We start from the raw sequence: 60948 nt of genomic DNA, 5'->3' as shown, positions 1-60948 counted from the left end.
GTTAGCCGAGTAATGTGTGTTTTTTAATATACTGTCTAGGTTGGTCATAACTTTCCTTCCAAGGAGTAAGCGTCTTTTAATTTCATGGCTGCAATCACCATCTGCAGTGATTCTGGAGCCCCCCAAAATAAAGTCTGCCACTGTTTCCACTGTTTCCCCATCTATTTCCCCTAAAGTGATGGGACCACATGCCATGATCTTAGTTTTCTGAATGTTGAGCTTTAAGCGAACTTTTTCACTCTCCTCTTTCACTTTCATCAAAAGGCTTTTTAGTTCTTCTTCACATAGTGGTTTATTAAATAATACAAAAAGGAATATTTTTAATATGTTTAACTGAATCAGTGTGCTGTGCAGCAGAAATTAACATTATAAATCAACTGTACTTCAAAAAAATAAATGTAAAAGAATACACTGTAAAATCAGTGTTAGTTACTTTCTGCCACTGTACTGTAAATTAATTACTCTTCAGTGTTTGCCTAATCCAAGTCTTTGCCTGGAGCAACTTTCTCATAGGATCCACACATGTGAGGACCATGAAGTATAACTGGAGAACTACTGAGCTGTTGGTACCTGAATAAATAAGTGGAACCAGTTATTTCACATCAGAGGGGCTACAGTTACTTTCAAAATGTACTAGTGACTTCAGACAAATAACCAAAAGCTGACTTATTTTGTATGCAAATTACCCAATTATGGCCCCTCCAGGAGATCAATTCTGAAAAGATAATATTGCTGTATTTTTTTTAATTAGTTTATCTATTTTTTAACTTTACAATATTGTATTTGTTTTGCCATACGTTGACATGAATCCACCATTGGTGTACATGTGTTCCCCTTCCAGAACCCACCTCCCACCTCCCTCCTCAGCCCATCCCTCTGGGTCATCCCAGTGCACCAGCTCTGAGCACCCTGTATCATGCATCGAACCTGGGCTGGCGATTCGTTTCACATATGATAATTTACATGCTTCAGTGCCATTCTCCCATATCATCCCACCCTAGCCCTCTCCCACAGAGTCCATAATACTGTTCTATATATCTGCGTCTCTTTTGCTGTCTCGCATACAGGGTTATGAAAAGATAATATTGCTTTAGACTGACTGAGCGACTGAACTGAACTGAACTGAAAGCAACTCCACCCTAGGACAGAAGTTGGCAAGTGAAGGACAGATGAAATTTCAGTTGGTCTGCCTTCATCCTAGGTTTCTTTGAGCACAGCTTGCTCAACCGGTTCATTTTTTACCAGAGTTACATCCTGTAAAGATCACACCCAAAGTATAAATTCAAATATTCCTTGAGGCTTAGGTGTCTCTATCTGATTTTCAGGCCACAGATGACTATTTCCTTTTAAGCAACAAACCAATGAATTAGACTCCTAGGGAGGCATACATTCAGGAACAAAAAATATAATATTTATTATTTTTTTCCAAGGTATAAAAGTTATAGATGCAAAATGGAACATTGAGATGGTACAGAAAAGTATAAAAAAAATGAAAGCTTTTCATTCCTAAGAAGTGTATATATATATATACATACACACATATATATATACACACACATATATATATAGCTATATGTGTGTGTGTGTATATATATACACACATTTTTGCTTTAATTGGATCTTAGTTCCATAATCCAGGTTTATAGAAGAACATCTCTGAGCAGGTTTCCATTTATGAATCAGGATTATATGGTTGTTCCTTGCTTTTCCTGGCCTTGTTGACCTTGAAGAAGCAAAAGATAAACAATGAGATGAACTTGATTATACATTTCTCTCTTCATTCACACTGTCACATACCTTTCCCTCTTCCCACCTAAGAGGCTCTTCTTCAACTCTCACATAGCTTATTTAGTGAATTCCTATCTTTTGAGCCACCACCCCCAGTTCTTTGTTGGGACCCTCAAATGAGATATGCATTCACACCCAGCATGAATGCATGTGGACAGGCAGGAGTTGTTGGAGGACAAGAGAGAGGAAGGAGCAATTATACTCAAGGCCACGAGTTGAAGGGAAAGTTCTTACTGGGAGGAAAGGTAGAAGGAAGGGGCAAAAGATATTCCTGGTGCCATTCTGTGAAGGAAGGATTGGGATAGCTCATTGAGAGCCCGAGAACTGGCAAGACTAAAGAGCATGTGCATTTCTGAGTGCCTGGATATGTCAGCCTTTGTATCTGATCTGTTTGCATTCCAATACAGGCACAGCTCAGAGATATTACGGGTTCAGTTCCAGACCACTGTGATAAGGAGAATATTGCAATAAAATGACACATAATTTTTTTGCTTTCCTAGTACATATAAAAGTTATGCTTATACAATACTATACTGCAGTCTATTAACTATGCAAGAGCATCAATGTACATAACTGAATCAAAAAATACTTTATTACTAAAAAACATTAACCATCATCTGAATCTTCAGTGAAATCTTTTTTTTTCTGGAGGAGGATTTTGCCTTGATATTGATGGCTGCCGACTGATGAAGGTGATATTTGCTGAACCTTGGGTTAGTGGTGGCAATTTCTTAAATAAGACAATGATGAATTTTGTTGGAGTGATTGACTTTTCCTTTCGTGAAAAATCTCTCTGTAGTATGCAATGCGATTTGATAGTGTAGAGGAAATTTATCATCCCCAAAAGATGTCTTTCAGGCATGAGGATTAACTTACACTGATTATTTATAAGAAACAGAAGTCTCTGGAAATCTTTCTTTTCACATCCCTTTTAGTACCTAAAAGACGCTTGCTCCTGGGAAGAAAAGTTATGACCAACTAGACAGCATATTAAAAAGCAGAGACATTACTTTGCCAACAAAATTCCGTCTAGTGAAAGCTGTGGTTTTTCCAGTAGTCATGTATGGATGTGAGTGGAAGTTGGACTATAAAGAGAGCTGAGTGCCAAAGAATCGATGTTTTTGAACTGTGGTGTTGAGAAGACTGTTGAGAGTCCCTTGGACTGCAAGGAGATCCAACCACTCCATCCTAAAGGAAATCAGTCCTGAATATTCATTGGAAGGACTGATTTTGAAGCTGAAACTCCAATACTTTGGCCACTTGATACGAAGAACTGATTCATTTGGAAAGACCCTGATGCTGGGAAAGATTGAAGGCAGGAGGAGAAGGGGATGGCAGAGGATGATATGGTTGGATGGCATCACCGACTCAATGGACATGAGTTTTAGTAAACTCTGGGAATTGGCGATGGACAGGGAGGTCTGGCGTGCTGCAGTCCATGGGGTCGCAAAGAGTCAGACGTGACTGAGTGACTGAACTGAACTGAAATTGGCTACCTAAAGAATTTAGATAAAGAGGCTATTCCCAGAATAAAGGTCTCATAAGAGGTATCTGCAAAGAATATGGGCTAAGTGTGGTAGAGGAAACTTTGCAGGGTCCATAGAGTAGAGTCCACTCTCTGTCCCATCTTCTTTGGATGTCCAGCAAACATTTGTTTACTGAAACATTTGTTTTTCCTTCTCCATGTGAATTGTCTTTCTCCCCAGTAGAGGTCTCAAATAACTACCCCTGACATTCTCTTTTATCATTAACTGCTGTGGTATTTAACTGAAGATGGGATTTAAGTTGAGGGTTTCAGCCATTTTAGTGAGCTATTCATTTTTTCTAGGTCTCTCATGAATCAGTCAGTTCAGTTGCTCAGTTGTGTCTGACTCTCTATGAACCCAAGGACTGCAACACCAGGCTTCCCTGTCCATCACCAACTCCTGGAGATTGTTCAAACTCATGTCCATCATGTCGGTGATGCCATTCAACCCTCTCATCCTCTGTCATCCCCTTCTCCTCCTGTCTCCAATCTTTCCCAGCATCAGGGTCTTTTCTAATGAGTCAGTTTTTCGCATCAGGTGGCCAAAGTATTGGAGCTTCAGCTTCAGCATCAGTCCTTCCAATTCAGGACTGATTTCCTTTAGGATTATCTTGTTTGATCTCCTTACTGTCCAAGGGACTCTCAAGAGTCTTCTCCAAACCACAGTTCAAAGACATCAATTCTTCGGCACTCAACTTTCTTTATGGTCTAACTCTCCAACTCTCACATCCATACTTGATTACTAGAAAAACCATAGCTTTGACTATACAGACCTTTGTTGGCAAAGCAATGTCTCTGTTTTTTAATATGCTGTCTAGGTTTGTCATAACTTTTCTTCCAAGGAGCAAGCAAGTATGACACATATCCTCTCCATGTACACATGTTATTAAACTTGTGTTTGCATTTCTCTTGTTAATCTATATCATTTTAATTCTTAGACCAGTCTAAAGAACTTAGAAGAGTAGAAGAAATTTTCTTTCCTCACCAACAATAGCCATAGTATAACTTTTTTTCAAAATTAGAGTCAAACTTCTCAAACCGTGCCACTGTTTTATCAACTAAGCTTGTATAATATTCTAAATCCTTTGTTGTTTCAACAATATTCACAGCATCATCCTCAGGAGTAGATGACATTTCAAGAAGCTATTTTCTTTGCTCACCCAGAGATGGTTAGATAGCATCACCAAGTCAATGGACATGAATTTGAGGAAACTCTGGAAGGAGAAGGAGGCCTGTTGTGCTGCAGTCCATTGGGTCATAATGAGTCAGGCATGACTTAGTGACTGAACAAGAACAACAAGAAGCAACACCACATCTATTAAAGTTATCATCAAAGTCCAACAATTCAGTAACATCCTCACGCTCCACTTCTAATTCTAGTTCATTTTCTGTATCTACCACATCTGCCATTACTTTCTTCATTGAAGTTATGAACCTTTCAAAATCATCCATCAGGGTTGGAATTAATTTCCTTCAAAAGCATATTCATCTTGGTATTTTGACCTCTTCCCATGAAATATGAATGTTCTTGATGACATCTAGAATGCTGAATCCTCTCCAAAAGGTTTTTATTGACTTTGCCTAGATCCATCAGAAGAGTCATATCCACTGCAGTTATAGCCTGGTGAAATGTATTTCTTAAATCATAATCCATGGGCTGCAGAATGGATGTTATGTTAGAATGATAACAACATTAATTTCTTCATTTATCTCCATAGGAGATCTTGGGTGATCAGGTGCATTGTCAATGAGCAGTAATATTTTAAAAAGGAATCTTTTTTTTTTTCTTTTTCTGAACAGTTGGTCTCAGCGGTGGAGTTAAAATATTCAGTAAAACATGTTGTAAACAGATGTACTGTCATCCAGGCTTTATTGTGCCATTTATAAGAACAAAAGCAGAAAAGATTTAGCATTCTTAAGGGCCCTAAGATTTTCAGAATGGTCAGTGAGCATTGGCTTCAACTTAGTCACCAGCTGCATTAGCCCATAACAGTAGAGTCAGTCTGTTCTTTGAAGCTTTTAAGCCAGGCACTAACTTCTCTTCTCTATCTGTGAAAATCCTAGGTGATATCTTCTTACAATATAAGACTGTTTCATCATCATTGAAAATCTGTTGTTGAGTGTAGCAATCAATATCAATCATCTCTGCTAGGTCTTCTGGATAACTTCCTGAAGCTTCTATATCAGCAACGCTTGCTGCTTCACCTTGTACATTTATGTTAGAAATGGCTTCTCTCCTTAAACCTAATGAATCAATTTCTGCTAGCTTCAAACTTTCCTTCTGCAGATTTCTCATGTCTCTCAGCCTTCACAGTATTTAAGTGTTAGGGCTTTTCCCTGAGAATGATCTATCCAGACCACAAAAATTTTCCATGTCAACAATAAGGTTATTTTGTTGTCTTGTCATTCATATGTTCACTGGCATAACATTTTTAATTTCTTTAAAAAAATTTTGCATTCACAACTTGTCTATTTGTTACAAGAGGCCTAACTTTTGACAACTTTTTTTTTCTTTTCTCACTAAGCTTAATCATTTCTAGTTTTTTTTATTTAATGTGAGAAATGTATAACACTTCCTTTCACTTGAACACTTAGCAGCTTCTATAGAGTTATTAAATGGCCTAATTTCAACATTGTTTTGCCTCAGGGAATTGGGAGACCAACAAGAGGGAGAGAAATGGGGGAATTGTCCATCAGTGGAGCAGTCAGAACACACATAACATTTATCAAAGAAATTCCCCATCTTATACAACCGTGCAGTTCATGGCACTCCAAAATGATTTCAATAGTAACATCAAAGATCACTAACCCCAGATGAAAATGACAAATACAAGAATTCAAGAAAAAGCTTGAAATAGTAGGAGAATTGCCAAATATGACACAGACACTCAAAGTGAAAAATGTTTTGGAAAAATGACTCCAGGAGACTTGTTCTACACAGGATTGCTACAAATCCTTTATTTGTACAATAAACCCAAAAAAAGCAAATATCTATGAAGCACAAGAAAGTGAAGTATAGTAAAGCAAAGTATGCCCATATTAGCCTTTGTTAGTATTCAAAGACTCTATTCCACATGAATGTGTGAGTTTGACAAAAAACATGGAATTTGTCCTGTAGGACCAATCACCTCTGCTGTTGACCAGCATGTGTATCTCACCAAAGGCAGGTAACTTTGTATTCTGAAAGGCTCAGAGGCATCCTTGATCGTTTATTAATAGATCTGAAATGCACAAGTAACTACCCTCTGAGATAAAAGATATTTCCTCCGTTTTATAGATGATAAATCAGAAGTTTCTAGTATTTATTAGTCAACTAGCAAATCGTAGAGCCAGTATTTGAAATAAATTTGCCTTAAAAAGCCAAAATTTTAATAATTAATCTACCTGGTCTGAAAATTCAAACAACTTTATGATATTTAGCTTAGATATAGCTTTTAATAGACTTTCTGAAGTTTCTCTCTTTAATATGATTAAAAATATCCTTAACTGAAAACTATTAGATGTTAATGAAAGAAACTGAAGATGACACAAACAGATGGAAAGATATACCCTGTTCTTGGATTAGGAGAATCAATATTGTTCAAATGACTATACTACCTAAGGCAATGTACAGATTTAAAGCAACCCCTATCAAATTACCAATAGCATTTTTCACAGAACTCCAAAAAGTTTATAATTTTCATAAAACCACAAAAGACCACAAATAGCCAAAATGATCTTGAGAAATAAAATGGGGCTGGACAAATCATGCTCCCTGAATACAGACAACACTGCAAAGCTATAGTCATCAGAATAGTATGATACTGCCACACACACACACACAAAAGACATATAGATCAATGGCACAGGATAGAAAGCCCGGAAAGAAGCCTGCACACTTATGGCCAATTAATTGATGACAAAGGAGGCAAAAATATACAATGGAGAAAAGACAGCCTCTTCAGTAAGTGGTGATGGAAAAACTTGATAGGTATGTCTAAAAGAATAAAATCAGAACATTTTCTAACACTGTTAAAAATTAAACTCAGGTTGGATTAAGGACCTGAATGTAAGTCTGGGGCCCGGATACGCTAAAACTCCTATCAGAAATATAGGCAGAACAATCTTTGAAGTAAGTTGAAGCAATATTTTTTGGATCACTCCCCTAGAGTAATGGAAATAAAAACAAAAATAACCAAATGAGACCTAATTAAACTTAAAAGATTTTTCATAGCAAAGGAAACCATAAATAAAACAAAAAGACAACCCACAGACTGGGAGAAAGTGTTTTCAATGGATGCTAACAACAGGGATTAATTTACAAAATATACAAACAGCTGATACAGCTTAATATCAAAAAACAAACCCAATCAAGACATGGGCAGAGGACATAAATAGACATTTCTCTAAAGAAGACATATAGATGGAGAACAGACTCATGAAAAGATGTTCAATATTGCTTATCATTGGAGAAATGAAAATCAAAAATACAACGACTTGTCACCTCACATTAGTCAGAATGACAATCACTAAAAAGTCTGCAAGCAACAAATGCTGGAGAGGATGTGGAGAAAAAGAAACCCTCTTATACTGTCGGTGTGAACATAAACTGGTGCATCCACTCTGGAGAACTGTATGGAGTTTCCTTAAAAAACTAAAAATAGAGTTTCCATATCATCCTACAATCGCAGTCCTGGGCAAATATCTGGAGAAAACTAATTTGAAGAGATACATGCAGCCCAATGTTCATAGCAGCACTATTTGCAATAGCCAAGACATGAAAGTAACCTATACGCCCATTGACAGATGAATGAATAAAGAAGATGCAGGGGTAACAATGGAATGCTACTCAGCCATAAAAAGAATAAAATAATGCCATTTGCAGTAACATGGATGAATCTAGTGATTGTCATACTGAGTGAAGTAAGTCAGCCAAAGAAGGACAAATATCATATGATATTACTTACATGTGGATTCTAAAACAGAGAAAAAAAAAAAAAAGATTCAAATGAGCTTACCAAACAGGAATAGACTGACAGACACAGAAAAAAAATTTATGGTTACCAAAGGGGATAGTGGTAAGGGGAGGGGAAACAAATTAGGAGTTTGGGATTAACATACACACATTACAATATATAAAATAGGTAAACAGCAAGGACCTACTGTATAGCTCAGAGAATTATACTTAATTTCTTATAATAACCTATAATGGAAAAGAATCTAAAATGAATATATATATATATATGTGTGTGTGTGTATGTGTATGGGTACAATATATAAATGTGTGTGTGTGTGTGTGTGTGTGTGTGTGTGTATAACTGAATCCCTTTGCTGTTCACTTTAAACTAACCTACATTTTAAATTAACTACACTTCAGTACAAAAAATTACATTTAAAAATATCCTTAAAAAAAAAGAATGATGAAAATGAACTTTACACCCACTTAATGACAAGGATTAGTTATTTCACCTGCTGGATTTTCTGTATAATAGCAGCAGTATAGTTTTCTTAAAAACTTCTACTTTGGAACAATGATGACCCATCAGAAGATCTCACCTTGATGAAACTGTGAATTACAGATTTCAGCTGCCTCTTATCCCCATTTTTTGTCAATTCAAAGCAGACGAGTGTAAGTCTGTCACCTTCTTCACAGCTGATACTGGTCAGTCGCTGTCCATAAACCATGACTTCCATCACTCCTGTATCATCTTGTATTTCATAATATATTAATTCATTAAATACCCATTTCTGCAAAAGAAAATTAGCATTCATATTCTGAGAACTGGATCAGAAATTACCATAACTTTGAAAAATGGAGGCTGTTAGTGGAAACTTTTCTCTCAGAACAGTTAATACGACCTGGAGGTCCAGTATTATAGGTATCAAACAGTATAAGATATCTTGTTCAGTTTATCCATCCATTTAAATTCTCTATCTTTTCCCCTTTCCCCTCTTAAAATTGAGGACCTCCAAAAGCTTTTGTTTAAATAGGTCCATATACAAATATTTACCATATTAAAAGTTAAAATTGAAAAAGTATTTAAATACTTATTAATTCACTTTAATAAAAGAAATCTATTATTTGTTAATATAAATAACACTTTTAGTGAAAAACAAGCATATTTTCAAAGAAAGAAATTTAGTGAGATGAGTGACATCATGTTACATTTTTGCAAGTCTCTTGCAATGCCTGCCTTAATAGAAGACAGCTGTATTCTCATATATTCTTCTGCATTCAATTTGTTACAACATGTTGTTTCATGAGAAAATGTAATTTGGCAAGAAAGGAGAATTTTAATAGCCTTTTTCAGACAATTGTAGATATTCTTCTCTGATACTATCTCCATACTTAACAAGTAGTAGTTTTTTAAAGGTTAGTAGCAATATAGAATCTGAAGCCGTATCAATATACTTTTTGCATCTGTTAAATAAAATCCATTAGGCTTTTTGTACTGTGAAGAGATCTTTAACTGTACATGACTCCAGAGCAACATACACTGGTCATTTTGAAAATACTGGCTCATTGAGTTATATAGATTTTCAAAGATTGAACATTTATTATAAAATATTTCAAAATCTCATTCGTTAAGTATCACTACAACTTCACCAAAAACACCTTTAAGAAATGGGAAGCTGTCAATGTCATGGTGGCAAATCCAAATTTCCCGACATACTATTTTCATTCAAAATCTTGAACTTCATCATCAGTTAATTTCCTTTGAAACGCTCACTTCATTCATTTTTGAAAAAAAATATCTGCCAAATACCTAAGTCTGTACAGTTGGCTGTTTATTAGGCAATCTTTCAAAACGTTGCTCCATGAAAAAAATCAGCTAGTTTAGTTAGCAACTCAATTGTACAAGTGGTTTATGCCTATTTCCCTTTCTATCACACAGAATATTTTAAAAATATGTACTCAAGGGTCAACATTTAATACAATAAAACTTTTCATGCTTTAAAATGAATAAATAAATTCTGTATCTTTTCTTCCTTTAGGTGTTTGTGTGCTAGGTCATTCTAGCAAAAGGGATTATTTTCCTAATTTTTCCTGCTTTCATCTAAGAATAGCTGAGATTCCTTAAGGAACTTAAATGTGGTGTGGTCTGATAAGCATCAGAGGCTTTTTTGGATTTCTTGAAGAACAGAGAAGAAAGGCTATTCCTGTCTTATGATGAGTCTAAAAAAGATTGCTACAAATCCTTCTTCAGTTGACTGTTATTTCAATATGTAATTCTTCCCTCTGTCTTCTGTATTTATTCATTCTTCCCTAATCTGCCCAAATCTTGACTCTAGATCATCTCGTTCCATTGTTCTAGTTTCTATGTCACTTACTTTACTCATCACTTCGGCTAATGCTCATGTATACACAGTCTCTATAACAGAGTGCACAAAAAAAAGGGGATAAGTAAAGAGCCACCCTAGAAGATATATATCATGGAATATGAAACATACTTCATGTAAAAGTTAGGTCAGCTAAGTTTATTATTTCTATGAAGTGTTGGGAATGAAATACCTACACTGATTCTAAGAATTCACCTAAATTCTACCGTTTATTGTCCATATTAATAAATTTAAAAATGAAGTGACTTGGTTTCTCACATTTTTTTCAATATCCATATTTTTCATCTTAATTAATGCTAAAGTTTTTGGCTCAACAATTTTTTGATGAAAGAATGTGAAGATGTGAGAACACTTTACAGTTCAGAGGATCAGAATCTTAGCTAATTGTTGATAAGAGCTGATTCTAGGGCAAAGCAGTCTATTGATTTCTCACCTTGTTTGTCACAGTTGAAATCCAAGCTTGAAAGAACAATTCTTTATTCACAAATTAACTTAAACTGTCACTGAAATAGCTGAGATAGAACTCAAAAAAAAAAAAAACAATTATAAGAAGTGCTCTCTCTATGATAACATGTTAATAATATGTTAATAGATAAATATAAATACAAATTCTGCACAGGGTGGCTGTGAATGGATCAGTACAGCTGATAAAATCTATGATTTCTGGTGAATCACTTTCTTAAAAACTTGCATGTTGTTATGGAAGGAAGAATGTTAAGAAATTATCAGCCCTATATTCTGAAGTAAAAGACTGTACCCAACTATCCCTGGTTAGAGGGGCTTTGAGTTCCTGTATTTATGAAGTTAACTATATTCATTTGGCAGTTAAGACTTTTACATTTTGGGATTGCAGAAGAAATATTGCAAAACAATGATGTGGACTTACCTTATGCACCAGAAAAACTCCATTCACAAATGTTCCTGGGTCTTTCAGATAAAGGTGACTGATTTTAGGAGTTGCCTTTGCCTTTTGAATTAGGCTTTTAGAGATCTCCATCTTTCGGTCAGGGTTAACATCAGACACAGATGAGACACTGAACACTTCCAGGAACCCACTGCGGCCAACATAATCTGATATGGCAATGACTCTATTGGGGATGAATTTCTCCTTCAGGGCAACATTATAAATCTTCACTTGGAAGAACTGACTCTCAGTAGCCACTGTGGCATGAAACATCTTCTTTTCTCCTGTGACATCATATGCAAATGGTTCTGTTGCTTTCAGCACCATCACTTCTTTGGGGCCCCTTTGAAAGCCCTCCTCTCTGGAAGCTTCTTTAGGTACAGACTTCAATCTTGGTTTCTACTTAGAAGTACACACCAAAAACAGGCACAGTTAAGAAGAGGAATGCAGTTTCATTCCCTAATGAAAACCATCTACGGCTTAATGTTGAACCTCAATAAAGAACATAATTGCGTAGAGTTTGGGGGAAAAAAAAAAACTAGACAAAGGCCACTGACATGGTATAAATAAACTAACGGAATGAATGGAGATTTAATCGGTGATTTCTTTTTTTTTTCATTGTTTTATGAGTGTGGTAGGAAGAATGTTTTACTTTAAAAAGTGTTAGCTCAAAAGAAAAAGTATTTTTTTCCCAAGAAGAGCTATGTAGAGTACAGAGGCAGTAGACAGTAACAATGCTGCTGTGTAGTGATTCCTAGCAGAGATGGGAATGAAAAAAAGCATCTTAAATTATCCCATTAACTTATTTTAGTGCACAAACTAAGATACAAATAATGATGAAATAGTGATACTGTTCATGCCTTGAGGGGCTCTTGGGCACAAGGCTTTTGTGTCCCCCATTTCTTTGACTATAGGAAACGCCTTCATTCAACTTCCATGACCTTCCCTGAGTTCAAGCAGCTGTTAATTGAGGAAGGAAGTAAATGGGAGACCAAGAAGAAAGAGTCAAGAGTAACCTTGGGGCAAGGTACTATTTCCCCATCAAAGGATACAAACAAAAATATCTTTAATCTATTTTGCAGATACCGAATCCTCCTCCAGATGGGAGAAGTTAATTAATGATTAACAATGATATGCTGCCTACAAGCATGTAGACCTCAGACCAGATGGACTTGAAGGTTGTTGGTGCTGACTCCTACTTAGCTCATCACCAACCCATTAGAAGAATGTCCATGAGCTTATCATGCCTTCTTTTACTATAAAACATGTCAATATCTTCCTCAAGATGAGACATATGGGTTTGAGGGCATTAGCCCACTGTGTCCACCTTTGCCTGGCAAAGTAATAAAGCTAACTTTTTCTACGTCACCCAAAACTCTGTCTCTGAGATTTGGTTCAGCACTGGTGTACAGAGAAGTTGAGTTCTCAGCATCAGTAGCACTGAGAGTAGAGAATGGCTCTAGTTAGAATCCATTGATGTCGTCCCTGTTGATGTTCAGTCACTAAGTCACATTCAACTCTTTGCAAACCGATGGACTGCAGCATGCCAGGCTCCTCTGTCCTTCACTACCTCCTGGAGTTTGCTCAAATTCACATCCATTGAGTTGGTGATGTTATCTAACCATCTCATCCTCAGCCACCACCTTATCCTTTGCCTTCAATCTTTCCCAGTGTCAGGATCTTTTCCAATGAGTCAGCTCTTCTCACTAAGTGGTGAAGATATTGGAACTTCTGCTTCAGCAACAGTCTTTCCAGTGAGTATTCAGGTTTGATTTTCTGTAGGATTGACTGGTTTGATCTTCTTCCTGTCCAAGGGACTCTGAAGATCTCTAGCATCACAATTCAAAAGCATCAATTCTTTGGCACTCAGCCTGCTTTATGATCCAACTCTCATCTCACTACTGGAAAAACGATAGCTTTGATCTTTGGCAGCAAAGTGGTGTCTCTGCTTTTTAATACAGCGTCTGGGTTTCTCATAGCTTTCCTTCCAAGGAGCAAGTTTATTTCATGGTTGCAGTCACCATCCATAGTGATTTTAGGGTCCAAGAAAGTAAAATCTGTCACTGCTTCTATTTTTTCCCCTTCTATTTCCCATGAAGTGATGGGACTGGATGCCATGATCTTAGTTTTTTGAATGTTGAGTTTTAAGCCAGATTTTTCACTCTCCTCTTTCACCTTCATCAAGAGGATCTTTAGTTCCTCTTCAATTTCTGCCATTATAGTGGTATCATCTGCACATCTGAGGTTGTTGATATTGCTCCTTGCAATCTTAATTCCAGCTTGTGCTTCATCCAGCCTGGCATTTAGCATGATGCACTCTGCACAGAAGTTAATAAGCAGGGCAACAGGATACAGTCTTGTTATAGTCTTTTCCCAATTTTGAAACCATTAGTTGTTTCATGTCCAGTTCTATAATAACTGTTGCTTCTTGACCCACATACAGGTTTCTCAGGAGACAGGTAAGGTGGTATGGTATTCCCATCTCTTTAGAATTTTCCACGGTTTGCTGTGATCCACAGTCGAAGTCTTTATCAAGGTCAATGAACCAGAAGTAGCTATTTTTTTTTGGAATTCCCTTGCTTTCTCCATGATACAATGAATGTTGACAATTTGATCTCTGGTTCCTCTGCCTCTTTGAAACCTGGCTTCTACATCTAGAATTTCTCATTTCATGTATGGTTGAAACCTAGCTTGAAGGATTTGGACCATAACTGTGCTAACGTGTGAAGTGACTACAATGGTATGGTAGTTTTAAAATTCTTTAGCATTGCCCTTCTTTGGAATTGGGATGAAAACTGAACTTTTCCAGTCCTGTGGCCACTGCTATGTTTTCCAAATTTGCTAACATATTGAGTGTGGCACTTTAACAGCATCATCTTTTAGGATTTTAAATATCTTAGCTGGAATTCTGTCATCTCCACTAGCTTTGTTTGTAGTATGCTTCCTAAGGCCCAGTTGACTTCATACTTCAGGATGTCTGGCTCTAGGTGAGTGACCACACCATCATGGTTATCTGGGTCATTAAGATCTTTCTCATGTAGTTCTTCTGTGTATTCTTACTACCTCTTCTTAATCTCTTCTGCTTCTGTTAGGTCCTTATCATTCCTGTCCTTTATTGTGCCCATCCTTGCATGAAATATTTCCTTGATATCTTGAATTTTCTTGAGGAGATCTCTAGTCTCTCCCATTCTATTGTTTTCCACTATTTCTTTGCATTGTTCATTTTAAAAGGCCTTCTTATCTCCCCTTGCTATTCCCTAGAACTCTCCAATCAGTTGGGTATATCTTTCCCTTTCTCCCTTGCCCTTCACTTCTCTTCTTTCCTCAGCTATTTGTAAAGCCTCCTCAGACAATCCCTTTGCTTTCTTGCATTTCTTTTTCTTTGGGATGATTTTGGACACTGCCTCCTATACACCCCAGTAGATGTGACAATTTAAAGAACAAAATTAGACAGTCCTTCTTTAGGAAAGCAGTGTTATGTTGAAAAAGTATTAATAAAACAGTCATTGAAAGGTTTTCATGAATTTTCTGAAGGTTGAAATGTCCTGGATAAAGGACATTTTGAAGAGTTACAGAATCAGCCATCCCAAAATATGTTTCCTTGGCACAAGATTATCTTAAACTGATTATTTTTACAAAACAGCATACATAGAGGAAGCTGTAAAACCAGAAAGGAAGATGTCTTTTTGTAAGGGAAATTTGTATTTATAAATCAAATCTCCATTTCTAAGGATGCCTGTCTCTGTGTAGAGAAGGAGGACTCTAAACCTTGGGAGAATATTATCACTAGAGTAGAAACTGACTTAAACCTGCATAACAAACATTACCCTTGTTTACCCTGATTTTCCTGGTAACTTTCCCATAACTGACCTCCCACACTTTTCTTTCTTCTGTCTTTCACTAAAGATGGCATTTTAAGTTGGTGGCTTAGGCCACCTCAGGGAGTTACTCATTTTTCCTGGGTATCTTCTATGTATAGATGAGGTACACCTGTTAGTAAATTTCTGCTTGTTTTTTTTTTTTTTCTTCTTTTTCTTGTTAATTGTTGTTAATGGCAGAAAGTGAAGAGGAACTAAAGAACCTCTTGATGAATATGAAAGAGGAGACTGAAAAAGCCAGCTTAAAACTAAATATTAAAAAAAAACTAAGATCATGGCATCTGGACCCATTGCTTCATGGCAAATAGAAGGGGGAAATGTGGAAGCAGTGACAGATTTCCTCTTCCTGGGTTCTAAAATCACTGCAGTTGGTGACAGCAGCCATGAAATCAGAAGATGATTGCTTCTTGGAAGAAAGCAATGACAAACCTAGATACTGTGTTGAAAAGCAGAGACATCACTCTACTGACAAAGGTCTATACAGTCAAGGTTATGGCCTTCCCAGTGGTCACATATGGTTGTGAGAGCTGGATCATAAAGAAGGTAGAGCGCTGAAGAATTGATGCCTTCAAACTGTGGTGCTGGAGAAGACTCTTGAGAGTCCCTTGGGCAGTAAGGAGATCAAACCAGTCAATCTTAAAGGAAATCATCCCTGAATAGTCACTGGAATGACTGATGCTAAAGCTGGACCTCCAGTATTTTGGTCACCTGATGGAACAAGAGACTGGTTCCAAATAGGAAAAGGAGTACATCAAGGCTGTATATTGCCACCCTGCTTATTTAACTTACATGCAGAGTACATCATGAGAAACGCTGGGCTCGAAGAAACACAAGCTGGAATCAAGATTGCCGGGAGAAATATCAATAACCTCAGATATGCAGATGACACCACCCTTATGGCAGAAAGCAAAGAAGAACTAAAGAGTCTCTTGATGAAAGTGAAAGAGGAGAGTAAAAAAGTTGGCTTAAAGCTCAACATTCAGAAAACTAAGATCATGGCATGTGGTCCCATCTCTTCATGGGAAATAGATGGGGAAACAGTGGAAACAGTGTCAGACTTTATTTTGGGGGGCTCCAAAATCACTGCTGATGGTGAATGCAGCCATGAAATTAAAAGGCGCTTACTCCTTGGAAGGAAGGTTATGACCAACATATATAGCATATTTAAAAGCAGAGACATTACTTTGCCAACAAAGGTCCATCTAGTCAAGGCTATGGTTTTTCTAGTAGTCACGTATGGATGTGAGAGTTGGATGGTGAAGAAAGTTGAGCACCGAAGAATTGATGCTTTTGAACTGTGGTGTTGGAGAAGACTCTTGAGAGTCCCTTGGACTTCAAGAAGATCCAACCAGTCCATCCTAGGGGAGATCAGTCCTGGGTGTTCATTGGAAGGACTGATGTTGAAGCTGAAACTCCAATACTTTGGCCACCTCATGCGAAGAGTTGACTCATTGGAAAAGACCCTAATGCTGGGAAGGATTGGGGGCAAGAGGAGAAGGGGACGACAGAGGATGAGATGGTTGGATGGCATCACCAACTCGATGGACATGGGTTTGGGTAAACTCCGGGAGTTGGTGATGGACAGGGAGGTCTGACATGCTGTGATTCACGGGGTTGCAAAGAGTCGGACACGACTGAGCGACTGAACTGAACCTAACTGATGTGACTAGCTAACTCATTGGAAAAGTCCCTGATGCTGGGAAAGATTGAGGGAAGAAGGAGAAGAGGGCATCAGAGGATGAGATGGCTGGACGGCTGGATGTCATCACTGATGCAATGGACAAAAACTTGGGCAGACTCCGGGAGGTGGCAAGGGACAGGGAGGCCTGATGTGCTGCAATCCATGTGGTCACAAAGAGTCAGACACGACTGGGCAACTGAACAACAACAACCATCTTTGTTTTAAAAAAAGGGATCTCAGTTAAGAGCTCAGAAGGGCAGAGGGGAAATTGTTTTTCCTCCTCTACACACTCCTGATAGAATAATGGCAGGAACCTGAGAAGAAGAGTGCCAGAGGAGAAGTGAGGTGCCAAGGGGCTTTTCTATGACCTCCTGTCTACCCAATGGTTGCACCATTTCTGAGTTGTAGGAGAATTGGAAGTTTGAATTGGAAGGGAGGCCACTGATCTATAAGAGGAAGTATGAAGGCAAAGGTGGGCTATGAGAGCCCTAGGGACCAGTTCATGGAGATAGGACAGCTGCCTCCACCGACCAGCAGTGCTCCTTGTGGTCTGACCTGTACAATCATACAAGCCATGACCTGTGGGTCACGGGGCTCAACTCTGATAAGCTTTTCATCACTGTGGCCAATTCTCCCCATATCCAAATGCTCATTCCCAGGACGAGTTAATCAGTAACAACAAATTTACCAGTAATATGAGAAGCATCTTGAGAAGAAGTACACAGGACTTAAGAAAAAAATTATGTTCTATACACAGGGTCATGAAAGTAGACCTGATTGACACAGGTTCTTATTATGTTCATTGTATGTATGTGGAATACTGCAGTAGCCTAAAGTCAAATAACAAAGAATTATTGTTTAATTTATAAAATAATCATGCAATTATTCTTTTATGTTAAAATAATAATTTAAATCTACATTTCTTGAATAGTATTTCAAGATGAAAGAAAAAGACTGAATTATAGAAAAATATATGTAATGTGATCAACCTGAAACAAACTAATATTCTTTGTATATACATAACAAAAGGTACAATCAGAAAGTCTATTTACCAAAAGAGAGCATTTTATAGATGGGAGATTTCAGACAGTTAACACTAATTATCTTTGTCTATATATCTGCATTTCCTAAATTCTGCATCCTAATATGGATGATATTATTTCCAAAAGAAAAAAGAAAAAGATGATAGTGCTGTGTTTCTATATTTCTCTACCCTATTGCACCCTAAGTTCTCTCTTTCATAGTGAGAAAACTATAAGGAAACTTTCTCTCTTTCATAGTATTGAAGGAAACACAAAAATAAAATTAAACAAATTACTAATTATACCTACTACTGAAGAGGAATGATTTAGGTGCATACTAGGCCACAGATTATCCTAAAGCAAAGGACAGTGTAGTAAGAGTCAGAGTTTGAATGCCAGTAGGATCTCAAAGTACGCACTCAGTAACAACATGTGTGACCTAATTAATAAAGAATTGGATACTGTAAGAGATTAGTGAGAAGTTCTTTTATGGTTCTGTTGCTCCCTGTCATTATATTGTGGGAAGAGGGAAATACTGAAAATGAGAATCTGGTACCTTAGTTGAGGAACTGCTGGATGTGGTTGGTGGCAGCTTCTGAGGAGTCTGGAGGCAATTCTCAGTTGGGATTATGCTGCATGTTGGACTTTCCAGAAGCTGACTCTGCTCCGGGGATAGTTTCATCCTGGGGTCAGCAGTTCTAGTGGTTATGTCTTCAATTCTTCCAATTGAAAAATATGCGTTTTCTTCTTTCTGGTTAGTGATTTTCAATATCATATGAACAATAACATTTCTCTCTTACCCTCTGTCTTTCTCTGTATCTGTCTTTTTCTCTCACAGACACACCACAGTTCCCACACTCTGCCAATTTTCTCTGGAATAACAAATTTCTCTGGAATAAGAGCACATCTCTGACATTCCCAATACCTCCCCAGCTTGGACCCCCACTAGGATGGCAAACTTCTCTCTGCAGATGTTAAACTCAGGTAATTACAATGTCATTGGTCTGTTCTGGAATTCTGGCTCTACCTCTGCTGCAACTTCACTAAGACAACACTTGGAGTAATATAATAGTAGAAAATTCTATCAGGTTATAATGGTCTCAGTACAACATAGGCTGCATTCATGAACGTTTTGACTCATTAAGTCTTTCATTACCTCATGTATTTACCAAATAAGCAAAATGGTTTCTATCCTCCACTCTTCAAATCTAGGAAACCCAGGCCTCCATTCATTTGAATGCTTTGTTTGTCAACATACAGGAGATATTCCCTCAAATTCATAAATCCTTAGGCAGGATTCTGTTGTCTACATAGTCTCTATCAGGCAACCAAATCTTTCATCGCTATGAATGATGCACAAATCCATTTGCAATTTCACCCAGAGTACAGACCCATATATATACAATTTTAGTACTTGAATTTTTACAATTGTTTAAGTCAGGGTAGGAAGTGTCTATGAAATAATTTATCTTGACTATCTCTGGTTTTACCCATGAAAGACTATTTCTAACATTCTACACTATAGAGGGCTTCACCAGTGCCTCAGCGGTAAAGAATCTGCCTGAAATGCAGGAGTTGCAGGAGATGCAGGTTCTATCCCTGGGTCAGGAAGATCCCCTGGAGGAGAGCATAGCAGCCCACTCCAGTATTCTTGCCTGGAGAATCCCATGGACAGAGAACCTGGCAGGATACAGTCCATAGGGTCACAAAGCATTGGACATGACTGAAGCGACTTAACACACACAGTATAGAATTGCCACAGTTCTTAACACTTTGAGCATTCATTTAACCAATTCATATAGTATCAGTTGTTGATAAAACTTTAGATGAGGGCCCTAATTAAAATGACTGTCTTTCACAGGTAGCTTTTTGATTAGGATACTCCCTCACCTCCCTTGTCACCTCATTTCTCATTAGAAGACTGGAGAGCCTAGGATATGAAAACAAATCTGAGACATAACGTTATCTGATATAAGTTTTTAGAGGTAAATTTCAGATATTGTAGCAGTCTATCCTCTGACTGTGGGAGCAATATATGCCATTAAATGCTCAAGTTTCAGAATTCAATTAGTCTAGATGTCAATCCTGGCTCTAATGTTTATTTTCTGCATGACTTAGGAGAAGATTTTTAACCCCTAAGAAATTCAGTATTTTCATATGTCAAGTGGGATTAACAATAGCATCCTCATGTGGTGTTATGAAGAATAAATGAGATAATGTACACAAAGAATCCACATCTTAAAAGTCTAGCACCATTAAGTGCTCATACATAGAAATATCACTGTATTATTGTTTTACAGTAGACTCAGGGGTTTCTATTTCTGCTCTGATCCACAGATGTTTCATGCTTAATTCTGGTCTTGATGGAAACCCCAGATAGAGGTGGTATTGGAAGCACCTTATTGAAGAAACTTTTCTATTCACCTCTACTACTAATTTAATCACATTGACAAGAGCATCATGATTGGTTTTCACAATCAGTTAAAACAAAAACTTCCATCATAAAAGCAGGATTTAGATCCCTAAAATATATTATTTGGGTGGATAGTATTTAAAAAGAGTAATTGATTTTTTCCCTTGGTTTATTTCCTTCACAACTCCACCTGGTTCTTAAAACATGCCAATATGTGGTATTTGCTTTCAGGGAGACACAGCAGTAGGAAACAAAGAAATATTGGTCTGCTTCTGTCTCTGAATCCCAAACATAGCCTATATCACAGAAAAAATAGTTGGGAGACCCTATGATGAAGGACCAAGGCTTTCCTGCTCTTTCCCAGCAGAATGGCCAGATCCTTTCTGTTCCACGCCTCCTACTGAAGTGGCTGGGCCCCAAAGGAAAAATGACTGCAAGGTGTTTTTAGGTGTATGAGGCCAAGGGGATAGACGGGCCTCTCTGGGATTCCTATGCTCCCAGGAATTTGGGGGGCAACAGAATGATTCATATGAAAGTAGAAATTACTATTTCACAAGTTTAGGCAGATGGGACCTTAGAAAGTGTCAACTCTAAGCCTATATGCATAGAAAAATAGACTTGACTTGTGGTGTACATGCATGTCATTGTCATAGCAGACTGACAGTGGGTCTAAGGTTTCAATGACTAGACCAAGGCTATCTGGACCTAGAGGCAAACAAGCACAGATTACTAGCTCTATCCCATAAACAAAACAAAGAGAGATTATGTGAGGCATTACTAATTATCAGAATTAACAGTAATAAAAACAATAACAAGATAAAACTTGAACAATTTTGTCAAAAGAAATGTCTTCAACTGGTATGCTTGGATTCGTATAGAGGGCTTCAGCCTGGGCTGCTTGGAGCTAGGGAGACAAACTATTTTAATGATTTAAATGCTGCTTTTGCCTATTCCTCTGTCACTTATTTGCTGCAGGAATAGCTGTTGTACCCCAGTGTGATGGCAACCACAAGGGTCATATCAGGACAGAATAAAGGCAGGCGAGGATAGAAGTTGATGCACAGGTGTGTGTGTGCTCACTTTTCCATCCTGATCTGGTCTTATCCTGGGAATAGGGCACTATGAATGAAAAATGCTGCCTGCCATGTCAGTAAACTGAGGATGTTGGGGCCATAAAGCCATCACACTTCAGCTGCCCAAACTGTAACCCGAGGGAACTCAGGATAGAAACAGAATGCCCTCCCTCAAGTAGTCAACTGCTGCAGGCAATCCTGACAGTGCACCCTCAGGAGACTCAGGGGGATGAAGCACAAGATACTGGCCCCAGATAGCTGAACGTTATAGCAAAGGGGTTATTTCAGTGAGCCCAGACCCTTGCATCTTTCTGTACATAAAAATGTGCTAAATTTCTTAACTTGAGATATCAGGTTCTCTTTACAAACAGTAATATTTTGACGTTCTGACTGCCTGGGCTTTGTTACAAGATTCCTGTATAACCTGCCTCGCCTCTTGCTTCTTCGGTGTAGCCCTCTCAGAGCTATCTGAGAAACCGAGTCCCCATCTTAAGTCCTCATATTTGTCTGCTGAATAAAACATAACTCTTAACTTTTAGGTTGTGCATTTTTTCAGTTGACAGGCACCTTATAATTTATATTATAGTCCCATAACAAAGGAAAATGTACATTTATTATAGTTGCAATAAGTGCCAAAAAAGGGAAACTAAAATGACCTTTGAAAGCAAACAAGAGGAATACCTAATATATTCTGAGAGTAGGCAGGTATCAGTGAGGACTTGCCCTAGGAAGAGGTTACAGTTTGCAACTCAAGACAAGTGATTTCAAACATGGAAAGTGTCTATGTCAAAACATCTGACCTAAGAAGGAGTGCCAGACTGTGAAAATAAATGCTGGCATGTGGTCAGTGAGCAAATGGGAAGAGGGCCAAAGGAAAGTGGAATGTATGAAGTAAAGACACACTCATTTTGACTTGTTTGGTCACCTTTCCCTCCTCTTTCTACTCAATACCAGAGAGTAAACCTCTCAAAATTGGAGGTATCATGAACTCACGCTTCGGTAAATAGCCAAATTAACAAGGAGTTAGAATAGAGTGGGATCACAGACTAAACACTGATAAATGAAGGAGTGATTATACTAAATGAATAAATGAGAAATTCAATGATGATAATTCTTGTACTTATGTTGTAAGAAGAACAAGGAATGGGATCAAAAAGCCGGTACCTTGATTGAGAAATTGCACAATGGTGTTGGTAGAACAATTGGAGTGATCTGGCCACTGCTTGCAGTTGGGTACAACCTGGCTGCTGAAGTTCCTGGGAGCTGACTCTGGTTACAAGGTGTCATCTTCCTTTTTAAGTCCTTAGGCATGGTGGCTGTGTCACTTTTTTTCTGGAGAAAAATAGATTTTTTCTTAGTTCTTGAAAATGATTTTCAAAATCACACAGAATACAGCATCTTTTCTCTTTTTAAATGTTGAATCTGAACTTTTCAATTTTTTCTGGATTAATAGCACATATTCAGATACCTGTATTATTTATCCTTTACCTATCTCAACTACGATCACAAATTTCACTCTCTGAATACTAAAAGCTCAGACAAAATTTCATTGGTTTGGGGATGGGATCTGGGTCCTACATATGATGCAAACTGGCCAAAGCAAGTAGATAATCTTCCCTGGGTATAAGAGAAGCAAATCACAGCCCAAAGTTGGCTGCACTTAAGAATGCCTGTTAACTATGACTGTTTCATCAAGAAAAAACACAAGTGGGTTTCTAATATTTATTCTATAGGCTTCTACAAACCTACTGATCTTCTGAGAAAGATTACTGGGAGAATATAGACTGTTATAACTAATAAGAACAATGACAACAACCACAAGAAAACCATAAGTTTAAAGTCCCCTTATCTAGGAGTTCCGTCCTCAAGTGGGATATGTGGGGTGGTGGTGAGGATATAGCCTGAGTTAGAGGGCAGCCTGGGTCTTGGGTAAGAAACTGTGTTGGGGATTATTGTTTAAATCTTGCCCTTGCCTACCCTTGACACTTATCTTGGGCGAATCTTTTCCTGCCCATTCATCTCAGACACATGCTCCATAGTCCCAGGTTTCATGTAACCCAGGGCAAAATAAAAAGCAGGCTGGGATAGAGGATTATGCCTACAGCTTTGGACTCACTTTCCCACCCTTGTCTTATATTCCTTTTTGATAGAGTTCCTATACTCCAAGATCATTGTCTAGAAGAGAAGAAAAACAAATTTATTGCAGTTGAGATACATACTACAAAGGAATAGTAAAGGATTCTGTAACGGCAATAAAAAATGAGACTATCTAGAAGTTTTGGGGAGGGGTTGTCTCAGTGAGGATATGCTGAGGAAGGAATTCAGGCTGGTACCTGATGGTTGAATTAATTTAGCCATTAAAGCAACATGAATCATGAATACAAATCAAGGAATTAGCCTGTGGGCAAATACCTGACATGGGAAGGAGCATAGAATGCTGTGAAATAATCTAGAAGTGAGGTTAAGAGAAAAGGGGTGAAAGGAAACCAAAATGTAGGGGATATACATACCCTTATATTCCTGTCTAATTGTCTGGCCACCTCCATAAGACAGTCACATTTGTAAGGTCAGCAATTACTCATAAATGTAAAAGTTTCCAAAAGTCCAAGAACTTAGAATACACTGAGGCCTCAACATTTTTTTAATTTATTTAATTGGCCTCAGTATTTTATTTGATAAGTTTCTGAGTGATTTGATTGCATAAAGAAGTTTGTATCTACGAAGGGAATCCTGAGAGACTCTTTCGGCATCATGAATATTCTTACAATATGTTGTAGGGAGGGACACGGACTAGGAACAGGAAAATGGTACCTTGGTTGAGGAACTGCTGGACGGCTTTGATGGAGGCATTGGAGGAGTCTGGAGAAGGCCCCCAGTTGACTCCGGGCTCATTACTGACAATCCTGGAAAATGACTCTGCTCTTTGGTTAGCTTCATCCTCTTAGATTCATTAGTTTTCGTGGTTTTCTTTTCCTGAAAGTAGGATTTTCCCCACCTGGTTAGTAGTTTTCAATAAGAAATGAAATACATCCTTACTACTGAGAAAATCAGCATTTTATTACCAGATTCTAGTTATACTCATTCTAGTTAATCTCATTCTCTGTTGCCCACTTTTCCTCCTGTCCTCAATCTTTCCCAGCATCAGGGTCTTTTCCAAAGAGTCAGCTCTTTGCATCAGGTAGCCAAAGTACTGGAGCTTCAGCTTTAGCATCAGTCCTTCCAATTAATTTTCAGGGTTGACTTCATTTAAGATTGACTAGTTTGACCTCTTTGCTGTCCAATGGACGCTCAAAAGTCTTCTCTAGCACTACAATTCCAAAGCATCAGTTCTTCAGCACTCAGACATATTTGGGGTCCAACTCTCACGTCTGTACACGACTACTGGAAAAACCATAGATTTGACTATAAAGACCTTTGTCGGCAAAGTGATATCTTGGCTTTTTAATATGATATCTAGCCTTGTCAGAGTTTTTCTTCCAAGGAGCAAGGATCTTTTAATTTTATGTCTGTGGTCACCATCCACAGTGACTTGGGAGCCCAAGAAAATAAAATCTGTCACTGTTTCCACTTTTTCCCCATCTATTTGCCATGAAGTGATGGAATAGAGTGCCATGATCTTCACTTTCTAAATGGCGAGTTTTAAGCCAGCTTTGTCACTCTCCTCTTTCGCCTTCATCAAGAGGCTCTTTAGTTCCTCTTCACTTTCTGCCATAAGGGTGGTGTCATCTGCATATCTGAGGTTATTTATTTCTCCTGGCAATCTTGATTCCAGCTTGTGCTTCATCCAACCCGGCATTCCACATGATGTATTCTGCATATAAGTTAAATAAGCAGGGTGACAACATACAGCCTTGAGGTTCTCCTTTCCCAAATTGGAACCAGCCCCTTGTTCCGTGTCCAGTTCTAACTATTGCTTCTTTTCCTGCATATAGTTTTCTCAGGAGGTAGGTAATGTGGTCTGGTATTCCCATCTCACTAAGAATATTCCACAGTTTGTTATGATTCACACAGTCAAAGTGGGGGGAGGGTTGGCAGCGACAGGGAGGAATGACATGCATGCACAGCAAGGGCTGTGGGACAAGGGCTTCCCAGGCGGCACAGTGGAAAGAATCTGCCTGCCAATGCAGGAGATGCAGGAGACATGGGTTCAATCCCTGGGTCAAGAAGATACCCTGGAGAAGGAAATGGCAAGTCACTCCAGTATGCTTGCCTGGAGAACCCCATGTGCTGAGAAGCCTAGTGGGCTACCGCCCATAGGGTCACAAAGAGTTGGACAAGACTGAGTGACTGAGCATGCACACAGTCAAAGGCTTTAGCATAGTCAATGAAGCAGAGTTCAAAGTTAAAAGTGTTAATCACTCAGTCATGTCCGACTCTTGTTGACCCCATGGACTGTAGCCCACCAGGCTCCTTTGTCCATGGGATTCTCCAGGCAACAATACAGAAGTGGTTTGCCACTCCCTTCTCCAGAGGATCGTCCCAACCCAGGAATCAAACTCAGGTCTCCTGCATTGCAGGCAGATTCTTCACCATCTGAGATGTTTCTTTTTATTATAATTCTCTTGCTTTTTCTATGATCCAGCAGTATTTGGCAATTTTGCTTTATTAAAGAAACTTTTCTATTCACCTCTACTACTAATTTAATCACATTGACAAGAGCATCATGATTGGTTTTCACAATCAGTTAAAACAAAAGCTTCCATCATAAAAGCAGGATTTAGATCCCTAAAATATACTGTTCGGGTGGATAGTATTTAAAAGAGTAATTGATTTTTTTTCCCTTGGGTTATTTTCTTCACAACTCCACCTGGTTCTTAAAACATGCCAATATGTGGTATTTGCTTTCAGGGAGACACAGCAGTAGGAAACAAAGAAATATTGGTCTGCTTCTGTCTCTGAATCCCAAACATAGCCTATATCACAGAAAAAATAGTTGGGAGACCCTATGATGAAGGACCAAGGCTTTCCTGCTCTTTCCCAGCAGAATGGCCAGATCCTTTCTGTTCCACGCCTCCTACTGAAGTGGCTGGGCCCCAAAGGAAAAATGACTGCAAGGTGTTTTTAGGTGTATGAGGCCAAGGGGATAGACGGGCCTCTCTGGGATTCCTATGCTCCCAGGAATTTGGGGGGCAACAGAATGTTTCATATGAAAGTAGAAATTACTATTTCACAAGTTTAGGCAGATGGGACCTTAGAAAGTGTCAATTCTAGGCCATATGCATAGAAAAGTAGACTTGACTTGTGGTGTACATGCATGTCATTGTCATAGCAGACTGACAGTGGGTCTAAGGTTTCAATGACTAGACCAAGGCTATCTGGACCTAGAGGCAAACAAGCACAGATTACTAGCTCTATCCCATAAACAAAACAAAGAGAGATTATGTGAGGCATTACTAATTATCAGAATTAACAGTAATAAAAACAATAACAAGATAAAACTTGAACAATTTTGTCAAAAGAAATGTCTTCAACTGGTATGCTTGGATTCGTATAGAGGGCTTCAGCCTGGGCAGCTTGGAGCTAGGGAGACAAACTATTGTAGTGAATTAAATGCTGCTTTTGCCTATTCCTCTGTTACTTATTTGCTGCAGGAATAGCTGTTGTACCCCAGTGTGATGGCAACCACAAGGGTCATATCAGGACAGAATAAAGGCAGGCGAGGATAGAAGTTGATGCACAGGTGTGTGTGTGCTCACTTTTCCATCCTGATCTGGTCTTATCCTGGGAATAGGGCACTATGAATGAAAAATGCTGCCTGCCATATCAGTAAACTGAGGATGTTGGGGCCATAAAGCCATCACACTTCAGCTGCCCAAACTGTAACCCGAGGGAACTCAGGATAGAAACAGAATGCCCTCCCTCAAGTAGTCAACTGCTGCAGGCAATCCTGACAGTGCACCCTCAGGAGACTCAGGGGGATGAAGCACAAGATACTGGCCCCAGATAGCTGAACGTTATAGCAAAGGGGTTATTTCAGTGAGCCCAGACCCTTGCATCTTTCTGTACATAAAAATGTGCTAAATTTCTTAACTTGAGATATCAGGTTCTCTTTACAAACAGTAATATTTTCATATTCTGACTGCCTGGGCTTTGTTACAAGATTCCTGTATAACCTGCCTCACCTCTTGCTTCTTTGGAATAGCCCTCTCAGAGCTATCTGAGAAACCGAGTCCCCATCTTAAGTCCTCATATTTGTCTGCTGAATAAAACATAACTCTTAACTTTTAGGTTGTGCATTTTTTCAGTTGACAGGCACCTTATAATTTATATTATAGTCCCGTAACAAAGAAAAATGTACATTTATTATAGTTGCAATAAGTGCTAAAAAAGGGAAAGTAAACTGACCTTTGAAAGCAAACAAGAGGAATACCTAATATATTCTGAGAGTAGGCAGGTATCAGTGAGGACTTGCCCTAGGAAGAGATTACAGTTTGCAACTCAAGACAAGTGCTTTCAAACATGGAAAGTGTCTATGTCAAAACATCTGACCTAAGAAGGAGTGCCAGACTGTGAAAATAAATGCTGGCATGTGGTCAGTGAGCAAATGGGAAGAGGGCCAAAGGAAAGTGGAATGTATGAAGTAAAGACACACTCATTTTGACTTGTTTGGTCACCTTTCCCTCCTCTTTCTACTCAATACCAGAGAGTAAACCTCTCAAAATTGGAAGTATCATGAACTCACGCTTCGGTAAATAGCCAAATTAACAAGGAGTTAGAATGGAGAGGAATCACAGACTAAACACTGATAAATGAAGGAGTGATAATAATAAATGAATAAATGGAAATTCAATGATGATAATTCTTGTATTTATGTTGTAAGAAGTACAAGGAATGGAATCAAAAAGCCAGTACCTTGATTGAGAAATTGCACAATGGTGTTGGTAGAACAATTGGAGTGATCTGGCCACTGCTTGCAGTTGGGTACAAGCTGGTTGCTGAAGTTCCTGGAAGCTGACTCTGGTTACAAGATATCATCTTCCTTTTTATGTTCTTAGGTATGGTGGCTGTGTCACTTTTTTTCTGGAGAAAAAAAGATTTTTTCTTAGTTTTTGAAAATGATTTTCAAAATCACACAGAATACAGCATCTTTTCTCTTTTTACATGTTGAATCTGTACTTTTCAATTTTTTCTGGACTAATAGCACATATTCAGATACCAGTATTACTTATCCTTTACCTACCTCAACTAGGATCACAAATTTCACTCTCTAAATACTAAAGCTCAGACAAAATTTCATTGGTTTGGGGATGGAATCTGGGTCCTACACCTGATGCAAACTGGCCAAAGCAAGTAGATAACCTTCCCTGGCTATAAGAGAAGCAAATCACAGCCTAACGTTGGCTGCAGTTAAGAATGTCTGTTAACTATGACTGTTTCATCAAGAAAAGACACAAGTGGGTTTCTAATATTTATTCTATAGGCTTCTACAAACCTACTGATCTTCTGAGAAAGATTACTGGGAGAAACATGGACTGTTGTAACTAATAAGAACAATGACAACAACCACAACAAAACCACAAATTTAAAGTTCCCTTATCTAGGAGTTCCGTCCTCAAGTGGGATGTGTGGGATGGTAGTGAGTATATAGCCTGAGTTAGAGGGCAGCCTGGGTCTTGGGTAAGAAACTGTGTTGGGGATTATTGTTTAAATCTTGCCCTTGCCTACCCTTGACACTTATCTTGGGCGAATCTTTTCCTGCCCATTCATCTCAGACACATGCTCCATAGTCCCAGGTTTCATGTAACCCAGGGCAAAATAAAAAGCAGGCTGGGATAGAGGATTACGCCTACAGCTTTGGACTCACTTTCCCACCCTTGTCTTATATTCCTTTTTGATAGAGTTCCTATACTCCAAGATCATTGTCTAGAAGAGAAGAAAAACAAATTTATTGCAGTTGAGATACATACTACAAAGGAATAGTAAAGGATTTTGTAACGGCAATAAAAAATAAGACTATCTAGAAGTTTTGGGGAGGGGTTGTCTCAGTGAGGATATGCTGAGGAAGGAATTCAGGCTGGTACCTGATGGTTGAATTAATTTAGCCATTAAAGCAACATGAATCATGAATACAAATCAAGGAATTAGCCTGTGGGCAAATACCTGACATGGGAAGGAGCATAGAATGCTGCGAACTAATCTAGAGGTGAGGTTAAGAGAAAAGGGGTGAAAGGAAACCAAAATGTAGGGGATATACATACCCTTATATTCCTGTCTAATTGTCTGGCCACCTCCATAAGACAGTCACATTTGTAAGGTCAGCAATTACTCATAAATGTAAAAGTTTCCAAAAGTCCAAGGACTTAGAATACACTGAGGCCTCAGCATTTTTTTAATTTATTTAATTGGCCTCAGTATTTTATTTGATAAGTTTCTGAGTGATTTGATTGCATAAAGAAGTTTGTATCTACGAAGGGAATCCTGAGAGACTCTTTCGGGGTCTTGAGTATTCTTACAATATGTTGTAGGGAGGGACACGGACTAGAAACAGGAAAATGGTACCTTGGTTGAGGAACTGCTGGACGGCTTTGATGGAGGCATTGGAGGAGTCTGGAGAAGGCCCCCAGTTGACTTCGGGCTCATTACTGACAATCCTGGAAGCTGACTCTGCTCCTTGGTTAGCTTCTTCCTCTTAGAGTCATTAGTTTTCGTGGTTTTCTTTTCCTGAAAGTAGGATTTTCCCCGTCTGGTTAGTAGTTTTCAATAAGAAATGAAATACATCCTTACTACTGAGAAAATCAACTTTTTATTACCAGATTCTAGTTATACTCCTTCTAGTTAATCTCATTCTCTGTTGCCCACTTTTCCTCCTGTCCTCAATCTTTCCCAGCATCAGGGTCTTTTCCAAAGAGTCAGCTCTTTGCATCAGGTAGCCAAAGTACTGGAGCTTCAGCTTTAGCATCAGTCCTTCCAATTAATTTTCAGGGTTGACTTCATTTAAGATTGATTAGTTTGACCTCTTTGCTGTCCAAGGGACTCTCAAAAGTCTTCTCCAGCACCACAATTCTAAAGAATCAGTGTAAGGTAGAATTTAACAGAATGCTTCCAGTATGCTGCTTTCAGTCTTGCATAAATCCTTTGTTCCTCATAGCACCTGAAAGCAGGCGCTGGAAGAACTGCACCTGGTTCCCAGAATAATAGGAATTTAGGCATTTCGTTCGTATGGAAAGTAGCTTGTCCATATGGTGAATAGCAGCCACTTACTACTCTTTTCCCTTCTGATATGGAAAGTAACTTTTACAACCCCCTCCCTTGAAAATGATTCTAGCCTCAAGCTTCCTGAATAACTGGTAAGATTTTTTTATCCCTGTCTCTGCTAAAAAGGGCTATCTTGTAAGAGAGCATATATATGCCCACAATATGTTGAATAAACTCTTTTGTTCCACCAAAGCACTGGTCCCCTTGTCTTTCTTCATCTCTCTCTCTTTCTCTCTCTCTGTCCCCTTCAGGCTTCTAAGCCTCTTTTCTTCCTTCTTTCACTTTCTTATTGGTCGACTCTGTACCCCCAAGTTCCGGTCCATCAAAGGACCACAACACATCAGTTCTTTGGCACTCAGACATCTTTGGGGTCCAACTCTCACATCTGTACGTGACTACTGGAAAAACCATAGATTTGACTATAAGGACATTTGTCGGCAAAGTGATGTCTTGGCTTTTTATATGCTATCTAGGTTTGTCATAGCTTTTCTTCCAAGGAGCAAGGATCTTTTAATTTTATGGCTGCGGTCACCATCCACAGTGACTTTGAGCCCAAGAAAATAAAATCTGTCACTGTTTCCACTTTTTCCCCATCTATTTGCCATAAAGTGATGGAATAGAGTGCCATGAACTTCACTTTCTGAATGGCGAGTTTTAATCCAGCTTTATCACTCTCCTCTTTCGCCTTCATCAAGAGGCTCTTTAGTTCCTCTTCACTTTCTGCCATAAGGGTGGTGTCATCTGCATATCTGAGGTTATTTATTTCTCCTGGCAATCTTGATTCCAGCTTGTGCTTCATCCAACCCGGCATTCCACATGATGTATTCTGCATATAAGTTAAATAAGCAGGGTGACAACATACAGCCTTGAGGTTCTCCTTTCCCAAATTGGAACCAGCCCCTTGTTCCGTGTCCAGTTCTAACTATTGCTTCTTTTCCTGCATATAGTTTTCTCAGGAGGCAGGTAATGTGGTCTGGTATTCCCATCTCACTAAGAATATTCCACAGTTTGTTATGATTCACATAGTCAAAGTGGGGGGAGGGCTGGCAGCGACAGGGAGGGATGACATGCATGCACAGCAAGGGCTGTGGGACAAGGGCTTCCCAGGCGGCACAGTGGAAAGAATCTGCCTGCCAATGCAGGAGATGCAGGAGACATGGGTTCAATCCCTGGGTCAAGAAGATACCCTGGAGAAGGAAATGGCAAGTCACTCCAGTATGCTTGCCTGGAGAACCCCATGTGCTGAGAAGCCTAGTGGGCTACCGCCCATAGGGTCACAAAGAGTTGGACAAGACTGAGTGACTGAGCATGCACACAGTCAAAGGCTTTAGCATAGTCAATGAAGCAGAGTTCAAAGTTAAAAGTGTTAATCACTCAGTCATGTCCGACTCTTGTTGACCCCATGGACTGTAGCCCACCAGGCTCCTTTGTCCATGGGATTCTCCAGGCAACAATACAGAAGTGGTTTGCCACTCCCTTCTCCAGAGGATCGTCCCAACCCAGGAATCAAACTCAGGTCTCCTGCATTGCAGGCAGATTCTTTACCATCTGAGATGTTTTTTTTAATTAGAATTCCCTTGCTTTTTCTATGATCCAGCAGTATTTGGCAATTTGATCTCTGGTTCCTCTGCCTTTTCTAAACCTGGTTTGTACACCTGGAAATTCTTGGTTCACACACTGCTGAAGCCTAACTTGAAGGATTTTGAGCATAATCTTGGTGGCATATGAAATGAGTGCAATTGTACAGTAATTTGAACATTCTTTGGCTTACCTTTCTTTGGGATTAGAATGAAAACTGACCTTTTCCAGTCCTTTGGCCACTGCAGAGTTTTCCAAATTTGCTGGCATAATGAGTGCTGTGCTTTAACAGCATCATCTTTAAGGATTGAAATAGCTCAGCTGGAATTCCATCACCTCCTAGCTTTGTTCATAGTAAAGCTCCCTAAGCCCACTTGACTTCACACTCTAGGATGTCTCGCTCTAGGTGAGTGACCATACCATTGCGGTTATCTGGGTAGGCTTTGGCAAACTTTGGTAAACTGTTTTCCTAATCTGATTGCTGTTTTAATATACTTTTAGAAGAGGAGTAATGATTCCATATTTCCATCATTTAGAATTATATTATACAAATTAAAGTCACAGTAGTTCAGAAACATAACGGGTAGTCAGTACCTACTAATTTACTGACTCTGAAACTCATTTTCACTCTGCCTCTGATTCTTCTATTTGCACATTGAGAAATGAATAAAGAACTAAGTGTCCTAAAAAGAGCCATAGTAAAAACTCCTTCTGTGGGACCTTAGCCATCCTACCTTCACAGGTGTATCCTTGATTGATTCAGGTCCAAAAGCTTCATTTGTGGTGGATGTGGATTGGCCAAGACTGGGCTTATCTTGCTTGTGTTTTTGCACTGGAGTTGTTGCTCCTTTTGCACTGTTTTTCTTCATAACTGATTTAGTAAAAGAGAACATGATAAATCCAAAGGAGCTGGTCGAGATACATGAAGAACCTTCAATACTGTTTCCTCTCTGTTCTTGCTAGTGGATCTGGGTATGGTTGTATCTACCTCTACTGCATTAGCCTTACTTGGCCAAAGGTGGCCAAAAGTAGCAATATAGGTACAGATTCTGACTCGAATATCCTCAGTGGTTTCCTTTCTTGTCCCCTGTACAACAAACACTCTCTTTCTATCCTCTGGACTCATCTATCTCAGTCGAATCCTTTTACAACTCTCATATTCTTTATCTTCCTCTTAATAAACTAAAATTTCATGATGTTAGTCATGGGTCAATGCCTATAAAAGATCCATTTGAATTATTGAAACCAAAGAAGGAAAATATAATCTAACTTGTGATGGGACAAAATGGTGATACTGGATTTCACTTTTTCAAATGTTTTCTAATCCAGTGGTTTTATAAGAGGTGAGTTCTTCACATCTCTGAGAGGTAGGTTTTTGCTTAAGTACTGTCTCATATTTATTTCTAGAAAGTATAAAAATGATGAAGTAAATGTGATAATAAAGCATGCATATTAACTGATTTAAATATTTCAAAAACCTACATGTTCTAATTTTGTTTCATCATTGTCTAAACTTTCTAATGCATGGAAGCCTCAGACTTTCTCATCAACTCCTACGATTTTCTTTACCCACACCCCCAAAATACACCCTCTAAAACACATCAGGTCTCTTTGTAGGAAACACATCCTCTAAGTTGTTAAATTTTGACATCTAAAATTTATCATTGTCATGGCTGCTGAGTCCCAAGTTGGGAAAGAAAGGTCTAACTTTGATCAATTCAAGGTCAAAGTTGAGGTCAGTGAGAGAGAGTGAGAAATAAGGGTTCTTCCAGTTTACCTTTTAACTTCTCTTTTCTAAGAGTTTTGGCAAGGTCTTTAATTTCATCTATTTCTCTGACCAACTCTATTAGCTTGTTAACACAGGCAGGGCCTCGGAACTTCGCTTCCATCAAGTTAGCAATTTTAACTCTGTCATATTCATCTTGCATTTTACTAGTCAGTTTTAAATCATCGGCCAGTAAAGACTTAATCATGTTAAAACATTTATCATTGATGTGCTGAAATCCTTTCAGCAGGACAATTTTCTTGTAGTCATTCCCCATCTCTCAAGTTAGGGATGTGCCTACAAGAGAAAAATAACATACAGTGTTACATCTTTATATAGAGCACAAACTGGGGTGGGGTATGGTTTCAGGATGATCTGAGCACATTACATTTATTGTGCACTTTGTTTCTATTATTATTATGCTGTGATATATAATGAAATAATTATATAACTCACCATAATGCAGAATCAGTGGGAGACCTGAGCTTGTTTTCCTGCAACTAACTGGGGATTCCCAGGTGGTGCTAGTGGTAAAGAACTTGCCTACAGATGCAGGAGACATAAGAGACATGGGTTCAGTCTCTGTGTTAGCAAGACCCCCTGGAGGACGGCATGACAACCCACTCCAGTGTTCTTGCCTGGAGAATTCCATGGACAGAGGAGCGCTATGGTCCATAGGGTTGTAAAGAGTTGGGCACGACTGAAGCAACTGAGCACATTAGTACGTAGATAGTCCCATTTGGGAGTGATGAGAAACAGTGACACTCAGAGTGTGTTGCTTATTCTCAGTCTACTCTGTAATCTCATTTTGGTTCCATTCACTGTAGAAAACTCTGCCCCACAAAGATAGGATGTTGGAAATGGAAGCAGGCTTTTCAATGCTTTTGAGGTAATCTCCAGATATTCCACCACAATGTATGGAGATTTGAAGTTTGGAGAAGGGCATGGCAACCCACTCCAGTAGACTCTTCAGTCTGGATTAGGTACCAGGGTGACTCATTAATCCCAACAATAGTGTGTCAATATCTTCTGCTATTTCATCAGCTCATCCAGTTATGATACTAGCTGAAAGAAGAACATGTGTCCCCTTTTGAACTGCAGCCTCTCCTAAAAGTTCACAACAAATGTCTTTAGCAGCAGGCAGGATCAACTCTTCACCAATAGTATAGTAAAGGACTTCTTAGCTTTAGCAATGTGGTTAGCCACTATAGCTTTAGCAATGTGGTTGCTGCTGCTGCTGCTAAGTCGCTTCAGTCGTGTCCAACTCTGTGCGACCCCATAGACAGCAATGTGGTTAGCCACTAAGAATGATCTTCTCAGTTCAGACATATTTGATGAAGTGGTGGCCTTCAAAAATTGTTTCTTTTCTTTGTGTTCATATGTTTTTCTTTTGAAAAAATCCAAAGGCTTGACGTTTAATTCAGGGTGCTTTTTCTCTATGTGGCAAGGCAGTTTTAAAGGTTTCATGGCTTCATTGGATAGCTAGTCACCACATATTATACAAAGCAGGCTTGGAAAATGTAAATTACCTGTGCAATGAGCTTGTAATTTAAGAGGACTTGGTACTCTCTTTTAAATGCAGCTTTCTTTCCTCCTTAGAGTCTTCTGCTATCTCATCATTGGGTGTTTCCAACTTTTCAAAGTGGCTCTCCAGTGACATTTGTATTTCAATCATTTTGGCAAGGGTTAACTTATGGACTTACCAAAATTGTGACAAAGACTAGCACACAGTGAGGAAAAGAGACCTGGATGGTAGTGGTAAATAAAATAATGGGCAGGCCACATAAGGACTAAAATAAGTGTTGAATTCTGACTTAAAGCCAGCCATCAGGTGCAGCTGTAGACTTAAATTAAAGTACATCAACTCACTTGCCACTATAAAACCTGCCACCAGATACAGTTTGTCATTTGCCATTCACTAAAAGAGTTTTGATATGTCTGCAAGTAATTGATTTATTATGGTCTCTGTGCAGTCAAACCTCTCTGCTAAAGATAGTCTGCATTTGCAGCCGCTCTACACTGCTAGCGTCACCTTCTCAGCTCCACCTCAGATCATCAGGTGTTAGATTCTCATGAGGAAAACACAACCTGGATCCCTCACAAACAGAATTCACAGTAGGGTTTGTGCTCCTAGAGCTTATAGCTCTGGTGACCAGAAGGGATGCAATGGAGGGACAAATAGGGTATGGTCAACAAAAGACTATTTCTCTAAGGTCAGGAAATGTAACAAATGTAGCAAATACACAGAAATAAAAGAGGAAGTTAGACAAAATGAGGCTACAGAAGAATATGTTTCAAATGATGAAAGGAGCTAAAACCTCAGAAGAAGTAAGTGAAATGGTGACAGGCAATCTACCCAATAAATAGTTCATAAAGATGACAATAAAGATGCTCAAAAAACTCAGGAGAAGACGAGATGTACAGAGTGAAGAGTTAGAAGTTTTTAACAAAAAATTAGCAAATATAAAGAACAATCAAAGAGAGATGAAGAGTAAAATAATTGAAATGAAAAATACAGCAGAAGGAGTCAACAGTAGATCAAACAATACAGTGGAAAAGACCATTGAGCTGGAAGACAGAATAATGGAAATCACTGAAGCTGAACAGAATAAAAAAAGAAAAAAAATGAGGACAGTTTAAGAGAACTCTGGAAGAATGTCAAGCATGTTATCATTCATCATATCATTATAGTGGGTTCCGGGAGGAGAATAGAGAGAAAGGGGGGCAAAGAACATATTTAAAGATATAATAGCTAAAAACTTCCCTAACTCCAGTAAGGAAAGAGACATCTGGGTCCAGGAAGCATATGGAGTCCTAAACAGAGTAAACCCAAAGAAGACCACACTAAGATACATTGTAATTAAGCTGGCAAACATTAAAGGTAAGGAGAAAATATTAAAATCAGCAAGGGAAAAGCAACATATATACAAGGGCATTCCCTTAAGGCTATCAGCTGAATTTTCAGCATAAACTCTGCAGACAGGAAGAGAGGGATATGATATGTTTAAAATGATGAAAAAGAAAACTCTATAACCAATACTCTAGCTGGCAAAGCATTTATTCAGATTTCATGGAAACATTAAAAGTTACATAGGCAAGCAGAAGATAAAAGAGTTCAGCACCAGCAAACCAGCTTTAAAAGAAATGCTAAAGAGACTTTTCCAAGTAAAAAGAAAAGAAACATGAAACATAAAAGGAAAAATCTTATTAGTATAGGTAAATATACAGTAAAGGTAATATATCAAGCTAGTAGAAGGTTAAAAGATAAAAGTTGTCAAATCATCTATATATGCAATAAGATGCTAAAGGATATACAAAACAAAAAGTTGTGAAATATGATGTCAAAATTTAAAACATGGTAGTGGAGAGGAAATGCAGTGTTGTTAAAATGTATTTAAACTTAGATCAGCAACTTATAATAATCATATATATATGAACTAGACAAGGATGTCCACTCTCCCCACTTTTATTTAACATATTATTAGAAGTCCCAGTCACAACAATCAAACTAGAAACAAAGAAATACAAGGAATTCAAATTACAAAGGAAAATTTAAAATTGTTACTATTTGTAGATGAGATAAAGACACCACAAAAAACCTACTAAAACTTATCAATGAATTCACTTAAGCTGAAGGATAAAAAATTAATATACAGGAGGAACTTTCAAGATGGTGGTAGAGTAAGATGGAGAGATCACCTTCCTCCCCCCATTTACATAAAAAAAAAATACATCTACGTATGGAACAACTCTTGCAGAAGACTTTTAAACACTGGCAGAAGACCCCAGACTTCCAAAAAGGCAAGCTAACCTCCACAGAATGAGGTAGGACAGAAGTTACAGAAAAATGAAGAGACAAAGGACTTGGGACAGGGACCTGTGCCTTGGGGAGGAAGCCAAGAAGGACGAAAAGTTTCCTCATACTCGGAAACCCCTTAATGGGCAGGGGTGGGCGGAGCTTCAGAACCTCAGAGAGGAACACATCAACAGGTCCTCAGTAGGCAAAATGGAGATGATTCGCCACAGAGATATTGCTGATCAGCACTTTCCAGTCAAGACTGTTTGCACGCTCACTGCAGTGAGTGGGAGTTGGGTACTGAGGCTTAAGTTTTGGGGGTTGGACACTAAGGAGACGACTGGGGTTGAGTTGCTGTGAAGATACTCTGAGGGGGCTAGTATGACAGCTTAGGGAGTCCAGGGAAAAGCCTGGGCCTGCCACAGAAGCAAGAGACCCTCTAACTGTGGGCTTGCAGATCATAAGACATCGCCTTTGTGAGTTCCGTAAGTGGCATGAGCCATGGCTGTGGACTGCAACCGTAGAGGTAGATATCCCAAATCCAGCATAAGTGTCAGAGGTGAGACTACACATAACTGCATTTGTGATCCCAGAGGGGGGATGAGCCATGTAGATGCCAGAGGCAGAGGAGAGGAGGCCACTACAGTCTCGACCTCAGGGCTCACAGCTGCCACCAAGCTACGTTCAGGTACAAATCACTGCTCATACCTTCCTGCAGCTTGGCCCTGCTGAGGGACCCAAGACCTGGGACTAATTCCCCTGGGGAAACACACGACCCACCTCAGACTGTGGCGACTTGATGCAGATCTCAGCCACAGTGAGCACTCCCCACATACCACAACTGTGTCTGACATACCTCTCCCTCTTCCCAGTCCAACTGAGTAAGTGAGCCTTAATAAGGTGCTACTTTTGCCCCCTTGTGTCTGGGGAGGGAAGAGACACCAGTGTCTCAGTTGCGTCTGACTCTGTGACCCCATGGACTGCAGCACACCAGGCCCCCCTGTCCATTACCAATTGCCAGAGTTTACTCAAACTCATGTCCATTGAGTCAGTGATGCCATCCAACCACCTTATCCTCTGTCATCCCTTTCTCCTCCTGCCTTCAATCTTTCCCAGCATCAGGGTCTTTCCAAATGAGTCAGTTCTTCGCATCAGGTGGCCGAAGTATTGGAGTTTCAGCTTCAACATCAGTCTTTCCAATGAATATTCATAACTGATTTCCTTTAGGATGGACTAGTTGGATATCCTTGCAGTCCAAGGGACTCTCAACAGTCTTCTCAACACCACAGTGCAAAAGCATCAATCCTTCGGCGTTCAGTTTTCTTTATAGTCCAAATCTCACATACATACATGATTCCTGGAAAAACCGTAGCCTTGACTAGATGGACCTTTTTGGCAAAGTAATGTCTCTGCTTTTTAATTTGCTGTCTGGGTCGGTCATAACTTTTTTTCCAAGGAGTAAGCGTCTTTTAATTTTATGGCTACAGTCACCACCTGCAGTGACTTTGGAGCCCCCAAAAATAAAGTCAGCCACTGTTTCCACTGTTTCCCCATATATTTGGCATGAAGTGATGGGACCAGATGCCATGATCTTAGTTTTCTGAATGTTGAGCTTTAAGCCATCTTTTTCACTCTCCTCTTTCACTTTCATCAAGAGGCTCTTTAGTTCTTCTTCACTTTCTGCCATAAGGGTGGTGTCATCAGCATATCTGAGGTTATTGATATTTCTCTGGGCAATCATGATTCAGCTTGTGCTTCATCCAGCCCAGTGTTTCTAATGATGTGCTCTGCATATAAGTTAAATAAGCAGGGTGGCAATATACAGCCTTGGTGTACTGCTTTTCTGATTTGGCACCAGTCTGTTGTTCCATGTCCAGTTCTGATTGTTGCTTCCTGACCGGCATACAGGTTTCTCAAGAGGCAGGTCAGGTGGTCTGGTATTCCCATCTCTTTCAGAATTTTCCACAATTTGTGGTCATCTACACACAAAGGCTTTGGCATAGTCAATAAAGCAGAAATAGATGTTTTTATGGAACTCTCTTGTTTTTTTGATGATCCACCATATGTTGGCAATTTGATCTCTGGTTCCTCTGCCTTTTCTAAAATCAGCTTGAACATCTGGAAGTTCACAGTTCATGTATTATTGAAGCCTGGCTTGGAGAATTTTGAGCACTACTTTACTAGTGTGTGAGATGAGTGCAATTGTGCAGTAGTTTGAGCATTCCTTGGCATTGCCCTTCTTTGGGACTGGAATGAAAACTGACCTTTTCCAGTCCTGTGGCCACTGCTGAGGTTTCCAAATTTGCTGACATATTGAGTACAGCATCATATTTTAGGATTTGAAATAGTTCAACTGGAATTCCATCACCTCCACTAGCTTTGCTCATAGTGATGCTTCCTAAGGCCCACTTGACTTCACATTCCAGGATGTCTGGCTCTAGGTGAGTGATCACACCATTGTGTTTATCTGGGTCATGAAGATCTTTTTCGTATAGTTCTTCTGTGTATTCTTGCCACCTCTTCTTAATATCTTCTGCTTCTGTTAGGTCCATACCATTTCTGTCCTTCTTGAGCCCATCTTTGTATGAATGTTACCTTGGTATCTCTAATTTTCTTGAAGAGATCTCTAGTCTTTCCCATTCTATTGTTTTCCTCTATTTCTTTGCACTGATCCCTGAGGAAGGCTTTCTTATCTCTCCTTGCTATTCTTTGGAACTCTGCATTCAAATGGGTGTATCTTTCCTTTTCTCCTTTGTTTTTTGCTTCTCTTCTTTTCACAGCTATTTGTAAGGCCTCCTCAGACAGCCATTTTGATTTTTTTCATTTCTTTTTCTTGCAGATGGTCTTAATCCCTGTCTCCTGTACAATGTTACAAACCTCCAGCCACAGTTCATCAGGCACTCTGTCTATCAGACCTAGTCCCTTAAATCTAGATTTAAGAGGACAGGGCCAGAACCAAAGAGGCACCAGAGGCAGGGCCAAAACCAAAGCTGAGCACCAGAGGTTGTGTGACCAAGGAAGAGGAAGGGAAAGTATTCCTGCAGCCACAGGTACAGTGGATTAAGTATCCACAATTAGCTTGAGACTGTGGACTTTGGGGGCAATTATGGAATTTGGAAGCAAGTGCAAGCTGGAATTAGACCAGATGTGAGTGTGAACTGACCCCACAGTGCCCACTGCACATCCAGAGACCACTTTCCTGGAAATATTGGAGGACTTCCTGAGTAAGCAGATTGGCTGATGCTCACTGTGTGGTGAGGACAACAGAAGACTGAGGAGGACATTATTCTTACTATCACTCTTTATATATATAGCTTTTTTTTTCTTTTTTCTTCTATCTCTTTCTTTCTGTGCTGTATGACTTGTGGAGTCTTGGGTCTATAGTAAGGTTTGGGGCCTGAATCCCTGAGGTGGGAGATCAGAGTACAGGACATTGGATCACCAGAGAACTTCTGACCCCATGGAACATTAATCAGTGAGAAGTCTCCTAAAGGTCTCCATTTCAACACTAAGACCAGGCTCCACCCAAAGGTTAGCAAGTTCAGTGTCAGATGTCTCATACCAAACCATCAGTTAAACAAGAATACAACATTGCCCATTAGCAGCAGGCTGCCCAAGGCCATACCAAACCCACAGACACCCCAGAAAACAAACCACTGAACATGGCATTGCCCTCCAGAGAGACAAGATCCAGCTCCACTCATCAGGACAGACAACAGTCTCCCCAACAGGAAATTTTCACAAGGCACAGATCCATCCCCATCCACTGGGGGCCGACTTCACAAATAAGAGGAACATGACCTTGCAACCAGTAGAAAGGAGATGGCAAATGCAATAAATCAAACAAGTTGAAAAGAGAGAGAAACATGCAGTAGATGAAGGAATATTGTAAAAACCCATAAGACCAAACAAATAAAGAAACAGGCAATCTACCTAAAAAATAACTCAGAGTAATGGTAGTAAAGATAATCCAAAATCTTTCAAATAAAATGGAGGCACAGATAAATAGAAGAGGTACAGATTGAGAAGATACAAAAAATGTTTAACAAGGATCTCGAAGAAACAAAGAATAGACAATCAGCAATGAGCAACACAATAACTGAGATTAAAAATGCACTGAAGGGGACCAAAAAAATAACTGAGACGTAAGAACAGATAAGTGAACTGGAAGATAGAATGGTGGCAATAACTGAAGTAGAGCAGAATAAAGAAAAAAGAAATGAGGACAGCCGCATAAACCTCTGGGACAACATTAACCACACCAACATTTGAATTATAGGGGTCCTAGAAGAAGAAGAGAAAAAGAAAAAGAAAGAGTATGGAAAAAATATTTGAGTTTATAGTTGAAAACTTCCCAAACATGGGAAAGTGAATAGCCACTCAAGTCCAGGAAGCCCAGAATCCCATACACAATAAACACAAATAGAAACACATCAAAATATGTATTAATCAAACTAACAAAAATTAAACACAAATAAAAAATATTAAAAGTAGCAATGGAAAAGCAACAAATAACATATATGAGGATTCCCATAAGGCTAGCAGTTGATCTTTCAACAGAAACTTTACAGGCCAGAAGGAAGTGGCAGGATATTCTTAAAACGATGAAAAGAAAAATATCTATGATCAAGATTACTATCATTCAGGAAAGCTATCATTCAGATTTGATGGAGAAATCAAAAGTTTTACAGATAAGCAAAGTTAAGACAACTCAGAACCACCAAACCAGCTTTACAATAGATGCTAAAGAACTTCTCTAGACAAGAAACACGAGAAAGAAAAGACCTACAAAGAAAAAGTAAAAAAAAAAAAACAAAAAACCTAAAGTAAATGATGGTAATAGGATCATACATATCAATAATTAGTGTAAATGTAATGAACCAATTGCTTCAACCAAACTGGCTGAATTGATACAAAAACAAGGTCCCTATATACACAAGAGACACACTTCAGACCTAGGGACACATACAGACTGAAAGTGAGGGATGGAAAACAGTATTCCATGAAAATGGAAAAAGTGGGGGTGGCAATACTCATATCAGATAAAATAGACTTTAACGTAAAGATCATTACAAGATACAGGAAGGACACTACATTCTGATCAAAGGATCAATCCAAGAAGAAAATATAATAATTATAAATATATACACACACAATATAGGAGCACCTCAGTACGTAAGGAAAATGCTAGTAACTATAAAATGGGAAATTGACAGTAACACAGTAATAGTGGGGGACTTTTAACACTCCACTCACCAACAGACAGATAATCCAGGCAGAAAATTTATAAAGAGATACAAGCTTTAAATGATACACTAGACCTTAATTGATAGCTATAAGACATTTCATCCAAAAACATTAGTTTTTCATTTTTATGTCAAGTGCACACAGAACATTGTCCAGGATAGATAACATCTTGGGTTACAAAGCAAGCCTTGATAAATTTTTAAAAAATAAAACTGCATTAAGCATTGTTTCTGACCGCAATGCCATAAGATTAGATATCAACTACAAGGGGAAAAAAAAAACTGTAAACAACATAAACACATACACAAACATATAGAGGCTAAACGATATGCTTCTGAATAACCAAGTGGTCACTGGGAAATCAAAGAGGAAATCAAAAATGCCTAAAAACAAATAATGATGAAAACTTGATAACTCAAAACCAATGGGATGCAACAAAAGCAGTGCTAAGAGGGAAGCTTACAGCAATAAAAGCCTACCTCAAAAAACAAGAAAAACATTAAATAAACAACCTAACCATACACCTAAACCAACTAGGAAAAGAAGACAAAAAACCCAGTTAGTAGAAGGAAATAAATCATAAAGCTCAGAGCAGAAATAAGTGAAAAAGAAATGAGGGAGACAATAGCAAAGATCAAAAAAAACCTAAAAGCTGGTCCTTTGAGAAGATAAAAAGAAATTGACAAATCATTAGCCTGACTCATCAAGACAATAAGGGAGAAGGCTCAAATCAATAAGATTAAAAATGAAAAAGTGGAAGTTGCAACAGACAATGCAGACATGCAAAGGATCCTAAGAAACTGCTGTGAGAAACTATACACCAATAAAATGGACAACCTGAAAGAAACTGACAAATTCTTTGAAAAGTACAACCTTCCAGATTGAACCAGGAAGAAACAGAAAACATTAACAGACCAATAATGAGCACTGAAATCGAAACCATGATCAAAAATCTTTCAATAAACAAAAGCCCAGGGACAGATGGCTTCACAAGTGAATTCTACCAAGCACTTAGAGAAGAGCTTATATGTAACCTGCTCAAACTCACTTGAGAAGAGCTTATATGTAACCTGCTCAAACTCTTCCAGAAAATTGCCAAGGAAGGAAACGTCTCACTCATTCTACAAGGCTACCATTACTCTGACACCAAAACAAGACAAAGATACAATGAAACAAGAAAATTATAGGCTAATATCAGTGATGAACAGAGATGCAAATATCCCCAACAAAATTCTAGCAAAAAGAATCCAACAAGACATTAAAAGGATCATAAAACATGATTAAGTTGGGTTTATCCCAGGGATGCAAAGATTCTTCAATATACACAAATCAATGTGATACTTCATATTAACAAACTGAAAGTTAAAAACTGTGTGATCATCTCAATAGATGTAGAGAAAGCTTTTCAACAAAATTCAATATCCATTTATGATAAAAGCTCTCCAGAAAGTAGGCATAGAAGGAACCTATCCCAACATAATAAAGGCCGTTTATGACAAACCCACAGCAAATATTATTCTCAATGGTGAGAAACTAAAATTATTTCCTCTAAGATCAGGACAAGACAAGGGTGCCCACTCTCACAACCATTATTCAACATAGTTTTGTAAGTCTTAGCCATGGTAATGAGAGAAGAAAAAGAAATAAAAAGAATCCAGATTGGAAAAGGAGTAAAACTCTCATTGTTGCAGAAGACATGATACTATACATGCAAGTGTGCATACTAAGTTGTTTTAGTTGAATCCAACTCTTAAGTGACCCTATGAACTGTAGCCCACATGGCTTCTCTGCCCATGGGATTTTCCAGGCAAGTATACTGGAGTGGGTTGTCATGCCCTTCTCCAGGGGATCTTCCCAACCCAGGAATTGAATCTGTGTCTGTTACATCTCCTGCACTGGCAAGCAGATTCTTTACCACTAGCACCACATGGGAAGCCTGATGCTATACACAGAAAACTCTAAAGATGCCACCAGAAAGCTACTAAAGCTAATCAATGAATATAGTAAAATTTCAGGATATAAAATTAATACACAGAAACCCCTTGCATTCCTATATACTAACCAAAAAAAAAAAAAAATCAGAAAGAGAAATTAAGAAAACAATTCCATTCACCTTTGCAACAAAAAGGATAAAATACAATAGGAATGAACCACCTAAAGAGACATAGACCTGTATGCAGAAAACTATAACACACCAATGAAAGAAATCAAAGATGACACAAACAGATGAATATTCTTAAACTAGAAGAATCAATATTGTAAAAATGACTATATTACCCAAAGCACTCTGCAGATTCAATGCAATCCCTATCAAACTACCAAAGGTATTTTTCACAGAATAGAGCAAAAAAATTGTTGAAACTAGAACACTTTTTAACACCTTTTGTTGTTATTGTTTAGTTGCTAAGTCATGTCTGACTCTTTTTGACCCCATGAAGAGCAGCATGCCAGGCTTCCCTGTCTTTCTCTATCTTGCGGAATTTGCTCAAGCTCTAACTCTGCATTTGAGTCAGTTCTAATGAGGTGGATGAACCTAGAGCCTATTATACAGAGTGAAGTAAGTTAGAAAGAGAAAAACAAATATCATATATTGACGCATACATGTGGAATCTAGAAAGATGGTACCGATGAAATTATTTGCAAGGAAGGAATGAAAACACAGATGTAGAATAGACTTGTGGACATAGAGGGGTAAGGAGATAGTGGGACAAATGGAGGAAGTAGCATCAACATATATATACTAGCATGTGTATAATAGATAGCTGGTGAGAAGTTGCTATATAACACACGAAGCCCAGCCTGGCATTCTGTGATCACCTAGAGGGGTGGGATTAGGGGAGGAAGGAGGCTCAAGAAGGAAGAGATAGATATACAATTATGACTGATTCACCTTGTATGGCAGAAACCAACACAAAATTGTAAAGCAATTTTCCTCCAAGTAAAAAATAATTTTTTTAAAAAAACCCCTCAAAGTTAGTACAGAAATCTGTTGCATTTCTAAACACTAGCAATGAGCTATCAAAAACAGAAATTAAGAAAACAATCCCATTTACAATCACATCAAAAAGAACAAAATACCTAGGAATAAATTTGACTAAGGAAATAGAAGACCTCTTTTTGGAAAACTATAAAACACTGATGAAAGAAATTGAAGACAACACAAACAGATGGAAAAATATGGATTTAAAGAATTAATATCATTAAAGTCACTTTTCTACCCAAGGCACCATACAGATCCAGTGCAATCCCGATCAAATTACCAGTGGCATTTTTCACAGAACTAGAACAAAAAAATTGAAAACTTGTATGGAAGCACAAGAGGCCTCAAGTAGCCAAAACAATTTAAAGAAAGAAGAACAAGCCTGGAGGTACAACACTCCCTGATATCAAATTATACTACAAAGCTACACTAATCAAAACAGTAGAGTGATGGAACAAAAACATATACCTAGATCAATGGAATAAAATAGATTCCAGAAATGAATCCACACTTTAAAGGTAATTAATCTGATAAAGGTGGCAAGAATTACAATGCATAAAGGACAGCCTCAACAAGCGGTGTTGAGAAAAGTGGACAGCTATGTGAAAAAAATCAAACTGGTCTACTTTCTGACACCACGTACAAAAATAAATTCAAAATGAATTAAAGACTTAAATAGAAGACTTAAAACCATAAAACTTCTAGAAGAAAACTAGCACTATACTCCTTGACAGCAGTCTTCATTATACTTTTTGGATATATCTTATCAGGTAAGGGAAACAAAAAATTAAAATAAGAAGATAGGAGTTCATAAAACTAAAAATCTTTTGCACAGCAAAGGGAACTATCACAAAACCACAAGGCCACCTACTGAATGAGAGACTTTATTTGTAAACAATATAGCTGATAATGGGTTGATATCCAAAATATACAAAGAATTCATAGATCTCAACACCAAACAAGCAAGCAACACAGTTAAAAAATCAGTAGAGGGACTGAAGGAATATCTTTCTGAGGAAAATATACAGATGGCCAACATGCTCATGAAAAGTTAGTTAACATTACTAATCATCAGGGAAATGCAGTCAAAATTACAATGAAATATCATCTCACACCTGTCAGAATAGTTATTATGTCAAACAGTGACAAATAACAAGTCTTCATGAGGATGCAGAGAAAAGAGAACCCTCATGCACTGTTGGTGGGAATGTAAATTGGTGTATCCACTATGGAAAACAACATGGAGATTTGCAAAAAATAAAGAATAAAACTACCATATCATCCAGAAATACTACTACTGAGTACCTATCCAAACAAAATAAAAATACTATTAGAAAACATATACACACCCCAATGTTCATGGCAGGACTATTTGCAATAACCAAAATACAGAAACAACCTAAATGCCCATCAGTGTATGAATAGACAAAGAAGACATGGCAAATATATATGAAGGGTAATTACTTAGTCACACACACAAAAAAATGCAATCTTGCCATGTGCAACAACATGGATGGACCTAGAGGGTATTATTCTAAGTGAAATAAGCCAGACAGAAAAAGACAAATAATTTATGATTTAATGTGATGTACAATCTAAAAAAATCAAATGAACATACATATCAAAAACAATTATAGGTACAGAGAACAAATAGGTATTCTCCAGAGGCAGGGTATAGCAGAAGCAAAGAAATAGGTGAGGGAGATTAACATGTGCAAACTTTCAGTTGCAAAATAAATGAGTCATGTGTAGGGAATGTACATAATGTACATAATGAACTAATGTACATAATGTAATATAAATGTACAGTGTAGGGAATATAATCAATAAGAATGTAATATGGTGATAAGTATGTATGGTGACAATCATAGCTAGACTTATGGTGATTGGTTTGAAATGTATAGAAATATCATTTAGAAAGATGATCCTACATGCAGGGCAGCAAAGAAGACACAGATGTAAAGAGCAAACTTTTGGGCTCAGTGGGAGAAGGTGAGATTGGGATGATTTGAGAGAATAGCACTGAAACATGTACATTATCATATGTAAAATATATGGCCAGTGCAAGTTTGATGCATGAAGCAGGGCACCCAATGCTCTGGGACAACCCAGAGGGACAGGGTGGGGAGGGAAGTGGGAGTGGGGTTCAGGATGGGGGGGGACACATGTATACTTGTGGCCGATTCATGTTGATGTATGGCAAAAACCATCACAATATTGTAAAGTAATTATTCTCCAATTAAATAAATTTAAAATAAAAAAGAAATATCGAATTAGTAAGTCGTGTTATTAAACCAACACAATTTCTTAGGTCAATTATACTGCAAAAACAAATAAACTCATAGCAAAAGATGGTAACCAGTAATCAGGGTGTGGTAGCGGGAAGGGAAATTGGATGAAGGTAGGCAAAAGGTACAAACTTCAAAGCTATAGGATAAATAAGTACTAGAGATGTAATGTACAGCATGATAAATATGATTATGACTGCTGCATGTTATATATGAAAGTTACTGTGAGAGTAAACTGAGTTCTCATCACAAGAAAAAAATTTTTTTGTACGTCTTTAATTTTGCACCTATATGAGATGATGGTGCTCACTAAAGTTATTGTGCTCATTACTTCATGATGTATATAAATGAGATCACTATGCAGTATACCTTAAATTTATATGGTGGTGTATGTCAATTAAGGCTCAATAAAACTGGAAGAAAAATAATAAAATGAAGACTTTAGCCCCTTCTCCCCCAAATAAATTAGATTCATTAATTAAATAGCATTTTCAGAATTTTCCAGATCAGAATTTCACAGCATATCTAGTCCCAGGGGTATTAGACAAGGTATTGCCAATCTACCTTGAGGGAAAAATAATTTTTAGAGTAGCATTTTTAATCTAGTTAAAATGATACTTAAATATGAGGACTTCAATAACTATTTTCCTATATTCAAGGCCTTAGTAGTTTTGACAGGCAAAGATCACATGGAGACATCTATTGGAAGTAACTAGTCAATAAAAGGGTAATATATAAGGAAGTTGGAGCTTCCCAGGTAGCTCAGTGGTAAAGAATCTGCCTGCCAATGCAGGAGACGCAAGAGACACAGGTTTGATTCTTGGGTCAGAAAGATCCCCTGGAGAAGGGAATGACTACACAATCCAGTATTCTTGCCTGGAAAATTCCGTAGACAGAGGAGCCTGGTGGGTGATAGTCCATGGGATCACAAAAAGTCACGACTGAGCAACTGAGTATACACACCACATATAAGGAAGTCAAGAAAAACTGCAAGCTGAAAGGTAAATAAAAGTGAAAACTTAACCTGATTAGGCGTGTCTATCTATGGCTTAAAATTAATAAAGCTCAGTCTGAAGAAAAAAGAAGCAGGAAGTATATCAACATGGTGGAGGGAGGGAGGAAAGACAAAGAATATGACAGGAAACTAACATATTTGTCTTAAATGTTAAGTAAGATAGGGGTATGAGTAAAAAGCAAAACCACAAATACTAACTCCTCCCCCTCAAAAAAAATCAAGAAAGGAGAATATAGAAGTATCATAAATTGAAATGAATAGAAGAAACAAGATAATATATGTTAACTGTCAGCATAGACACAAAGAATCTAACTGGTTAAACTTAAGTGAAAACTTGGTCAACTTGGATTTAGGAAATCTGCCAATGTATTTTTAACAGAAGATCATTTGACGGTGGTAAAATAAAAGAAAGATATTTTATCATAAAATATGATAAAGAGGACCTAAATATGAAAAGAGTACCTAAAATACATAAAGAGTACATAAAAGAAAAGCAGTTTATCTATGTAGTCTAGCTTTAAACAGATCTGAAATAAAAAAGTACCGTCAGAGCAAAACACAATGATAAAAGGTACAACTCCTGGGGAGACACAACAGTTTTAATTGTCTATTTACCTACTAAAAGTAAATATAATAGTATAATTAAGATTGTTTATCTAACATACAGAAGATTCTGAAATGAATATTAAAAATCTTATAATCTAGTCAAGCACATATTATCGCATCGGGTCATTCAAAAAGTCTTTAAACAATTCTTACAGTAGACAATAGAAATCTGCTTGTAATTGTCTCTCCCTGCATCTCTCCTATGCTGTGCCACCAGAAAAAAAAGTTATTAATTTTCAGGAAAGCAGAAAGTAATTCTAAAAGAGAGTGAAATAACAACTCTGGCAGCAGGTATAGAATGAAGTCTGAAAGAAAAATTAACTGTCTTAAGGGAGGTAAAGAAGCCATGTTTTGTATAACTGCATTTGTGGAATTGAAACTTAGCTGCTCTGCTCTGTGTGTGTGTGTGTGTTTTCAAAAATTAGGATAATATCACACAATATAGTTTTATATCTGGCTCTATTTTTTACTCAATATTATTTTATGATATTTTATCATGCCCCTATCTGGACTTTTACCCAGGCCCCCAACATAGCCACTAAGTTTCCTGTGCATCTTTCAGTGAAGGAAATCAAATGCTGTCTCTAAATATAACTCATGCTGATAGTTGTCTGGGGGATACATTTTAATATCTTCTATTGTTAAAATGCATCTCCCTTTGTTCAGGCTTCAGTTGTGGTAGAATGAAATGTCTGTTTGTCTAGGCGTAAATGATTAGAATCACGTTACTGCTGTTTTCACTTTTCTGAATATAGTTGATACCAATCCATTCCCCCCAAATTCTTCATGATTTAAGCTCCTCTTTTCCTCTTGAGGTTACCAACCAGATACCCAGAGCTCTCAACAAGAATTCCTACTCATCTTACCTCAGTGGAGATGTCTTCCACAGTAGTCCAGATCTTGAGATTTTCTTTAGAAATACAAGAATCACTGTTTATTTTGTTTAAGTAGGATGATAAATCAGTAAAAGTCTCAGAGACTGACTTGCAGAATTGTATAATCTCCTGAAGAGCAGAGGGAAAAGACGTATTTTGAAAGATAACAGGGAAACAGGGCACTGACTAGTCAAAACCCTTGATTTAGTGCTGGCTACCTCATACTGTGCTTTCCCGGAGAGAGGGACGTTATGAAACAGTATTGAGACTCCTCCCACCAATGTTCTTAGCTTTCGATTTCCTCAGTCAGAGAAAGCAGTTTATTTCCTGTAAATATCTTAGTCAAAAGCAAAAAATTATGTCAAGTTTACACTCAAATTTTTATTATTATAAATGTTGGTAGATGAAAAGAGTTCCAAGATTAGAACTTTCTTATCCAGAAGACTTACATGTGGGTCATTAAAAATCTATATTCACTTGAATGACTCTCAAATAGAAGTAAGGTGAGTCATCTGGCTACTTATGCTTGTTTCCTGTTTTTGGTGTAGCAGTGGCAAGAGAAGAAGTTGAAAGAGCCACTTTCTACAATTTTTTTTTTTTTGTCTGAAACTTCTGGGAGTGATTTTTCTATAAGTTATCAACTGGTTTAAATAGGACCTAAAACATTCACCTTTATCTCATTCATCTCACACGCTAGCAAAGTAATGCTCAAAAATCTCCAAGCCAGGCTTCAACAGAACGTGAACCGTGAACTTCCAGATGTTCAAGCTGGATTTAGAAAAGGCAAAGGAACAGAGATCAAATTGTCAACAACTGCTGGATCATCAAAAAGGCAAGAGAGTTCCAAAAAAACATCTACTTATGCTTTATGGCCTATGCCAAAGTCTTTGACTGTGTGGATCATAACAAACTGTGGAAAATTCTTAAAGAGATGGGAATACCAGACCACTTGACCTGCCTCCTGATAAATCTGTATGCAGGTCAAGAAGCAACAGTTAGAACTGAACATGGAACAACAGACTAGTTCCAAGTCGGGAAAGGAGTATGTCAAGGTTGTATATTGTTACCATGCTTATTTAACTGATATGCAGAGTACATCACGAGAAACACTGGCTGGATGAAGCACAAGCTGGAATCAAGATTGCCGAAAGAAATATCAATAACCTCAGATATGCAGATGACACCACCCTTATGGCAGAAAGTAAAGAGCTTATTGATGAAAGTGAAAGACAAGAGTGAAAAAGTTGGCTTAAAACTCAAAATTCAGAAAACTAAGGTCATGGCATCTGGTCCCATCACTTCACAGCCAATAGATGGGGAAACAATGGAAAGTGACAGACTTTATTTTTGGGGACTCCCAAATCACTGATACTGTTCTGTTCATACTGTTCATGGGGTTCTCAAGGCAAGAATATTGAAGTGATTTGCCATTCCCTTCTCCAGTGGACTACATTTTGTCAGAACTCTCCACCATAACCCATCCGTCTTGGGTGACACTACACGGCATGTCTCATAGCTTCACTGAGTTAGACAAGGCTTCGGTCCATGTGATTAGACTGGTTAGTTTTCTGTGATTGTGGTTTTTAGTCTGTCTGCCCTCTGATGGAGAAGGATAAGAGGTTTACGGAAGCTTCCTGATGGGAGAGACTGACAGGGGGGAACTGGATCTTTTTCTGATGGGCGGGGCCAAGCTCAGTAAATCTTTAATCCAATTTTCTATTGATGGGTGGAGCTGTGTTCCCTCCCTGCTATTTACCTGGGGCCAAACTATGGTGGAGGTAACGAAGATGATGGTGAACTCCTTCAAAAGACCCCATGCATGTACTGCTACATTCAGTGCCCCCAAAGCAGCAGCAGGCCACCACCTACCCACACCTCCACTGGAGACTCCTGGACACTCACAAGCAGGTCTGGTTCAGTCTCTTGTGGGGTCACTGCTCCTTTATCCTGGGTCCTGGTGCACACAAGGTTATTTTTGTGCCCTCCAAGGGCCTTTTCCCCACACCTGTGGAAGCTCTGGCAGCTCTATGGTGGGGTTAATGACGACCTCCTCCAAGAGTGCTTACGCCATACCAAGTTTGCTGCATCCAGAGTCCCTTTCCCTGTAGCAGTTCATTGCTGACCCGTACCTCCACAGGAGATGCTCTCAAACACTGAAAGATGAACTCCCCAGGTAGGTAGGTGCCCAATATGCTACTGGAGATCAGTGGAGAAATAATTCCAGAAAGAATGAAGAGAAGGAGCCAAAGGAAAAACAACACCCAGTTCTGGATGTGACTGGTGATGGAAGCAAGGTCCGATGCTGTAAAGAGCAATATTGCATAGGAACCTGGAATGTTAGGTCCATGAATCAAGGCAAATTGGATGTGGTCAAACAGGAGATGGCAAGAATGAACGTCTTTTAGGAAGACGTTTTAGGAATCAGCAAACTAAAGTGGACTGGAATGGGTGAACTTAACTCAGATGACGATTATATCTACTACTGTGGGCAAAAATCCCTTAGAAGAAATGGAGTAGCCATGATAGTCAACAAAAGAGTCCGAAATGCAGTACTTGGATGCAATCTCAAAAATGACAGAATGATCTCTGTTCATTTCCAAGACAAACCATTCAGTGTCACGGTAATCAAAGTCTATGCCACGACCAGTAATGCTGAAGACGCTGAAGTTGAATGGTTCTATGAAGACCTACAAGATCTTCTAGAACTAACCCCCCAAAAGATATCCTCTTCATTATAGGGGAAAATAATGCAAAAGTAGGAAGTCAAGAAACACCTGGAGTAACAGGCAAATTTGGTCTTGGAGTACAGAATGAAGTAGGGCAAAGGCTAATAGAGTTTTGCCAAGAGAACGCACTGGTCATAGAAAACACCATCTTCCAACAACACTAGAGAAGACTCTACACATGGACACGACCAGATGGTCAACACCGAAATCAGATTGATTATATTCTTTGCAGCCAAAGATGAAGAAGCTCTATACAGTCAGCAAAAACAAGACTAGGAGCTGACTATGGCTCAGACCATGAACACCTTATTGCCAAATTCAGACTTAAATTGAAGAAAGTAGGGAAAACCACTAGACCATTCAGGGTATGACCTACATCAATTCCCTTACGATTTTAAAGTGGAAGTGAGAAATAAATTTAAGGGGCTAGATCTGATAGACAGAGTGCCTGATGAACTATGGATGGAGGTTCATGACATTGTACAGGAGAGAAGGATCAAGACCATCCATAAGAAAAAGAAATTCAAAAAAGCAAAATGGCTATCTGACACGGCCTTACAAATGAAAAAAAGAGAAGCTGTGAAAAAAAGAGAAGCAAAAAGCAAGGGAGAAAAGGAAAGATATACTCATTTGAATGCAGAGTTCCAAAGAATAGCAAGGAGAGATAAGAAAGCCTTACTCAGGGATCAGTGCAAAGAAATGGAGGAAAACAATAGAATGGGAAAGACTAGAGATTTCCTCAAGAAAATTAGAGATACCAAGGGAATATTTCATGCAAAGATGGGCTCAATAAAGGACAGAAATGGTATGGACCTAACAGAAGCAGGAGGTATTAAGAAGGGCTGGCAACAATACACAGAAGAACCATACAAAAATGATCTTAATGACCCAGATAATCACAATGGTGCAATCACTCACCTAGAGCCAGACATCCTGGAATGTGAAGTCAAGTTGGCCTTAGGAAGCATCACTATGAACAAAGCTAGTGGAGGTGATGGAATTCCATTTGAGCTATTTTAAATCCTAAAAGATGATGCTGTGAAAGTGCTGCACTCAGTATGCCAGCAAATTTGGAAAACTCAGCAGTGGCCACAGGACTGGAAAAGGTTGGTGTTTCATTCCAATCCCAAAGAAAGGCAATGTCAAAAAATGCTCAAACTACTGCAGTATTGTACTCATCTCACATGCTAGTAAGCTAATGCTCAAAATTCTCCAAGCCAGCCTTCAACAGTACATGAACCATGAACTTTCAGATGTTCAGGCTGGTTTTAGAAAAGGCAGAGGAACCAGAGATCAAATTGCCAACATGTGCTGGATCATCAAAAAAGCAAGAGAGTTCCAGAAAAACATCTATTTCTGCTTTATTGACTATGCCAAAGTCTTTGACTGTGTAGATGACCACAAATTGTGGAAAATTCTGAAAGAGATGGGAATACCAGACCACCTGACCTGCCTCTTGAGAAACCTGTATGCAGAACTGGACATGGAACAACAGACTGGTTCCAAATCAGAAAAGTAGTATGTCAAGGCTGTATATTATCACCCTGCTTATTTAACTTATATGCAGAGTATATCATACGAAATGCCAGACTGGGTGAAGCAAAAGCTGGAATCAAGACTGCCTAGAGACATATCAATAACTTCAGATAAGCAGATGACACCACACTTATGACAGAAAGCAAAGAGGAACTAAAGAGCCTTTTGATGAAAGTGAAAGAGAGTGAAAAAGTTGAGTTAAAGCTCAACATTCAGAAAACTAAGATCATAGCATCTGGACCCATCACTTTATGACAAATAGATGGAGAAACAATGGAAACTGTGGCTGACTTTATTTTGGGGAGCTCCAAAGTCACTGCAGATGGCGATTGCAGCCATGAAATTAAAAGACGCTTACTCCTTGGGAAAAAAGTTATGACTGACCTAGATAGCATATTAAAAAGCAGAGACATTACTTTGCCAAAAAAAAGGTCCATCTTGTCAAGGCTATGGTTTTTCCAGTAGTCATGTATGTATGTGAGATTGGACTATAAAGAAAGCTGAGTGCCGAAGAATCAATGCTTCTGAACTGTGGTGTTAGAGAAGACTCCTAAGGGTCCCTTGTACTGCAAGAAGATCCAACTAGTACATGCTAAGGGAAATCAGCCCTGAATATTCATTGGAAGGACTGATGTTGAAGCTGAAACTCCAATACTTTGGCCACCTGATGCGAAGACCTGACTCATTTGGAAAGAAGCTGATGCTGGGGAAAATTGAAGGCAGGAGAAAAGGGGATGACAGAGAATCAGGTGTTGGATAGTATCACTGACTCAATGGACATGAGTTAGAGGAAACTCCAAGAGTTGATGGTGGACAGAGAGGCCTGGTGTGCTGCATTCCATGGGGTCACAAAGATTTGGACATGACTGAGTGACTGAACTGAACTGAAATCACTGATGGTGACTGCAGCCATGAAATCAAAAGACACTTGCTCCTTGGAAGAAAAGTTATGACCAACCTAGACAGCATATTAAAAAAGCAGAGACATTACTTTCCCAAAAAAGGTCCTTCTAGCCAAAGCTCTGTTTTTTCCAGTAGTCATGAATGGAATTGAGAATTGGACTATAAAGAAAGCTGAGAAATGAAGAACTGATGCTTTTGAACTGTGGTGTTGGAGAAATTCTTGAGAGTCCCTTGGACTGCAAGGAGATCAAACTAGTCAAGCCTAAAGTAAATCAGTCCTGAACATTCATTGGAAGGAATGATGCTGAAGCTCCAATACTTTGGCCACCTGATTTGAAGAACTGACCCATTGGAAAAGACTCTGATGCTGGCAAAGATTGGAGGCAGGAGATGGGGACAACAGAGGATGAGATGGTTGGATGGCATCACCGACTCAATGGATGAGATGGTTGGATAGCATCACCGACTTGATGGACATGAGTTTGAGTAAGCTCCAGGAGTTGGCGATGGACAGGTAAGCCTGGCGTGTTGCAGTCCATGGGGTCACAAAGTGTTGGACACAACTGAGCAGCTGAACCGAAAACATTCACCCAGTTAACGGTTGATACACCTGGAACTTGACAGAGCTTTTACTTCTGTAAAAGATCATTACAAACATATCAATCTTTCCTCAGATAATAGGAAGAAATGAGTACTAGTTGCCCTTCTGACTATGATTAGCTACTTAACCTCACTGATTAAATTCACAATTATTTATCACACTTTTTGCACGAGTCATGGATAAACATAAGTGGCTAGCGGGTTTATATCAGGACAACTTTGAAATCCTGCAAATTCTGGAAGAACACTGAACCTCTGGAATGAGATGGGTCTGATAAATCTTTTGGTCTATGGTGTTACTTCAGTGAAGGACAGTGGATACCTTCTGGAATACCATACACCCTGAGATGTCAAAGAAACAGCATGAGCCAGCAGACATTATATTTGTTACTCACCAGCTGATCTGCAAGGAGAGTGAGATGACTGCAAATGGGTCCTAAAAGACAATCAGTGTTTGTAGATTAACAGATTGATAACAGATTACTGTTATCAATAAACACAATTCAGAGCAATACTCCAACATTCTTACTGTGCAGTTGACATTTTAATAGATGAAGCAAAGGAATGCTAAAAACCCTTCAGTTTGCCAAGCTAGTTAAGGTTTATAGAATTTCACTCTCAGGAAGATGAGACGTATGGCATGAGAGAGAGGCAGACACTCAGTTGTACAAACCAAGATAATTCAGTTAGAGAGGAGAGATAGGAAGGGAGTAGGAAATGTCAGCACAGTTAAGATGTGTGTTACTAGTTTTATGGCAGCAAGACAAATTCTAGATTCCTCTGAGGGGGGAGTTAGTTATTTCATGCCATGGCCACAACCAGCTTGGAAATTCAGTGGGATTAAATATTAGAGGAAATGACAATAACTAATTTGCAGATTAACATCAGTATTTGGCTTTGGCAATTCAGCTGAGTAATATTCATCCCATCCTTTAGGTTTGGCTTTTATGACTCAAACACACACACACATACATATACATATACAAACATGTATGCATTAGCATACATCATGTACATACATATTCACAGAGACAGCCAATCATTCCCTTGGTTTTGCATGCTTAGAAGAAAGTTCTTCTGTCTTATTTTTTTAATTCAAAAAATATTTAACAATAGGTAATATTTAAGGATCTAAAATACAATATGGTGATTATAGCTAATAATTCTGTAATGTATACTTGAAGTTTGCTAGGAGATTAAATCTTAAGCATTTTTACAAAAATAGGTAACTTTTAAAGTTTGTGCATGTGTGCTCTTTTCACACATGTCTGAGTGAACAGCCATGAATCACATTCAGAAAAACCTCTAAAGTGAAAGACAAAGAACAAAGCATTCTGAGAAAAGAACTTGAAAGAAACAGAGGAGGCAGAAGAAAACTACATACACACACACACATATTTGATCATCAGAGACAGGAGAAGAGACTGTATCAGTAAAACAAAAAGATAATGCTAACAAGTGTGAAAAAATTTTAAAAAAATTAACAGAAAAGTTTTTAGAGATGTGTCTTTTAAATGTGATAGAACAAATTTACATGTAATAGAGTAGTAGAGGATAAATTTGAAGAGTTCCTTTTCAGTGTATACCTAGAAAACAATGAGACAGAGAAAAGAAGAAATGTAGACATTTATGCCTGGGTGAATATGAACCAGATCGAGATGGTTATATATAATAGGTGCCCAGGCAAGAGTGAACCAAGATAATAAAGAAAAAAAAAAGTTCTCAAAGAAATAATATCTAGCTTGATGAATGTGCTTACAAAAGCACATCATTTTAAAAATCACAAAACACCGAGGAGAGAGCAAGTCTTAAAGTTTCCTAGGGAAAAAAAAAAATCATATACAAGGATTAGTGTTTCGAGACATTTGGTGTTGGTTCAGTTTCACAAGGAAAAAAATTCACTCCAAGACCAAAGGAAAGCAGTCACTTGGGTCTTTGCAGGAAAGTAGCAGCTTTACTTAAAGTTAGAAGTTACAGAGACAACTTCTGACATAAACACCTTAAAGGGGTAGGAAGAGATCCCTCCATCCTTTAAGACATCTCATTATATACCTTTTGACTTGTTAATAGCTTTTGAATAGGATTGTGCAGTTAACACTGGGTCAGTTTGTTTTCCTTAGATCTTGTTACAACGTCTGAAGGCTGGTCTCTTGACAACATCAAGAAAACCAGCCCCTTTGACTCTCCTGTTGTCAATTAGTCAGTTCCTCTAGATCCTGCTTCCGACTTGTGTGAGTGGACATAAATCCCAAATGGCCATAAATTCCAGGACCAGGGTGACTACATGACTGGGCCCATGGACTCAGTATCAACCCTCCTAAAGAATGATATCTGTCATAATTCTTTTTATCATCCTGTAATACTGTTTGAAATCTCATCCATAGTAACATATTCATTTGATGACTAGTTGCATCCATATTGCTACAAATGACATTATTTCATTCTTGTTTATGGAAAAGAATATAAAAAATAATTTCTGTTTGTATATAACTCAGTAGCTTTGCTATACAGCAGAGTTTGGTGCAACAATATAAATCAACTATACTTCAATTTAAAAAATGACAAAAATTTTTTAAAGATTAAATTAAAACGTTTTGGGCTCTACTAGATGCTGATTACGGAGAAGGCAATGGCACCCCACTCCAGTACTCTTGCCTGGAAAATCCCATGGACAGAGGAGCCTGGTAGGCTGCAGTCCATGGGGTCACTAAGAGTCGGACCTGACTGAGCGAATTCACTTTCACTTTTCACTTTCATGCATTGGAGGAAATGGCAACCCACTCCAGCATTCTTGCCTGGAGAATCCCAGGGACGGGGGAGCCTGGTGGGCTTCCGTCTATGGGGTCGCACAGAGTCGGACACGACTGAAGCGACTTAGCAGAAGCAGCAGCAGCAATAAGGGAATTGAAACTGAAAGAGGTTAATGCAACTGCTCAAAGACAATAAACTATGGAAAATTCTTAAAAAGATGGGAATACCAGACCACCTTGGCTGCCTCCTGTGACACCTGTATGCAGGACAAGAAGCAACAGTTAGAAACAGACATGGAACAACAGACTGGTTCCAAATCGGGAAAGGAGTACATCAAGGCTGTATATTGTCACCCTACCTATTTAACTTATGTGCAGAGTACATCATACAAAATGCCGGACTGGATGAAGCATAAGTTGGAATCAAGACTGCCGGGAGATATATCAATAACTTCAGATAAGCAGATGACACCACATTTACGACAGAAAGCAAAGAGGAACTAAAGAGCCTCTTGATGAAAGTGAAAGAGGAGAGTGAAAAAGCTGGCTTAAAACTCAACATTCAAAAAACGAAGATCATGGCATCCAGTCCCATCACTTCATGGCAAATAGATGGGGAAACAATGGAAATAGTGACAGACTTTATTTTATTTTATTGGGCTCCAAAATCACTGCAGATGGTGACTGCAGCCATGAAATTAAAAGACATTTGCTCCTTGGAAGAAAAGCTATGACAAACCTAGACAGTATATTAAAAAGCAGAAACATTACTTTGCCAAAAAAGGTCCATATAGTCAAAGCTATGATTTTTCCAGTAGTCATGTATGGATGTGAGAGTTGGACCATAAAGAAGTCTGAAAGCCGAAGAATTGAAGCTTTTGAACTGTGGTGTTGAAGACTCTTGAGAGTCCCTTGGACTGCAAGGAGATCAAACCAGTCCATCCTAAAGGGATGTAAATTCAGTCCTGAATTTACTGGAAGGACTGATGCTGAAGCTGAAGCTCCAATATTTTGGCTACCTGATGCAAAGAGCTGACTCATTAGAAAAGACTCTGATGCTGGGAAAAATGTAGGCAGGAGGAGAAGGGGACGACAGATGGTTGGATGGTATCACAGACTCAATGGACATGAATTTGAGCAAGCTCCAAGAGGTAGTGAAGGACAAGGAAGCCTGGAATGCTGCAGTCCATGGGGTCGCAAGAAGTTGGACACGACTGAGTGACTGAACAAAAACAACAACCCAGCTAGTTAGTGGTGGAGACAGAATTTAAAGTCAGTTGTTTTCTGTTAAATGCCTATTCTTTTTATATCACTCTGCCCTGCCGTTTGGAATATTTGCAAATAATTTGTATATTTGACACACCAATATACAGAAATCTTTTTTTTAGGAGTACAGACACTTCAAATAAACAAACCCTAGAGGGGAAGGCCCTGCATTCACCCACATCCACCCTTTCTAGGTATTTCTCACCTCACCCTTCCCC

The 60948-nt window shown here is 38.6% G+C and overlaps 1 protein-coding gene across 2 annotated transcripts; it reads right to left on the bottom strand.

Moving 5' to 3' along the window:
• Nucleotides 1-1389: 1389 nt before the first annotated feature.
• On the bottom strand, nucleotides 1390-51177 carry LOC145505584 (interferon-activable protein 203-like). 2 transcript variants are annotated; one of them, XM_081488039.1, is made up of 11 exons: nucleotides 50941-51177; nucleotides 34155-34439; nucleotides 33112-33248; nucleotides 30104-30265; nucleotides 28457-28624; nucleotides 24416-24577; nucleotides 22769-22936; nucleotides 18675-18869; nucleotides 11520-11936; nucleotides 8849-9040; nucleotides 1390-1723 (listed from the first exon to the last, which is right to left on the bottom strand). In XM_081488039.1, the coding sequence occupies exons 2-11, from the start codon at nucleotides 34417-34419 to the stop codon at nucleotides 1673-1675; spliced, it is 1917 nt and encodes a 638-aa protein (XP_081344165.1). In that variant the 5' UTR covers nucleotides 34420-34439; nucleotides 50941-51177; the 3' UTR covers nucleotides 1390-1672. The 2 variants fall into 2 exon arrangements, with proteins under 2 accessions (XP_081344165.1, XP_081344166.1); XM_081488040.1 differs by lacking the exons at nucleotides 22769-22936; nucleotides 24416-24577.
• Nucleotides 51178-60948: the final 9771 nt, after the last annotated feature.

Source organism: Giraffa tippelskirchi, chromosome 5 (assembly GCF_054371585.1).
Source record: "Giraffa tippelskirchi isolate mGirTip1 chromosome 5, T2T-mGirTip1v1.2.pri, whole genome shotgun sequence".
Lineage (NCBI taxonomy): Eukaryota > Metazoa > Chordata > Mammalia > Artiodactyla > Giraffidae > Giraffa > Giraffa tippelskirchi.
This window is presented reverse-complemented; position numbering and strand designations above follow the sequence as displayed.

What these genes read in the sequence shown, in the direction of transcription:
- LOC145505584 (XM_081488039.1), bottom strand. Translation starts at nt 34,419, where the DNA reads ATGGGGAATGACTACAAGAAAATTGTCCTGCTGAAAGGATTTCAGCAC. An exon ending in TCAAGGATACACCTGTGAAG is followed by an intron (nt 30,266 to 33,111) that starts GTAGGATGGCTA and finishes TCCTACTTTCAG; the next exon opens with GAAAAGAAAACCACGAAAAC. An exon ending in CCAGCAGTTCCTCAACCAAG is followed by an intron (nt 28,625 to 30,103) that starts GTACCATTTTCC and finishes TTTTTTCTCCAG; the next exon opens with AAAAAAAGTGACACAGCCAC.